Source organism: Bidens hawaiensis, unplaced genomic scaffold (assembly GCF_021521415.1).
Source record: "Bidens hawaiensis isolate Kalapana, Puna unplaced genomic scaffold, B.hawaiensis_p1.1 tig00028880_1, whole genome shotgun sequence".
Taxonomy (NCBI): Eukaryota; Viridiplantae; Streptophyta; class Magnoliopsida; order Asterales; family Asteraceae; genus Bidens; species Bidens hawaiensis.
In genome coordinates, this window is record NW_027494748.1 from 1,348 (window position 1) to 73,436 (window position 72,089).

The 72,089-nt window shown below is 36.6% G+C and overlaps 1 pseudogene; it reads right to left on the minus strand.

Annotated features, from left to right (window-relative positions):
* Window positions 1–12,555: 12,555 nt before the first annotated feature.
* On the minus strand, window positions 12,556–50,260 carry LOC143577890 (chitin elicitor receptor kinase 1-like; annotated as a pseudogene).
* Window positions 50,261–72,089: the final 21,829 nt, after the last annotated feature.

The window sequence follows — 72,089 nt, forward strand, 5'->3', positions numbered from 1 at the left end:
TCTTCAGTGTTGTGGCCCTTTGTCTTGTGAAAGTCACAGTATTTGCTCCGATCAGCATCGTGCGATGTCGGATTATCGGAGGTTTTGGCCACGGGAGCTCTTCAGTGGCGAATATCTCAGTGACGCTTTTGGTGAGTGGCGTCCATCTGGAGTTTCGGTGCGGGCTGTACATTATCCCTTCCGCCCAACCGATGTTGCAAGCCGGATGAGGTGTCAAAGTTTACCCTTGACTGCCAAATGCCTAGCTTTCGTTTTTTATTTAGTCGGGCTGTGAGGACGTTGTCCTCTCTCGTCCTCTGGGTGTAGAGGTTTGTGCTCTGTGGGAGATCTTTACCCAGCCTGCTTCTCCGTTTCCGCATAGCGTTTTGCTGCTGTCATGATGCCATCCCATGTGGATGGCATGCCATCTTTACCCGTTAGGGTGCGGATGAGCTCTGGGTCATGTGCGCCCTTGATGAAGGCAGCGCGAACAAGATCTTCGCTGATATTGCCCAAACTTAGCTTCTTTGAGTTGAAGCGAGTGATGAAGTTTGGCAGAGATTCATCTTCCTCTCGTACGCATTTGAGGATTGTCCATTGCTCCTCGGTATACTTCCGTGCTCTGGCTGAAGTGTTGGCTAAACTTCTGTTGGAAGTCTGCCCAGTCGTAGATGTGGTTGACCGGTAGACGATCAAACCAAGCTCTAGCAGCCCCCACCAGAGTCATTTGGAACAAGTAACACCACGTGGGCTCCGTCCAATTGCTGACGGTTGCCCCCGCTATGAACCTGTTCAAATGATCGTCTGGATCAGATATACCGTCATATGTGCCTATGTTGGGCATTTGTTTGGCACTCTTTGGGGCGATTGCTTCAGCAATGTCCCTTGCAAATTTGGACGTTCCTGCATATGCAACGTTGGTCTGAACGTTTTAGAGAAGTCTCGTGGACTTCCACCTGTGCTTTTTGGTTTGAAGGCTTGTCCAAATGCCTTTTCGGTTGGGATTCCGTTTCCTTACGCTTCCCTTTTGCCCTATGGCGAGGGTTCGCGTCGGAGTCGGATTCCTCCGAGTCATCCTCCCAGTACTCGAATTCGTCGGCCTGTTGCACGGAACGCAAGCGTTCGTCCAACTCAGCCTGGAATTCCTTTTGTCGTGCCTCCGCCCATGCCTTAACTTCATCGAGAGTCTGGCGGGGGAGTCTTCGTTTCTCAAACTGGGTATCGGTGGATCCCAGTAGGCGGTCATTTACTGCACTTGCCCCAGCTTTGGTAAGTGGGGTAGTGTTCGTAAAATTTACTTCACTTGCCCCGGCTTCGGTAGCCGGGGTAGTGTTCGTAAAAACTGTGTTGCCGGTATTCCCCCTAGTAGCTGGGGTTGTGGTTACCGGAATTTCTCTAACCATCTTTGCAGAAGTTTGAAAAAACTGGAGAAAATTGTAGTTCTAGCTTTATGCACGGATGGCGCCAATGAAGAAACACTAACCGGACCCCGGACAGGTTACTGGTAACCTGGGGGTTGGAGAGATGTTTCCCACGAGGGGTTAGACCCTTGGAAGATGGTTCTTCTGATAACCTGCAAAACAGACACCCGTGAGCTCGTCACTAGAGAAGGGGGGGTTCCTCCTTGTGACCACCCTCCCGGCGTGAGAATCAGACTAGATTGCTCTTTAAATATAAAAGTATATTAAGAGATTGCTAGAGCAGATATCAGGTATATTATGATGATAATGTAGTAAGGTATGATAAGATGAGATGGTCATACCATTTGTGGTATTTATAGCCGAAGGTAGGTTTCCAAGGAGGTATGGCCGGCTGCTACAGTGTTTCCTGTTCAATCCAACAGTTAGCCTACACACGTGCCCTGCTGGTAGTTGGTGGGTAGGTAGCGGCTGATAGTGACCAGGCCTGCTGTATACTATTCCTGTTCCACCAACTGACGGCTACGCACGTGGTATGGCAGTAGTTGGTGAGTAGGCAGCGGCTAATAGTGATACAGTACAGGAGCATGCTGCTCGCCATACTGTATCAGTGAGCTGTCGTATCTCTGATCAGATCTTTCGCCCATACCTCGTCAGGTACAGTTAAAAGATCCTTCAGTATACGGACTGGCTTATTTGGGCGGGAGTATTCCCCCTCCCGCCTCTGTGCGGGATTGCTCCCGGCTTGGCTCATTCCTTCAGGTGACACTGAATGATCGAGAGCTAAGTGCCTTGTGCGTGTAGCCATGCTGCGCGGGTGGCCTTCCCTAATGGCTTGTATCCGAGGCTGCGGGGACAGGCGGAGTCCTTCACCATTGGGAGGCATTTCCTGCGGGACCAGCTTGCGTACTGCGCGTAAGGACGTCACGTCTCTGAGCATGGTTGGTCCTGCGGATCCAGTTGGTCTCTGCGCAGACGTCCCTGTTTAAGGTGAGTCTTGCGGGTCCAACTGGGCTCTGCTGGGACCTACCCCCTTCAATAACAAAAGAAGATAGCCAAAGAGTATTATAATAACATAATCATAACTAAATTATTACGTACCAACTTTGACAAAGTATTAAAAAGTTAGGAAATTAATAATTTGTGTCTTTAGTGAAATTGAATTGTATTAATTGAAGAATGCATTTCTCTTGCAGAGTGGGCGGGTGTTTGTTGGTTTGGCTTTATGACTATGCTTGTCCTTTTATGCACACCACAATTCCTTACCCTTCTCACCTCTTTATTTATCATCTCTTTCCCATCTCCATTTTTCTCTCCCAAAAGATTAACAACAACAAAGAATTATTCAAAGGGGAAGCTTTTCTTTCTTTTGAGGGGAATGTTGTCTGGCTCGAGGCCACTAGAAAGCCTAGATCTTTCTACACATATATCTATCTATATATGTATATCATATCATGATAGTCAACTCAATCATTTTTCATCTTCGTTGACCAGGAGAGATTCTTGATCTGGTGTCGTCGGACCAGGCTTCATTCCCCCCAACTGTGGCTTCTTTGTGATCTAAAATATTCAATCTTTCTTGCATCTACATGTTCCCATCTTCAACATGTTCAATTTCTGAGGTGGGTTTGTGTTCTTTTTATTAAATAAACATTTTCTAGATTGTTTTTATGATTTTCTTGATGTGTGTTTTGTTTAGTGATGACAGAGATGAAGATGAGAGAAGGTGGGTGTAATGATGATGGATCTTGTTTACTCTAGTTTAACTCTGTCAAATACCCAAAACCCAAAAAAGGTTTTGTAATCATTGCTACTCTATGAAATCTAAAACTAATTAGAAAAGGATTTGTGGGTTTGGACTGTCTATAAGTTCTGATTTTGTAATCATGATAATGGCCTTCAAGAATCTAAGATATGTCTTTAGCTAGTTCTACTCTTTATTTCATCATTACCTTATGATTGACATGGATCTAGGGTTTTCATCCTGCATGCATATATCATCAAGAAAATCTTTAAAGTTTTAAGTGAATACCATTATACCAAATGAGAGGATTTGATCTGTTTCACAAACTAAAAACATTAACTTGAGATGTACTTAGGCTGAGGGGTGTGGGGGGCGCGAGAGGGGGCGCGAGTGGGGGCTCCAGCCAATAATATTGTGACGTGTGGCAGAGAGAGAAACTTGATAAGATGGGTGTTGGAGCCCCCGCTCGCGCCTCTGGCCCTGGTGTGGAGGGGCGCGAGCAGGAGAAGAAAAGAAGAACAATTATGAGCCCAACGGCTATATTTAACATTCCCAAGCTCTCTTCACGCTATTCCCAGCCGCGAGGCCTCTTGCGCCTGCCTTGAAAGCCGTGCTCGCGCCCCTCTCGCGCCCCTCTCGCGCCTCGGTGGTGTGGTGCTCGCGCCCCGGGGCGCGAGCGGATGGGCTCACGCGCCCCCTCTCGCGCTCCACACCCCTCAGCCTTAGAAGTTAGAACTATGAATGTGTGTGAAGTGATGAACAGCTTGTGTCTTGGGGAGAGGGTAAAAGATGTCACAGTCTTTCTGAATTTTGATAGATGTAGTAGACATTTTAACTCAATATCTGAATTCTTGCACTAATCACTGTTAAAAACCCTAGAATTTGCCATTGAATTGTACTGGTTTGATTGATTTGATTTGATTGCATTGGATGCTGCATGATTTTGTCTTCATCAACAACAGTTGGCTCATAATTCATTTAAATTACACACCCAAAACTTAAGGTCACTCATGGATTTGTTGGATAAAAGGGTAAGCTCATTTTGTTCAAGTTTCAATGAAGGTAGAGAGTAATGGTGATTTACAGCAATCTTGTGCTTGATTTCTGGTCATGAACCACTGTTGGACATTGAAGTGAGTGTAGGAGAAGATACGGGCAAAGCATATGCATACAATCTTTTGAGGTTTTCATGAAAGAAGCAAAAAAGGAATGAAATTATAATATAGAAAAGGTTTACAAGTACAAGATTAGTGTCCTTTATTGTTTGTGTTGATATATATTTCTTCATGTGGGCATCATTAGCACATATAAATTTGTATAGTCCATAATCCAAAGCTATGACACAAATATTAATATTACTAGTTTGTTCATTCCGTGTTACGAGAGTTTATTTAAGTTTTTATTTTTAATCGTTTTGCTATTTTATAATGATTTATTTTATTTTAACGTAGTTTGTTTTAATTTAAAACATATATATTAATTTGTTATTATATTGTTTGCGTTTGGGTATTTTCAATTGAGATGTGTAGGTTTTTTAAATTTTTAATGAACAAAAATACACGAACACGAACATGTTGATTTTTTTAAATGAACAAACATGAACACAAATATTTGTCTAATGAAAAATGGAACGTTGATGTAGTTGACAATGACGGGTAGTATCCGAAGTTAACCGACGATGGAGATGATAGACCAACAATGAAGAACATGTAAAGAAGATAAATTAAATTAGGGTTTGAGGATGAAAGTATTTACCAATAAATAAGATTTTATAACCCATTTGAGAGCTGTTAGAGTTTGGTAAGACTCATAACCCGTGGAAATCATTTTTTGATGATTAAGGGGTTATTCACAAATAAATGAGATTTTATAACCCGTTTAAGGGTTATCCAGGTTTGGTGAGACTCATGACCCGCAAAGATTATTGTTTCATTATGAAAGAGTTTTACAAATAAATGAGATGTTATAACCCATTTAAAAACTATATGAGTTTGGTAAGACTCATACCCGCGATTTCGGGTCAAATGCATGAAAAGCCTCCATTTAGAAATCAAGCAATATGATGGCTCTAGAAAATAAGGGGGGGACAACCTGAGAGCGACACGTAGGATTTCATGATAGACAATTATATAGATAGAAATATTTTATTATTAATAATGTGTTTCTTTTTCAAAATTTTCTCATGTCATTATTGAATTAATGTTGCAAATCTTGCGATATTTTTCGCGTGATTTATTTCGACTTTTATTGTTATAGCATTATAATATATTGATTCATAATAATTATCATGAAATCATGAATATGAAAACTAATCCATGTTAATCATTGGGGTTAACTAAAAGATCTTGAGAAAGATTCATGATGATGTTTCTGGATTACTAACACTTTTTACAAATAAAATAGTCAAAATACTTGTCGATTCAAAATGTGAATTCAATACATAAATAAGCCACCAAATTTGTTTAGAAAACCTATCTATATCTAGGGTAGGCACTTTCATGCTAGTGAGTGCAAACCTACTAGACATTGGCTGTCATTTTGACTAGTAAATGATCTTTTAGTACAAATCAAACACTTTAATACGCTACAACTCAAAAGCTTCATTATATCTTGTAACTTTTAACATATGACAAATTGATTTATAGTAATTCAATAATGATATGTTAACAAAAAAATAAATTATACCGACAATTTAATCAGTGCCACATTTGATCTTCAGTCCTAATGAGAAAATAACTTAAAATTTGAATATATACATGTTATACGTCGGTCATTGCGTCTACGTACATTAAACTTATTTTTTACATTAAGAAAAAAATGTTTTCAGAACGAAATGAAAGTTAGAAGTAACATCAATGTGAGTATTTTAATATTTTAATAAATATCTGCATTAACGATTATTATATATATTTGAGATTTTTTGTATGTAACACAAGACTTTATTGAATTTGCTAAGAAAAATGTAGATATCCAAGAGAGAAAAGAGGAGTATATGAGAGAGAAAAAAGGTGGAGGTTTTTCTTCTAAATGCAATGGTCCCCCACTGAACTGTTAACAAATGGTTTTTCCAAAAATTTTATAAAGTTATTTGATTAATATTATTATGGTCCATTTTTCGGTAATATAAATAAGATAATTATTTAGGCTATGTGTAGTGGATGAGCTATAAAATGGGGCGTTTTGCGTCATGTGGTGCCCAGTCAGCAAAGGGTATGTTTCTGTTTTTGGGGTGTAATGGTGTAGAGGCTACAAATAGTAATATATATATATATAAATATATATATATATATATATATGGGATAGTGAATATAGGGCTGTTACACATCTAACTTAGATGTGAAACCCCCAAAACTACGTAGTTTTGATCCAAATCAATTAAAATTTAATTTAGTTTTTTATAATTATGTTCTCTCCAATGGTTTCTCATCCCCAATTTGTCACTAAACGCCATTATAGATCGATACCACCTTCCACTGTTAATCAAAAATCCCAACCTATCCCAACCTGTGATTTTTTTCTGTTTTCTTTCTTATTTTATTTTATGTAAAGTAAAATGAAAACTGAATCATCTTTTCATATAATCCCATAAGCCGTAAGTATTTTATTTTAGGTTTAAACACCTCATATTAAATCCTATTGAAGAAACGCATTTTGAGTGGTTTAATCATGACGTTCATTGGATGCATCAATTTAGAGAAATTGCAACACATATGGATGACCAGTACGTGTTCAATTTGAGGAGGCAAAAGAGTTTTTATTTTTTTAATCTTTTTATCAATTGTGATGTATAATTGAGGAAGACCGAGGAATATTGCTTCGAAGTCACGATGGGTGAACAGCTTGAAATTTTAATCTCTAAATTAGCCTTTGCATATATATATATGAATCTTGTGAAAGACAATGAGGATGAGAAACTGACGGAGAGAAAACATAATTATAAAAAACTGAATTAAATTTTAATTGATTTGAATCAAAATTACGTAGTTTTGGGGGTTTCACATCTAAGTTAGATGTGTAACAGCCTCATTCACTTTCCCCATATATATATCACACACACACAACATATTAAATTAATAATATTCTTTACACAATTCGCGAGACAAGAATATGTCCCCCCCCCACATTTCGTCCCACAATTCGCCTAGGGGGGCGGTGTTCGCGCCCGCAAATCCCTCACTTTTCGCCCCTTTGTTTTTTTTAACAACGTACCGACGCTTTTAATCTCGTAAACTGTATCGGTAAAATATCCTTTTTCAAAACTCACTTCTAACATCCCTATGAAAGAAACCTCTAGAAAAATTCTTCATGGCTACCTCATCAAAGTGGCGATGACAAAGTGCATACCTTTGTTGGAGTCAAGATTTAGCCTAAATTAATTTATAATTTTAACTTTCAGAATAAGTTATTTTTATGTGATTAAAAAAAATATTAACATATTTTTAAAACAAGATGGAATGAAAATATTTATAGATTTAATCATCACAATAATAATGGTTATAAGAACGTGTGTAGTCATAACTCTCTACCTCTGTGCATTACGCATCATGTGACGCCCAGTCAGAGTTATGGTTTTTTTGTAAAAAGAGGGTGTAGTCATAACTTTTCACTCATGGGCGTTATGCGCCACGTGGCGCCCAGTCACTTTTACATTTTTTTGTATTTTTTTTAATTTTTATTAAGAATAATCAATAACAATAATATTTTATTAAATAAATATTACATTAAAATAAAACAAAACTACTCGTCTCCATCGTCTTCACCTTCGTCGTCTTCACCCTCGTCGTCGTCTACATCATCGTCTTCATTGTTACCCTCGTTTTGATTATCATTTTCACTTTGCAAAAACCCATTCATCCAAAGATATTGGACCAAATCCCCATTTAGTGCGTTATGTATCTCTCTTGACCGCACGAAATACGAGTTTTAGAGTCTTTGCTCCATAGCTGCTGGAGTTCGTGGTGGATCCGAGTTCGGTATGAAAGTTGGACATATTGCTCTTCCTTCGTCTTCGATGAACATGTTATGCATTCTGATACACGCATACACATTTCATTCTTTCTAAAGACCAAAGACGACAAGGATTTTTAACAAAATGTCAGCGTTGTTGAAGAACCCCAAAACACCTCTCGATATCCTTTCTCGCAGACTCTTGTACTTTCTTAAAATATAGTCTTTCTTCATCCAATGGGTCTCTGAATGTTTTCACAATAGTCGCATACTCTGAATATATCACATCACTCAGATAGTACCCATGATGGTAAAAGTTATTGTTAACCCAAAACGAAGCGATGGGAACGGTCCCAGATATGTAACTCTCCATCACAGGCGACTTTTCTAATATGGTTATATCATTGTTGGAACCGGGAACATCAAAGAATGCCGACCAAATCCAAAGGTCGTATGAAGCAATCGCTTGAAGGTTGATCGTTGGTCCTTTTTGGTCACCTCCTGTGTATTGACCTCGCTATACAGTTGGACAGTTAGTCCATTCCCAATGCATGCAATCTACACTCTCTATCATATCGGGGTAAACCATGCACACTTGCATGGGCCTTGTAAAGACGTTGTAGATCGTTCTAGTTTTGCTCTCTCAGATAATGTGGTCCATATAGTTTCAATATTCCTATATTTTACACAACTTTTATAAAATAATTGATTAAAGTAAACAAGTAGTATAATTATTTAACAAAAATGAAACGTACCGTAACAAAAGTACTCCAAGGTGTCCCGAGTTATTTTATCGGCCATCTTTAAATACTTGTCGTTGATGCCGGTCGTGTTTCCGTAGGCGAGCACGCGTACGGCTGACATAACCTTCTGAATAGCCGTGAATCCTAGTGTCCCTCGACCGTCTGTCTTTTACTTAAAGTAATTAAGCTCACGCTCCAAATCATTGGTGATGCGCATAAATAAATTTTTAGACATCCGAAAGCGACGCCTAAAGGTCTTCGGGTTCTTGTATCTCGGCGAGTCGCCGAAGTAATCCGCCATCTACCGGTTGTTGGCTTAGATATGATCTCGTTCGATATATGCTCTTTTTGAAACGGGGGGTGGAGGAGAGCTAACAGAATTCATATAAGTTGTTGCAAGCACAATCGCACTCGTAACCGCCTCTTTCTTCACGTCGTCTTCGACTTGTCGGCCAGACCCGAAAAACTGATTATATATAGAAGTAGGAGAATCCATTTACAGGGAAGTTGGTGTGAAAAATATAGAGTAGTAATAAAGATTTATAAATTTTGTGAGTTTAGATTTGGGATGAAGTTGGTTAATATATATAAAATAATATTTTTTTAAGAGGGTTGAATTTGTTTTTTATTTTTTAATTTTCGTGCCAAACCCGCGTTATGTATAAAATGCCCGGCAAAAATAACCCCAAAACGCCGGGTTGGGAGGGGGGGGGGGTGCCCGTGGCATTATCCTCCAAAACGCACACAATAACATGCGACTACGCATGGTCCAATATTTGTACTATATTTATGTAATTATGGTTAGAAAAATATTTTACCTTTTGTGGTTATGACTTGTCGATATATTGAACCAATTTTGCATACCCAATATTGAAATATGTTTGAATATATTTAGAAAACTAACATTAAGTTTAAAAAAAGAGATGCACGAAAAAGCAGATAGAAAAGAGATATTCGATACAAAGCTTTGAGCCTTTGAGTATATAAAATAAAAAGTGGGCAAAGTTGCAGTGGCGGATCTAGACTCGAAACCGAGCCGTAGCGCTCAATTTTTTTTCTCTCCATATTTAATACAATTCTAACGAAACAAGTATAAAGAACGCAACAACAAATAAATTTAAATTAACCGGGTTAACGAACCAATAGTAGCGGATCTAGGTTGGGCTGTAAATATCTCCTCTTCGGTTTTTGATAGCTTGAAACCGAGCCATTACATCTTCTTCATTTACTTTATCAAACATTTCTCTTTCGACCACACAAACTAAAGCATTGTTCAAATACTCATTACACATTCGATTGCGCAACTCCGTCTTGATAAAGAGAAACATCTTTCAACGGTTGCAGTTGCAACCGGTAAAACCAATGCTAGCTTCAATATTCGATAAACCAAAGAAGAAATTGTGTGTTTTCCGGTTTCCACCATTACACGAGCAAGATCACCCATTCCACCCAGTTTTGCAAATTTAGCATCTTCCTTTAAAGTGTAATAAAAGGTCGTAAGATCACCCGGAATACATCCTCTTTCTTCGTTAGTAAAATCATTCGGATACATCTCTGAAAAAGCCACTATCTTAGATATGTCAAACTTGGAAAACGAATCACAATGATTTAAACCCGACATATTTTCTAACAAAGTAGTTGAGACCTCACTAAATCTATTTCTAAGTTCTTGAATTTGCATATCCAAGACTGTGTTAAAAACTTCAACCTCAAAATGATGTCGATTAGTAATGACATACTTCCGGTTTCTTTGATTACCATAACTTTCCTCCATATCTAACATCTTAATCTTGTTTTTCACAAAAAGATGTAACTTTTGCCAACATCTTGTCAAATCAGGTTTATCTTAGATTATTCAATGCTCGATTTGTCCCGCTTATCAACTTAGACGCTTCCAACAAATCTTGACTCTTTTTTTGAATATGTTTTGATAAAGCATTTGTGAGGCCTAAAATTTCGTCCAACAAGTGTATATAAAACACAAATTCAAGAGTCTTAAAATATGATGGAATACCTTTCACATTAGATTTTTGTTGCACACTATCTCCGTCTAATCTAATAAATTAAAGCACCTCAACAACTTCCGGGAATAATTTAACAAACTTGTGATTGGTTAATGGCTTTTTTTGTTTGCGCTTTGGTTTTTTATTGGGTTTAAAACATATATTGTTTCGGCTTAAAATCTTAGCGGTAACGTTATTTTTTTCCAGCCGTAACAAAGCACGAAAATCAGCCAAATTTTCTTTTTTTTACACCACCCGTAAGAATTTGAGTCGTAGCGGAGGCTACGGCTGGTCTTGTGGTATGTCCGCCCCTGCAAAGTTGTAAAATTTGCATAAAAAGGTTGAAGGAAAAATACTCGAGACAGTTTCGATAATCCGAGTCTATGCAAACATAAACAGATATATGGATTACGTACGTAATATTAATCCGTGTGTAGTAGTGTAGATTGCCTCCCAATAAAATTACTATGTTATAGAAAATACTGATTGATGTTTGAAGTGGAACATTGTTGTGTGGCAAAAATGTATAGGACGATGTGTATTAGATTTACATATGAAAAATGTCACGCATCAGCAAATTATTGATCCGTATGTTGGTTTGGCTATTAGAGGAAGACTTTTTTCATATTTATTTAGACTTTTCCCACTTAGTTAATTGTTATTTCGGTGCCTTATCCCTTTAAATTAACATTCAAAAGGATTGAGCTGTACTCACCCACCTAGAAGTACAGATACCAACTGAGAGTTTTGATTCAACTTGTACTAGTGATTGTTCCAATTAAGTGGTGTTTTATAAAACTTTTATAAATATTAGACAAGGAGGAGACTGGAGAGTGGAGAGGCCAGAGGTGAGTTTTTATAAAGATTGGGGCCTTTGGCCCAGTGAGAAGAAAAGTAATTAATGAGGCCTTAGCTTGTCAGATCCATTTAGGCCTCTCCAAACGGAGCCAACCCAACCAATTTCTCTCATTAAAGGCTTAAATTCGGTTCTGCACCAGCGGACCAGCGCTACGACTTGAATTTCGTTTTGATAAAACATGAGAATTTGGCTTGCTCATGTACATGTTTTATATATAGGTTGTAGTCCATAGGTCCTATCAAACCGAAGGGTTGTAATATAAGTTCCAACACCGATCATGACTCTTGTTAGAGCATTCAATTTCATACCATATATCTATATATATCATATAATTCTACTAAAATCATTATTATTTTTCTCTTATTCACTCACAACCGTTTTCAAAAAATTTTAAAATATTATACGATGTGAACAGTGAAACCCTAAATTTAATTTTCCTGTATAACAGCTTCTCTCCTTTACTCACCACCACTTATAACCATACCATATAATTTATAAATTCCCCTCACATATACTTAAGGAATAAGTTGAGAATGCTCTTACTGATTAAAACTTCCATATAAAAAGCTAATAACCCAAACATCTTGCAAAATAAAAAAACATATTCTAGAAAACTAAATAACATTTACCTTGTGTTCCCGAGTTTATTTAACGAGAGAAAGGAAAGAAAAAGAAAGTTTTCATTTCCTTTATTTTCCCTTTCATCTCCTTTCTTTTCAGTTCTTTTCATTTTAGAAAGAAAGTTTTCCACCTACTTTTCTTCTTTATTTCACTTTTTTTTCTTACCTTTCTTTCCATTAATGAAACTTGAAAATACATCATTTTAATCTTTCTTTTCCTTCCTCTTTAATATTGAGACGCAGTTAATATTTTCATCATACTAAAGAAACATACCAAAATTAAATTGAAGAAACTTAGTAAACAATTCTTAATCGTTTTACTAAAACGCCCCTTTAACTTTTATTTTCTTTCATAACGACCCGCTTAACTTTCTTGATAACTCATTTCAGGATTAACTTCCAATACCGACTCCAGATCTAATATGAATGATGAAAGATTCATCAACGCAATCACAACATGTCTCATGCTTGGCCTTAGTTTGGGATCCTCTAGTGTGCAAGCTTTTGCGAGTTGAGCCATCTATAACAAAGTTCACAAATATTATATTTTGGGTCATCTGGAAGTAAGATCATTTTATTTATTTTTATTCACAAAATATTAACCTCAAGCACTGAATTCAAAGGGTAGTTATCCCCCAGCCTAGGATCAATCATTTTGACCACTCCATCTTTTGCATTTGCCTGACTATGAACTTCATCAAACTGTAAATAATCACATATTGAACTCATTAGTCGTTATATGGTTGACTAATCATCAGCTTAAAAAAAAGAACACAATCAGCTAAAATGGTGTGAAAACATTTAAAACGCACCAATGCCACAAGTCCTTTTGGTTAAGCATCAAGGCCATTTGCCCTGATTATGGCTGTTTTACCTGAAATAAGTTCATAAAGTACAACCCCAAATACATATACATCTATCTTTGGAGAAACATCCCCATACTGTACATACCTGCATGCAATAATTACCAAACTTGATGAACAACTATATTATCTTAATTGTGAGGCCCAAAGGATTATACTCAAGTACCGGATCAATAATCAACACACGAACTAAAACGAATAATTCTCGTTTATATTAATCAGAAAATATAACTCTAAAAACTGAATACAAACTCTCAAACCCTAACTCGGTTTGACTCTTGATGAACCCTAACTCGGTTACACCAAACTCACCTTAGATGAGCCCAAACTCGGTTACATCTCATGTGTGTCTCCAGATGAACCCTAACTCGGTTGCACCTCACACCACACCTAATGTCTAACCATGCATTGGTTTATATAGACTAACCTAACTTGTTATCCAAGACATTACCTATTCTAATTACAATACAATTAAGAAACATAACGTAATTTGGAAACATAACCAACTATGACACACTTGTCACTATTGGTCCCTCAAGTTCACCGACTTGTTACTTGGAGTCCGAAATTACGTCCAACAATCACCCCCTAATTTCTTACTCAAAATAAGTTTGCTCTTCAACTTTGAGCATGTCTCTTTCACCCTGTTTGATTTGATCATAATCTTGACCTCGGTTTTCACAACCATCTTGGTCTTGATCTCTCCCTGGAACTTTTCTTGTTCCATAAATGGGTTCTTCTGCTCCCCCGAACTCGACTACCTCTGTGACCCTGTCCCCGACCACTCACTCGGCCGTATGAAAACGCATAACCACTCCTTTGGCTGCAATCCCGGTCATCTAATCGAGCGAACAACAATCTTCCTTGATCTTCTTTTGTTCCCGAATCAAAAAACAATGACATCATTCGAATCAAAATCCTTGGTAAAAACGTAACTCGTTCAACTCGTATAAACCAAAATCTGAATTGAACCGCCTTGTTCAACCCAAATAAATTAGCTAACAAGGGTGGCTAAACCAACTTGTTTAACCAAAGAAAAGAATTAAAGATAACCACCTTGTGACCTTTTATCCTTTTTCTTCGAATTCCTTAGGAACAATATAATTAATCTTGAAGGGCTGGTAGAATTCTGTTGTAGCCGCCACCAACTTTTGCAAAGTTACTTCTTATTTGTGATTATTATTTTGTTGATCTCAAAAGTCAACAGCAACAATTAAACCTTGGCGGTGACGATACTAAATTAGTAATTAATTCAACAGCAACAAGATCCAAATGCAAAAACGTAATCCCGTTGGTCAATCACGACTTTGAAGTTCTGTTTGATCGTTAAACTCCAAGAGCGGTTACGTAACCGCTCTGATACCAATTCAAGTCCCGGATCGATAATCAACACACGAACTAAAATGAATAACTCTCGTTTATATTAATCAGAAAATATAACTCTAAAAACCGAATACAAACTCTCAAACCCTAACTCGGTTTGACTCTTGATGAACCCTAACTCGGTTACAACAAACTCATCTTAGATGAACCCAAACTTGGTTACATCTCATGTGTGTCTCCAGATGAACCCTAACTCGGTTGCACCTCACACCACACCTAATGTCTAACCATGCATTGGTTTATATAGACTAACCTAACTTGTTATCCAAGACATTACCTATTCTAATTACAATACAATTAGGAAACATAACGTAATTTGGAAACATAACCAACTATGACACACTTATCACTATTGGTCCCTCAAGTTCACCGACTTGTTACTTGGAGTCCGAAATTACGTCCAACATATACTGACCTCAAAAATGATTTAGAAACTGGTAACAGATAAGGAACGAGTAGACTTTAGTGTGGGTCAAACTCGGGCCAACTTGAAGTTTCACACATTCTCTATGGAGTAAATTACACTTTTCGTCCTTTAGACTTATAGCAAATTTCATATTTCGTCCTTAAACTTATGAAACAACAAGAAACGTCCTTTATGACTTAACGGACATAATCTATGCACAAAGGACAAAATCTATTACAAAAATGTGAACATAAAGAATGTTTCTTGTTATTTCCTTAGTTTAAGGACGAAGATTGTAGTTTACTCTTCTTTATTCACTTAAATGTTTTAATCTGGCTGGTTTGAGATAGAAGTCATAGAACACTACCCAAATTCAATCATTTGTATGCAAATATCAATATTGGTAACCAACCGCCACTATGATGCAGGATTTTGTATGCCCACAAACAAGTATCAACATCTAGGCCATTTTGGTGAAAATACACGCAGCTGACTAAATTTACTAAAAGAAGAAGATTTACTCTGGTGGCATATATCCAAATGTACCCAGAAGACGTGATCTACTTCCAACTATAGTCAGCCTTGTTAAACCAAAGTCTGCAACCTAATAATAAAACACATGGCACGAATAACCATAAGCATACAAACAAAAATAAGTAATTATGATGACATAATTGTATGCAATTACAAACCTTCCCATGAAAGTTCTTGTCAATCAGTATATTCGCTGATTTAATGTCACAATGTACATATACGAAGACAGTATGCTCATGGATATACTCAATACCCCTTGCTGTATCAAGGGCAATTTGGACTCGAGTAGACCATGGTAGTGGGTCCCTTACTGGGTATTGAAAATAATAAATGTATATATAAATTGTGTTTGTTTGAACTCATTCGATCAGTAACATAATTGCGTTTTAGGTTTAATTGACCTGACTTGATCCATGCAAATGTTGACTTAAGTTTCCATTTTCAATGTATTCATAAATCAAGAAAAGCGAACCCTTGACACAATATCCTATTAAGCGAACCTACGTCACATATGCTCAATATATAAGGCTCCGTATACCATTTTCAAGACAATTTAGAGGTGGCAATGATCAACACTGTAAACCATAAACGAATCATTATGGATATACTATATCTTAGCTAACGGGTTAAAGGAATAACCCGTTCAGAGCTCAAACCCGATTTGAATTGTTTCTCAATCTCTAGATACCGTATTGTTGGGTTTCAACGGTGGTTCGGAACGAAAACGGTCAAATATATAAAACCCGTTCTAGTTAATAATTATTTCGTTTGGATAGATATTAATCAACATTAATATATATGTACATAAACGAACTAGAAACGCAGCGGATAAATAAACGATTAACACGAACCATAACCGAAACCCAAAACCCGGATCCTATTACAACGTTAAACGAGTACGATTAAACATAAATAATAAACAACCATAGATTAGTTTGTCGATATACCTCGGTTATCGAAACCGGGACGACACCGAGGGCTAACGATATGAGCTAGATGACACAATCAAAGAACCAAGAAATCCGGTGGGTGCAATTATAGGCGGCTAGTGGCGGCGCTCCGGTGAACGGCGGCGACGCGACAACAGTCGGCAAACGCAGCAGCTGTTTATGGCAGCAACGGAGCAGCAACAGTAACTGTTGAAGTCTGCAATGGTGGTCCGGTGGTGGTATAAATGCAGCAGCAGTTCAGCTCAGGTGGAGGTGGTCCGGCGAAGTGGTGGCTGGCAGATCTGAGCTGCGGTGGAGGTCCAAACAGGACAACAACAGTGGCAGCCGAAGAATAGCGCAGCTTAGGCTGCCGGAAAATAGCGACGGCCGGAATTCCGGCTCACCGGAAAAACGACATGCCGGAAAACGGCGGTGGTGTTATGGGTGTGGCTAGGGTTTTTCAAAATGGAAAGCTTAGTTATTTAATACAAAGTAATTATACTATATATAGAATAATAACTAGGGTTTAAACCAATTTGAACCCATTGGGCTTAAGCCCAAACACCAAAATAAAGCCTAATCCATCTTTGATTGTGTCGGGCCTAGTCAACATGTAAGTGGGTTAATATATCGTTACCCCCGGTGTAACTCATACCGGGTCACATTCGGGTCGGTTGCGTTGACTTGACCCGGACCAACCATTAAATCCAACAGTCTCCCACTTGGACGGATTTGGGTCAAGTATCACAACGCTAATAGCTAGAGGCGTTCTAGCTACTCATAGCTGTCCCCAACCAAATATGACATTTTTTAAATCCATAACCAAAGTATCTTGGAATACCTTATTGCAAGATAATGAATTTATAGTAATCGTTGTCATCTATCATTTCTGTATAAGACATTAATTGAACAATGAGATTTGGGTCAAGTATCACAACGCTAATAGCTAGAGGCGTTCTAGCTACACATAGCTGTCCCCAACCAAATATGACATTTTTTAAATCCATAACCAAAGTATCTTGGAATACCTTATTGCAAGATAATGAATTTATAGTAATCGTTGTCATCTATCCTTTCTGTATAAGACATTAATTGAACAATGAGACATGGATCAAATCAATCTCGTATAGTGTTCAATTATTGTAGTTCTTGATATAGAGTCAAAGTGGTCCATTCAAACACACAGTAAGTTTGGGTGAGGCCTCACACTTTACCAGTTTGAATCAACGAGGGCGTCAATATGTCTAACTGTTACATTTTAATGTAAGAGTACAGAATCCCATCTCGACTATATACAACTCTCACTGAACTCCAGAACATTCCCAATCAATGCCTTTATGGCTGGCAGTTACGCAACAACGGTTGACATGATCAAAGAGTATTCCTCAGTAAACGAAAGTTCTAATATGTATCTCAGGTCTTAGGATACTAAATGAGCATACTATTATCAAAACATCTTATGATCAAGATCCACGAAGATGATTTGATGCGAGTTACATCCAACGTCATTCACAATGAGGTATGTGAGTTTGGAAGTCAACTGCTTGAGTCCAAAGTCAAAATAGTCTTAATTCAAAATCGTTCCCACGAGTCTGACCGACTACGGACAATTTAGAATACAATATTCACGGATTAAACGTATTAAAATGAACATAGTTGTATTATTCAACGTTTGCATTTAACCATTAAATCAAAAGTGAACAGAGAAGTACAACTGATTAAACGTTCATACATCCAAATACTAAATCAAAATAAATCACTAGCAAGTCTAAGCCCGATAGCATCTCTATGCTGATCATGCTTGTCTTGAGTCATCGGCTTAGTGAACGGGGTCAGCTAGATTTTGATATGTGTCTACTTTGCTTATCATGATGTTACCTTGTTCCAGTATTACTCGTACATAGTGGAACTAAAACTGTGCTTGGCCATGTGATGATAATTGGGCTCTTTGGCTTGAGCAATAGCACCTGTGTTATCACATATCACGTCGATCATTTTCCTAAACTTGGAATTAGATCGAGGTTGGCTATGAATTTCTTCATCCAAGCAGATTATGAGCGAGAAACATCTCGGTCATTTTGGAAGTTAGCGTCAGTGTAACATCTTACAATGAGCTCCTCTTCCACTCCTCCAAACACGCTTACGAGACGTCAAGTCTAGTGCATAATATAGCATACATGACAGAGCCAATCGCTGAAGCATATGGAATTGCTTGCATGTGCTTTGTCTTAATGTCCGTTGCCGGAGATTGCGATTTGCTAAAACGGTTCCTTTAGCAATGGAACAGCTCCTATCTTGGAGTTGTCCATTGAGAAGTGTGTCATGACCTTGCTTATGTATGTACTTTGACTTAGCCCTAGAAGCCGCTTAGATCTATCTCGGTAGATCTCGATTCCCAGAATATAAGCAGCTTCTCCAAGATCTTTCATTGTAAAACAAGATTCCAACCAGTGCTTAACTCCCTTAAGCATAGGAATGTTGTTTCCAATTATCAGTATATCATACACATACAAGATGAGGAATGATATAGTGCTCCCACTAGCCTTTCTATAAACGCAAAGATCATCTTCATTGTTGATAAAACCAAACTCTTTGATTTTCTCATCAAGTGAAGATTCCAGCTTCGATATGCTTGCTTAAAATTCACTTTCTCCCTAATGCCCGACCTTCGGGGAGTAGCTCAATCAAGTTCTAGACTAGATTGTCATGAATAGATTGCATCTCGGCGTTCATGGCATCTCGCCGTTTCTCAGATTCCGGATCCAAGATTGCAGATATGTAGTTAGTAGCTTCGTCGCCAGACTCGGCTACTAATAAGACTTCCGGACCATCCAAATGCCATAGGTATCTAGGATTGGGTGCGAGAGTCCTAGTACTTCTGCGAACGCTCGTGTTCATGTCTGATGTATCAACAACAACAACTTGTTGATCAGACACTCTAGCTTCTCAGCGGTTGTTTGTGGTTCTTGAATTTCTTTAAGATCGACAAAATAATCTCCAGTTCCACGATCGAGAAATTCTTTCTCGAGGAAGTGGTCTTTCCTCTTGATAGAAATCATATTTGTATCAGGATGAAAGAAGTAATAACCGCTTTGGTAGTAGTATTTGACGAATGCGGGAAACGGTCATAAGGGCGAAACTCCAAAAGGGAGTGAGGCAAGTTGGTTCTACACATCATCGATCAAACCATGTTTAGCAAAGTTCGATTCCTCCTCTCGCTCACGCCATTATGTTGGGGTGTGCCAGGTGGAGTGAACTGTGAAACAATTCCACGCTCTTTTAGATGAATGATGAACTCTGAGCTGAGATACTCTCCACCTCGATCTGATTGAAGTATCTTAATGGTTTTACCAAGTTGGTTTTCCACTTCGTTTTGAAACTCTTTGAACCTTTCAAAAGTTTCATGCTTGTATTTCATAAGATACACATAAGCGTATCGACTATAATCGTCGATAAAGGAAACGAAGTATCTTTCATGGTTTCTAGTCATGGTTCTGAAAGGTCCACATACATCAGTATGTATGAGTCCTAACAGATCTCTTGTTCGTTCACTTTTATAAGTGAAGAAGTCTTTGACGAGTTTGCCAGCTAAGCAAGACTTGCAATTGTCAAAAGAGTCCGGTCCATTTGATTCAAGAATCCCTTCGGATTGGTGTCTTTTAACTCTTGTCTTGCTTGTGTGGCCAAGTCGGCAATGCCATAGAAATGTATCATTGATGCCAGATCTGATACGTTTCGAAAGATTATATATGTTATTATTAGTTTGAACATCAATCTCTTATATATCATTTCGAGGTTTAGCCTCAAAATAAAAGATATCATTTAAGTAAGCAGAAATAGTCATGCCATTAAAACACGTACTTAAAACCTTGTTCAAACAGTAAAGAAACTGAAACGATGTTGCTGGTCCAACCAGGAGCATACAAATAATTATTCAAAAGAAAAACTAGGTCAGATGGACAAGTAAAAATGAAAATTTCCAGTTGCCAGAACTGGTACTCTCTTCTCATCTCCAACGATGAGTTCCATGTTGCCTTTATTCAGTTTCCTCCACTTCTCAGGCTTCTGCAAGACATTAACGATGTGGAAACCACATCCGGTATCAAATACCCATGTGTTGCTAGAGACAGTGAAAAGTTCAATAACGTATATGGAAATACCTCGAGAAGAGCCTTCACCATTGGCTCTCTTCATTTTGATATCAGCAAGGTACTCGGGACAGTTTCACATCCAGTGTCCCATTTGGTTGCATCGGTGGCACTGGCGCTCCTCAGGGGGCGGCGGTGGTATCTTTGGAACCCCTTTGTTAGCATTGGTGGCACGAGGGGCAGCAATGGTAACATTCTTCTTGCCTTTACCCTTATAACCCGGGTTCTTGGGATTAGGCTTCTTGATACCAGCAGATCGAATCATCATAAATTGATTGGTCCTAAAAGGAATGTTCATCTCAGCCGTCTTGAGCATGTTATGAAGCTCCGGCACTGTCTTCACCCAGCCATTCATGTTGAAATTCATTACGAACTGGTCGTATGAGCTGGGGAGAGAGTTGAGGATGAAATCAGCTGCCATCTCATCAGGCAGGGGATAATCAAGTTTCTTGAGCTGATCGATGTGCCCCTTCATCTTAAGAACATGCGCACTAACGGGAGACCCTTCTGCCATCTTGCAACTAATGAGCTGTTTCATGGTGTCGAAACGTTCTTGACGGGCTTGTTTCTGGAACATGCCCTTGAGTTGCTCAAGCATCTCATAGGCACCAAAGTCTTCTAAGCCTTTAGCAAGCTCAGAAGTCATGGTGGCTAGCATAATACAGGAGACCTTGGCAGAGTCATCCTTATGCTTGTCAAAAACTTTTCGTGCAGCGGCTGTGTTGTTTTCAGGCTCGGCTGGAACATGTCCATCGAGAACATACAGGCGCTTTGCCATGGTGAGAACAAGTCTCAAGTTGCGGTGCCATTCGATGAAGTTGGTACCGTTCAGTTTATCCTTCTCAAGGATAGTCTTAAGGGCGTAGGGTGAGATTTCGTTTGACGACATCTGATTAATTAAGCAAAAGTAAATTTAATTAGTATTTTCGACGTTGTAGTCCTATTATTAATGACCCAATAACATTAATTAATTAGGAGTATGAGAATCCGGCTTCCAGTTATTAAAGGCAGCTGTAGCACACAACATTAATAAGTGGTAAGGCAGACTGACAACGATTGTCAATTGTGAATAGAGCACAACTCTCGGTTATGAGGCCTATAGAGACAACGATTGTCTGTGTAGATACGTTTAGCCTTATCTTTACCCACTTTAAGTCTCCAGACAGCTTTAGCACGTAATAGGAGAGTAAAGTAATAGTTGTCCTAGTATAGTGACGTGTGAAAGGGCCGGATCTGTCAACGAAACGCTTTCACCTTGATGGGATAGGCTAGAAAACGAGTGCGGTGCTGTAGCTCCAAACACTCGAAATTTCGCAGTATGCCTCAAGTGTGACTTGTAGTAGGATTGACATAAACTATTGGTTTTAAATTGGGATTAATTTTAAAATTACCAAATAGAGTAAAAATCAAATTTTACTGTATTTATTATCGGAACGAATTGATGAACCCTTTCATCTCTCAGGACACTTAGTTTTAAATAACCTATTTAAAAACTAAGTTTGTCGCGATATGACTAACCAATTTTAAGTTAATAGAAATCTATTAAGTTATTAGTTTTGGAAATCAAAACGCTTTTAATTTGCAAAACATAATCGGTTAATAAAATGTTTATTTTCAAATTTATTTGGTATTAGGTCGGTGATATTATAATCCTATTATAAACAATCCAAGAAACCACAATAGCAAATAATATGTAAATCCTTATGGCCAAAAGGTGATCGGTCTCGCTAGAGCTAATTAATGAGACCGATCGGGTCAAGGGGTTCACAACACAAAGTAACCACAAGGGTGGACTTCTTCGTGCATCCCGTCATCTTGCCCGAACTCCCACTAACTCCAAGAAATCCTTGAGCTCGTCCTCGGTTATCTTCGCGTCTTCTTAATTACAAATTTATAATACTAAAAATAATATCCTATTACAAATTTGAACCATCCAAATGGCCAAAAGAAAACCGAAAAATAAAATATAACCGTTTACAACTTTTGAACCATCCATATAGCCAAAAACAAGCTCAACAACCAAACACAACCAAACAAACATAGGTCGGGGCGGATTTACATATTCAAAATAAATAAATTTCGGGTCGTTTTGACTTGGTCAAATAAAATAAACAAAACTTTGACCAAATCAAAAATTACCCGAAAACAAATCTAGATCTACAAACTTTAATCGATTTAAAGTTTGAGATGTAGATCCAGTTTAAACAAACCGGTATCGACTCGTACGTTGTAACCGTGGCTCTGATACCACTGTTGGGTTTCAACGGTGGTTCGGAATGAAAACGGTCAAATATATAAAACCCGTTTTAGTTAATAATTATTTCGTTTCGATAGATATTAATCAACATTAATATATATGTACATAAACGAACTAGAAACGCAGTGGATAAATAAACGATTAACACGAACCATAACCGAAACCCAAAACCCGGATCCGATTACAATGTTAAACGAGTACGATTAAACATAAATAATAAACAACCATAGATTAGTTTGTCGATATACCTCGGTTATCGAAACCGGGACGACACCGAGGGCTAACGATATGAGCTAGATGACACAATCAAAGAACCAAGAAATCCGGTGGGTGCAATTATAGGCGGCTAGTGGTGGCGCTCCGGTGAACGGCGGCGGAACGACAACAGTCGACAAACGCAGCAGCTGTTTATGGCAGCAACGGAGCAGCAACAACAGCTGTTGAAGGCTGCAATGGTGGTCCGGTGGTGGTATAAACGCAGCAGCAGTTCAGCTCAGGTGGAGGTGGTCCGGCGGAGTGGTGGCTGGCAGATCTGAGCTGCGGTGGAGGTCCAAATAGGACAACAATAGTGGCAGCCGAAGAATAGCGCAGCTTAGGCTGCCGGAAAATAGCGACGGCCGGAATTCCGGCTCACCGGAAAAAACGACATGCCGGAAAACGGCGGTGGTGTTATGGGTGTGGCTAGGGTTTTTCAAAATGGAAAGCTTAATTATTTAATACAAAGTAATTATACTATATATAGAATAATAACTAGGGTTTAAACCAATTTGAACCCATTGGGCTTAAGCCCAAACACCAAAATAAAGCCTAATCCATCTTTGATTGTGTCGGGCCCAGTCAACATGTAAGTGGGTTAATATATCGTTACCCTCGGTGTAACTCATACCAGGTCACATTCGGGTCGGTCGCGTTGACTTGACCCGAACCGACCATTAAATCCAACACGTGTTACATCGAAGAAGTTCAAATTAAACACCTCTTACCAGGCTTAGGTGATTAACATGAGTTAAAACCTTTAGCTCAGCTAGAAATTCTCGTGATGCTTGCATATCCATCTGCTTGATAGCAACTTTCTGCAAGACTTTGACGTATTAGAAAGACAAGAAAAAATAAAATTATAATACACACTTATCATTTATCATGGGTGTAGTATGTCTTTGAGTTCAAAGAATATACAATATAACAAAGATGAAAGGTGGAAGCATATATATAGGTTCGGATTTGGCTAAAAAGTATTTTTTTTCCTTAAAAATGCAAAACGGATTTTCAATTCTAAATTTTTTAGTCATGGCCTTTTACAACTTTTTGGTCCTAACTTTACAGCTTTTTATAAATATTAAGCATGTCCATTACAGTTACAAAAACAAATATGTGTAGCATATAATTAAATTTTCACCTCTAGTTTATAGTGAGCCAAGTAAACTGAATACAAATTGAACTATATCATATAATTCTAGCATTAGAAAAAAAATATATACATAAAACCCTAATTTCAAACCTTGCCTCTAAGCTCTGCATAGTAAACAACACCAAATCCTCCTTGACCAATCTTATTAGCAACATTGAAGTCATATGTAGCTGCTGAAAGCTCTTCATATGAAAACTCCACTGTTTTGTCAACAATTATTCCCTAACAACATGAACGCCATTCAACTTTGTACCTCTAATTAAAGATCCGATGGGGGCTAAGTTTGAAAGAGAAGACACATCAATACACGAAAACTGTTAAAGATGCACATGTGTGAAATGTCAAATGTCAAGATGAAAATAACCTTACCAAACAATACTTTGAGCATACTGTTACTAAAAAGCGAATGAATAATGAGAAATACCTTGAGCAATCATAAGCTGAGCATGTGCATTTCGTATCAATACTGAACTTGTTTCGGCCTTTTTCTTTCTATAAACTAAGCATCCTGCAAGGAACAACATCACAGCTACTACTGCTACAGTTATTGAACCTAATGCCCCACCTGATAATCCTGGTTATGCAAAAGCAGATGCTAACCTATTAACTCATATTTTTATCCAAGAAAATATCATGGAGTAAAGCCGTTGTATAATGTGTAGGAAGCTCAACTCACCTGAGCTGCAAAGATTACATGAATTGAAAAATGACTAGTTAAAATGATAATAATGGTTAATCAGTTTTCAATTACAACAAATAAAATGTGGTTCAAGTGAAAGAATATACCTGGTTTTTAAGGGTGGATAATTCTCATTTTCATCTGCCAAGAACATCTACTTTCATGAGAATGCTAACAAATAAAGGGAAAACAAACCACAACTGAACAATGTTTTAAAAAATTTTATTTCTTTTATTTCCAACAAAAGAAGGAATTCTATCACTCTTCTTCTAGGTATCTCTTTTTTTTTTTTTTTTTAAGATGAAAAATTAGTGATAACAAGACTAAAAGCCTCATTTATTAACACTTGCAATTTTAGTTTTGAAACTTTAAAATTTCTTAGTCTAAATACGCACTTCTTTTCTTATTATTAACCAATTGTGTAACTATTATTTAATCAAAATCAAGTTTATGATATATAACTAAATCTTACAAATTTTTAAGACAAGTTTATTTTCTGGAAACACAAACGTTTGTCAATCAATGATTTTTCTAATCTTAACACCTTTTTTACGTCACCACAAAAATGAAAAGCAAAAGATTGTCAAATAAGAACCAAAAAAACATTCCATTTTGATAGATGCTAACCAGCTCTGTGAAATAAATCAATGGATTCCAAAAAAAAGAAAGACAAAAAAAGGAAAGAAAGAAAAGCAAAGAACACTTCCTGCTTAGTGCAGGAAACAATATTTTGGAGCTTGTAAAAGCATATTACAGTAGACTGTAAGCTCATATAGCAGAAAAGATCGCATAAAACAAACGAAAATATAGTAACGGGAGATGGAAAGAATCAGATTTGGATGAGGAATGTGTCTTAGACGATTATCTTAAAACAGTAGGTTTTACTATTTGAACTCCCATGTGTAAATTATGCTCCTAGTTGTCTAGTTGTTCATAGACATAATGTCCTTTGAACTGGATGATTGTTTTTGTAAACAACTATTCACTACGCACAAGATTGTTTCTGGCTAGATCGACAACTCATAAGACCGTGTGTTGTGGAGTTGGGTTTGGCCCCTCACCCTTCACCCTGGATCCATTTGATAGGGTGTTGCAGTAGGTTGCAGGGAAGATGGAGATTGGCACCGTTACTTAAGTAGCACTCAAAGGGGCAATTGCCCTTGGCGCAGATGATCAACGCTGAGCTGATAGTGGGTGATACTCCATTTGTAACCACAATACTTAGTCTCATCGTGTATGTCATTGTCATAAGTACTCACCTTATTATTTGGGACCCTCTCTACCATTCTCGTTTCGGTTACCGCTTCTTATTCACTAATTAAATAGTTTTACTTAGTTTACCTTGAGGATAGGAATTCTTAGAGAAGTAGAATTAAAGTTAAGGGTTTTTAGGGAGAAATGAATACCTTAGGGCATATACTTAACTTATTTAGGTCACATAAGATAATGGTATCCTCCTTACATATATTATTATTATTATTATTATTATTATTATTATTATTATTATTATTATTATTATTATTATTAGTTTTTTATATAACTGTTGAACTTTAATTTCCTTTGTTTTGCTTCATACATATGTACTTAGAGCCGAAGGTCTCTCTGGAATCCACCTCTTTATTCCTTTGCTTAGAGGTACGGTGTGCCTACATCCCACCCTTCCCAGACCCTACTTATAGCTTTGCTGTCGGCGGGGCTTCGCTGGGTATGATTGATTGATTAGTTTACCTTGATGCGTCATTTGCCCCATAGTTCCCAAAGCCCTTGACAACTCATTTGTAATTTTTAACCTTTAGTTGAAAACTTAACTTCTTCCATCATTAAACACTTTTGGTGTAACTGTGCTCCCGATCTCACCCTAGGTCCAATGGGCCAATTTGATTCTAATTCCTATATGGTAATATCATAGATCTTGTTGATGTATGACTCAACAAATTGGTATGATTGAGTGAAAAATCCGCCATGTGTTGGAGATTGTTCAAGCCTTACTTCTCCATGCACGTCTGCCTCATAAATTCTAGTATGCTAGTATGATGCTTATGTCGCATCTGATTTTATCATAAATTGTTTACCTTCTCCGACTCTTGATCATTCTTCTTTGTATGAGCTATTTTAACGATCTAGATCTGACTCTACACTCTTATGAACTTTTAGGTGCCTTTTTTATCCACTCCTTGGGAATATGTAAACCGATAAACTCTCACCCAAATATGTTCCTTGTATTATCTTTGGATATTCCACTAGCCACCGAGGGTATTTATGTTACGATCCTCACTTTTTGTACACATATGTCATTTACCATAAGACAATTTTATTTATTCCCTCATCGGCTGTGTCTCTGAGCCTGCCAACTGTATGTTACTGCTAATGCTGCTGCTGCTGCTCCATCTCCTACTTGCTGTTGCTACTCCTACTTTTACTACTCTTACTACTGCTTCTCCTACTCCTAATACTCATGCGGCTCCTGCTCCAACCGTTTCCGCCTCTGCTATTATTGCTCCTACTGCTGCTACAATTGTAGTTGTTGCATTTTAACAGGAAGTCATGTTTCACTAAAATAAGCAATCCCAAACACACAAATTTCACAAAATTTTCCAAACGTTACAAATCACACAAACTATTGTAATATAAAAACTTCAAGAAACTCCAAGAGAGATTCGATATTTACCCAAGCACCATTTGAAAACATATCGGCTTCACATTTCTCCACAAGAACTTTATGAAATGTTTTTAATGTTTTTTGTTGGGCAAAAGCACATGAGAACATATGACAAGTTAAATTCCAACATATTGGAACATCTCAATTAGCCCCAAAATATTTTCTTTCCATCGACTTATAATATTTTTTATAATCTTAGAAGTCTTTTTTCTATAAAAATATCTTGTGAAACCTCCCTCAATGGTTTCATGCTCGAGGCCATGTTGAACAACCAATTAATAATAGGAAAATTGGTTTTAAATAATCCAAACTATACCCTATTGGTAAATATCAGTCCTAACTTTACACTTGTCTGCTGGCAGGACCAACTATTTGTGTATTTGTTTTTAACGGGCCGCGACTAACGGATGTTAACTCCGTTAGTCTTTGTCTGACGTGGCCATCCCAGTTGGCAAAAACTTGATTACGTGGAACGTTACGTGGCGGATGACTGTGTCCATCTTACCACTACACCCATCATCTTCAACCTAATACTCTTTACAACCCACAACCACCACAACACCACCAGTCCACCACCCCTGCAACCATCGCCGGAAACCCGACCACCACCATGCCCATCCACAGAAACCACCACATGAACCCACCACCTACAACTGGCCATCTTCCGGCCATCTTCTCCAACCCCCAACTTGCCGGAGTTCCGCCCTAATCTTGCTGGAGTTCACAAAACCCAGATCCGACTACCGCCGCCATTCTACTCACGCGGGCCACCACCGCCGCTACGAGTTCCAAATTCCAAGATCCGTTTGCGAGTTCCAATTTCCACTACCCAGATCCGTTTACGAGTTCCAAATTCCAAGAAATATGTAAGGTGCAAGAAACACCATCACAACATCTTATTTGCTACGACTTGAATATTGTAAAAATGGCAAGCAATATAATAGCTCACAAGTGTGTAAGAAGTTAACAATAATAAAGAAACCTAACTGGTCAGCATAATATAAGAAAAACTGAAAACAGATGTTTAAATTGCAGAATGTATTCATATTTCATAAAACGAGTAGGGTTGGGATTTCTATTGATGAAAACATAATTTAATTCACGCATCGATTGATTCTAACTATTCGTCAATAATGGATTAAAATTAGAGGCTCTTAAGAATTTAGAAATTAGTAGCAATGAAATCGTAAGGCGAACGCATACCTACAAGTAGATACGATCACTTGTTGCTTGATCTGAACAAAGTGAAGGCTTCGAGTGAGTTCGAATGGCTGCCAACGTGGTAGCGGCGGTGGTGGCCCGCGTGAGTAGCGTGGCGGCGGTAGTCGAATCTGGGTTTTGTGAACTCCGGCAAGATTAGGGAAGAACTCCGGCAAGTTGGGGGTCAGAGAAGATGGCCGGAAGATGGCCAGTTGCAGGTGGTGGGTTCGGTGGTGGTTGCTGTGGATGGGCATGGTGGTGGTCGGGTTTCCGGCGATAGTTGCAGGGGTGGTGGATTGGTGGTGTTGTGGTGGTTGTGGGTTTTAAAGAGTATTAGGTTGAAGATGATGGGTGTAGTGGTGGGATGGATACAGTAAGCCGCCACGTAACGTTCCACGTAATCAAGTTTTTTCCAACTGGGATGGCCACGTCAGACAAAGACTAACGGAGTTAACATCCGTTAGTCGCGGCTCGTTAAAAACAAATACACAAATAGTTGGTATTGCCAGCAGACAAGTGCAAAGTTGGGACTGATATTTACCAATAGGACATAGTTTGGATTATTTAAAACCAATTTTCCTTAATAATATAGGCAACACATCGAGTAAGAAAAAAACTTTTGGTAGCAAGCGATAAATATTTTAAGTATAACTTATCAACTGACGCGTTATTGTTTGTTGTGTTATCAAACGACATTAAAAATATTTTTTTTCTTTAAATTAAAAGTCGTTATGATCTCATTTAGAATTTTAAACAATTTAACGGTGGTATGTGGATACGGAAAGTTTTCAAATGCGATGGTGCGTTTCATTATTTGCCAAGATACATGATCGACCCAATGAGCATCGACACAAAGGTAGGATTCCGGTAAACCATAGTGCGACCAAACATCACTAGTTAAGTTGACACCCGTTTATAAGGTTCGAAAAAACTCAATTAAATCTTTTTTGCACATTCTCACAATTTTAAACAATGACGTCTAAGGGTGGTGCGCCTTACATGAGTGTAGCGAGGTTGGAGCGTCTCTCAAATCATGGCCGTTAAACAAGGTTTGTCAAAGTGGTTGAACGACAAACCTTCTTGAATCACAAACTTCACCATTTTATCATGAACCGATTTCATGTTATAACGAAATATTGTATATGGGTGGCAATCTTGACCCAAACTCTTTCAAATGAGTCAATTTGAGTTGTTTTAAAAATTAAATAAGTTGATTTGGGTAAAAAGTTTTAACTAAATGGGTCAAAATGAGTCTTTTGAAATTCTATCCTTTTTATTTTCAGGTCAAAATGGGTCGACAAGTTCCAAAAAATGGGTCAATGTGGGTTATTGTCATAAGGAAATGTGGAAGGTTTCGGATCGGAATGGGTTTTCGTACAACACAGGTTTCGACACGAAACGAGTTTCAAATTAGAACGGGTTCAGTTTAGGTTTCAAGCAACACGAGTTCTCACACGGGACGAGTTGGGTTTTGGTTTCTTTTCGGTCGATTCCGGACTCGCTTTTGAACATTTTTTCAGCTTTGTTTTTGTTCGGTTTGAATTCTTTTAGTTTCGTTTTAATTGATTTTTTCGATTTTGATTGATGTGGTTCGGTGTTGGCCTTTTTGTTTCATTTCCGTTGATCTTTTCGGTTTCGGTTCGATTCTCTGTGAGGTTTTTTTAACGAGGACAACGTAGGAAACATTTTGTGTTTTTACTTTTTTTGTTTATGATTTATATTTTGAGTTATAATTTTTTTTTATTATCTATGAATATTTTTTGAGGGTTTTTTATCTTAATAGAAAACTCCTTAAAGAAAAATTCAAAAAAAATAATAAAATAATCATAACTTAAAATATAAATAGGAAACAAAAAATCTAAAAAAAAAACTAAAATGTTTCCGCCATTATTCTCGTTTGAGAAAAATATTGTTTTAGTCCCCGTGGTTTCTAGGCGAAGTCACTTTTAATCCCTAAACAAAAAATGAACTGTTTAAATCCCTGTTGTTTAAAACTTGAACCGTTTACGTCCCTCCGATAATTTCATGTTAATTTTTCCATTCAAAAAGGTCTGCATTTACAGTTTTACCCCTGATTGATTATAATAGGTGAAAGACACAGTAACCATCATCGATCATCATTTGAACCCTACCTGACAGCCCATTCTTCACTAGATTACAGCCCATGATAATATGGAGCCCTAATTGATTGATTCTTCTACTTCGTCTTCGATTCAATTGGAGCCCTATGTAACTATCATCTTCGATTGGAGCCAAAATGTCTCAATTCTGCTCTTCTTCGTCGGTGAAATTGAGGTCACAAGGTGTCTTTGCATCAGATTTGTTTTGCTGATGTGGTGCAGGTACGTGTTATCGTATATCCCGGACGGATGCTAAACCCGGCCGACGATTCCGTCAATCTGGCTTAAATTCCGTCACACCTAAAACATTCCGTCAATCCGGCTTAAATTTCGCCAATCGAGGTCACAAACTATTTCCGTCACACCTAAATTCGGCTTAAATTCCGTCAATTCGGCTTAAAATCCGGCGAGTTGGAGTAATATATTGATTGTTGTTGCTGCTGTAAAGATGATTGAACGGCCAGAAAAACCTACGAGCGTCTTGAAGGCCAGAAAGACGTAGCGAGTAGCCGGATTTTATAAAAGCCGGTTGAAAATTTTTTGTTGCTGTAAATTGATAGAACAGCTTGTAAAATATATTAGGGTAATTGTGTATTAGGTCCAAGATTAGATATATACCCTTGATTTTAAACTTCAGGTTAACGGCTGTTTAACTGAGGGACAAATTCGGTTCAATTTTTAAACCACGAGGATTTAAACGGTTCTTTTTTAAGGACTAAAAGTGACTCCGTCAAAATACCACAGGGACTAAAACAGTAATTTTCTCTTCTCGTTTACAAAAAAAAGAAAAAAAACTCAAAACTTGGTCCGACTCTAACCTATTCCGACCCAAACCAAAGCAACCATTTTTTTAATTGACCCGTTCTGACCCAAACTCATTCTGACCCAAACTCGTTTTGACCCGTGACTCGTTTCAACCCATGACTCGTTCGACCCAAACCAACCCATTTGCCACCTCTAAATTATTGTACCAACTCCACCCAATTCGGCTTGGTCCAATGGGAATTTCTTTAAATGATTTGTAAAATTTTTTATCAATATGCTTTTTTAAAGTTGAGTTTGAATCTTGCTTTAAGAAAGTGACACAATATTTGCAACGAGCCTCAATATCCCCGCAACGAAATCCTAGTTTCACCATACATCTTCGTGAGGAAAAACCCGTGCAACCTCTGGGTCTTTATGTACGCCGACAGGGTCTATAAAAACGGATGAATAAGACGGCTTCTTTTTGCCTTTGCTTTTGGTTTCACTTGCCATAACTAGTGGTGGTGGGGGTGAAAAAAAAAGAGGTAGGTGAGTGTAAAACGAGTTTATTAATGTGTTTTTTTTTTTGGCATTTGTAAGTGTGTTTATGACTTGGGTACTCAACCAATTGGTCCAACATCTATTTAAACACTTGGAGGAGGTCAAAAATCGGTTCCAATGGTTCTTTTTGAGCTAGGTAACGTTAATACTCGGTTCCACCGGGTATTTCGGGTATGAACCGGAACGGGTTGGAACCGGAATCAGGTAGAAACCGAGTTTATGAATAAAGGGTGGAACCGGGTAGGAACTTCTGGGTAGGATCAGGTCCTAACCGGGTTTTGGTCATATCGGGCATGACCCGGAACCAGTACCGGGTCAGTTCACGTGGTAATGTACAGAACCGGTTGCGTACGGAGTACCCGGCGTTACTTGGTCGTTAAAAAAAAACATATTTAAAGTCACCCAAACTCCTAAACGTTCTATTAAACACATCAAGTTGAAGGTCGTTGAATAAGTCATGGGTGATGATAAGGGATGAATGACGAGGGGTGATGTAACATGATGGTACGAGAAACGAAGGATGCTGGTTAATGGAGGAGTTAACTAGGTTTTAGGCTAGCTGTACATGATGAGTCGGATTGGCCCCATTAGCCGACACCGTTGGACCTGGTAAAAACTCCACCGACACTCATCACGTACGTACTCAAGAAAATTACTTCCATTAACTACCCCTTTCGTCCTTTCTTTCCATCACTATTTTTATCATTATTATGAATGCATGCATGCGTAATGTTATTTATATACATTAATTAGTGACTTGACGGATTCGATCATCTGCATCTATATTGATAATGAGGGAAATGCCCCATTCACGGTTAGTTTAAACTAAGGGGATTCCGGGATATTTGGTCGGTATGGTTCGGTTCGTTACAATATAGTATAACACTGACACTCGGTACAACAACCAAAATTAATAGATACATCGATCAACAACGAAAACTTGGATATGGGTACCAGTTCAGATAAGATGATACAGATGTTGGTATTGATGTTATTTGGTCGGAATTGATTATGTTCTTCATGACACTGTATGAATATCAAGAGAGAAAAATGAGTACAAGTACCGATATTGTTCGGACATTATCGGCTCAGTGTGTCAAGAAAAATACAGTAACAAAAAAATGATTAATTATATTTGGTCGACCCATTCGCATTCGAATTAAACTTTTATTGAAACATAGTAAAAGTAAGCACTTTGTGTTATATTATCTAAATAATGAAAATGGTAAACGACATCACTTTATATACAAATAAAAAAAGCCTAACCATGAGAATTACACACAATAAACACACCACAACAATAAATTTGAATTTTAATCGAAGATTGCATTTTAAAAATAGAGAGAGAAAAATGATAAAAAAAATATTTAAATAAAAATATAGCAAATGTAAAGGAAAATAAGTGAGCAGAAAAATCACTATTAAAAAATTTATTTCATTTGATATATTTTAGTTTTTTTTTTCTTAAACTATTAGTAAAAGTATAAAATAAGCACCTATCCTCTTAACTATTTTTTTTATTTCATAAGTTTCGACTTAGTTATTCTTTATATTATATGTTTTACGTTTTGGTCTATTTTGTGTGAGTTTATACACCACAATGTGCATATGGGATTCAACGTTTTTACGTCTATTTTTTGTTTGGTTTAATAGTCCCGTCATAAAACGCGCATCTTAAATGCTAGTTCATATATACTTACCATAAACCAAATGGATAGAATAGTGTTTTTTCTGCTCACTTGTGAGTATATATCTAAAAAATAGAAGAAAAAAAATTGACAGGAGGTCAACCATCATTAAAGCAAAAGTGTACAATCTAAATAAGCACAAATTATGTGACATATAGTAAAACTCATAAATGATATACATACATACATAAAAAAATATAAACATATCATACACATCCGCAAAATTAAAAGATTAGGGTTTTAAATATACCTTTAATGGCGGTGTGATGGCATTCATGATGTGACGGCAACAAGCGCATGATGGTAGCGGCGGCGACATCGTTGATGTGACAAAAGCGATGTGATGTTGTAGCAATGGTGGTGACATTAGTGGTGATGGTGTGGTAGCGAGTTGGCATAGCGGGGTGGTGGTATGGCAGCGGGCTGGAAGAGAAGTGGGGGTCTAGTGATTCTAAGAGTGGTGGCGGAGAAGTGTTAAATGTGGGAAACGAATGTGGGAGAGTGTAGGGTGGAGAGCTCTAACCATTGTACTTATTTTAACCTTATCATTTCAATGGATTACTGTGACATCTGCCCCGATCCGACCCGACCCAGGTACCCGTTTCTCTGACCCGATCTCTTTCTTTTATTATTTAATATATATTTATACTTATATTTTACTTTTAATAATAATATATAATTTCCTTCCCGTCCCTCTCCTTCTCTCTTTCCGCCTTCTTTTCCCTCTTGTCGCCGTCCCGCCCTTACGCCTTGTTTTCCTCTTTTTCTTCTAACTCGTTGCTTGTCCTTTGTTCCTTTCCGCCTAAGGTTGTCTGCGCAGCTCCACGCGCCAGACTCCCTTACAAGGAATCCTGCGTGAAGACCACCTGTTTCAGCGATACGCGAGATGAACTCTTCTCGCAGCGCGCTAAGAATTGTAATTCTTCTCGCAGCGCGCGAAGGACGGTAGTTCTTCCCGCGACGCGCTAAGGATTTGTAGTTCTTCTCGCGGCACGCTAAGAATCGTAGTTCATCCCTCGACGCGCGAAGAATTATAGTTCTTCCCGCGGCGCGCTAGGAATTTTAGTTCCTCCCGCGGCGCGCTAAGAAATGTGATTCTTCCCGCGGCGCGCTTAGAAATATAGTTCTTTCCGCGACGCGTTAAGGTTAGTTCTGTCTGCCTTCGCGCTCGCGCTCTCTTGACCTTCTGTGTCTGCCTTAGCGCCTTAGCCTTCTCGCGCTAACCCTTTGAGTTTTCTTCTGTTTAATCTAGCCGTTTGCTTTTGTGTTGTCTTATCTTTTGAGCTGTTGACCTAATCTGCTTTATGTCTGAAAAGTTACTTTCGGCGCAGCATGCGCACCAACCCCATTGGTTGACAGAAAAAGTGACTGACATAATCTTTTGAGAATCTGCTTTTGCCATGCTTGACCAGTACTTTTTCTGTCCTCTCCCATGCCTTTTCTCTTTTTCCCTGCTACCATATCTTTTGATATCTTTACTTTTCAGAACTTTTTACTGTTGATATCTTTTCTTTTACTTTTGGAGATCTTTTCTAGGGTTTGTGTCCCCTAGGGTTTGCCTATATATAGTACTATTTTCTTAACACTTCACACACTACACTTATTCTCTTCCTCCCTTTTTGCTCTCTGCCGTTGTTCTTCAGCCACCTCCCTCCTCTCTTGCCTCCGTCTTCCTCCCTGTTCTGCCCTGTTTTCCGGTAATATATTATATAACTTACTTGTTAATTATGCTAACTTATAATCAAGACTTAAAACCAATCATTAAAACAATAATCTTATTTATAGGTTAACTTGTGCTTGTTTAAAGTTGATTCTTGCTTTATCTTACACCGCACCGATTATCAAGTGAGTAATCTCGTACCTAATCCCTTTTTGCTTTTAATGTTTTGGGATGTTCATGTGTTCATACAAACTTAGAGTCTTAAACTTGTTTATGAACTTTAGTCGCGCAGTATCCCATGTGTTGAGGACGTAGACTTGGCTGTTTATTTGTATGTGTGGATCATTAACCGTCTTGTCGGTCTATTCCGCAGTTTTCATGGTACCATTAGATGAACACGGGAGAACTATCGTTTATGATTTTCTCTTTTGTTACACTTGCACAGTTAGTCTTGTTTGTGAGCTCAATTGTGAGCACTGGCAGTCTTGTCTCTTAGAGTTGGTCCCGATCTGATTACACCCTTGTTGAAGCCCAGACATACACATGTTGCGCGCAGATTTATTGTTATCTATGTATTGTATTAAACTTGATTTCTCACCAACACGCAAGTGTTTGACGTTTATTTTAACACATGTTCAGGTTTGCAGTAGCTGTTTTGGAGCTTGTGGACACGTAGGAAGTTTTCTTTATTTTTGACCTAGATTAAAATGTATCAAGACAAGTTATTGCTGTTCGAATATTATGATTTATAATATATTGATTTATGATGATTTATGTTATCTTATTTTTGCTTTGCGCGTGCGCGAATGAATGTATTTATTAAATATTGACACCCAATAGTGTCACGAGTAATGAAACAATATGTGGCGCCCCGATGTATAATCCGCCTTTGGTCGGGGTGTTACAGATTGGTATCAGAGCCAGGTTGACTTTAGGATAGGTGGTTAGACGTAACGGCCTAGAATACCTAAGAGTCCCTTCTCGCGCATGAGAGAAATCTCATGTTTGCGCGCTTATTGTTAATTACTCGTTATTTATGAATATGCTCGCGCTTGCGCAGTATATGATTTTATGTTTTATTTCGCGATATTTCGATTTTTGCTAAATTTCGATTTTTACTGATTTTACCTACATATTCGTTTGTTGGATTTGAAAATCCGAAAAGTCATGGTGATACATGAATAGTTGATTTTCAATTTTCATTTACGATTATGTTCTGAGGTTGGAGACTTGAAAAGTCATGGTGATACATGAATTGTCAACCTCCAATACTCATTTTCTTGTATATTTTATATTGAAGATTGAAAAGTCATGGTGATACATGAATCGTCAATCTCCAATACTCGTTTACTAGTTATTTTAAATTGGGAATTCGGAAAGTCATGGTGATACATGAATTGTCGATTTCTGATTCGAATTTGTTACCTTTATTAAGTCTGCATTTAAAGTCATTTATTTTACTTTAACTTTTGACAGTAACTGACTCCGTGAAACCAAGCTTTATAAGATTAAAACCTTGCGCTAAAACCAAGATATTAACTAAAATTAAAATTTTTATAGAATGCCTCCGCTATCTCGCCGATTTCAGAGAAGAGAAGCCTCGCGCATGCGTAGACAGCAACGTTCCCAGGAAATGGCCGCCGCGATAGCCCAAGCCTTGAGCCAAAACAATACCTCCAGTTATAACATTAAGTCCTTTAACGCGGGTAACCCTCCAAAGTTCACAGGTCTTGAAGGAGCCACCGTGATGCTCCAGTGGCTTGAGAAAATAGAAAACACTTTCCTCCACACCCAATGCCCCTCAGACAGACGAACCCTGTATGCTTCCAGTGTCCTGGAATCTAGAGCGCTTACATGGTGGAATGGAGTAGCTCATGCGCGTGGCGCAGAGGCTGCTTCTAGCATGACATGGGAGGAATTCAAGGAAATTCTGACGCGAGAATTCTGCCCTCCCAACGAAGTTAAGCGCCTGGAGGAGGAATTTTGGAATCTTAAGCAGTACAGTGGTGAAGCGCGCGAGTACGCGACGCGCTTCCATGAACTAAGTTTGCTTGTCCCTCACCTTGTTACCCCTTCCCGCCGAGCAATCGAGAAATTCCTTGGGGGTCTCCCCATGGAAATTCAAGATTCTGTATGGGCCAGAAACCCAGTAACCCTCTCTGACGCCATCGAGTTGGCCGCTGTGCTCAGCGACAACCATGTCAGAGCAGGAACCCTGTTCCTGCGGGGAACAGAAAAGACCAAACTCACCAAAACTGTCCCTGAACCAACAGAAACCAAACCAGAACCCTCAAACCATAACCAGAAACGTAGGCGCAGACAAGCTTACGCGCTTACCAACCCGCCCATTGTCCAGCAACCCATTTATCAACCTCCAGTTTACGCGCCTAACCCACTGTCAACCTACCCAACACCTCCTGTAGTCCACAACTATGCCTTAACCAATCCAGCACTCCCTGCCCCGCCAACTAAGAAACCTTACACAGGAAACCATCCCTTTTGCCCAACCTGTAGATTTCACCACCCAACTCAAACCCCGTGTCGACTTTGTACCCGATGTGGCCGTACTGGTCACCTTGCAGAAAACTGTAGAGTCCTTCTCGCCAACCCAATTGCGCCAACACCACCAGTCTACCCGCAGAACCCACAACCAACCTACCAAAACCCACGACCCAGGTCGTGCTATAACTGCGGTGATCCCAGTCATTTCCGGAACGCGTGCCCGAGACTACAAGTGCAAATCACACAAGCGAATCCGGTGAACCAGATTTCGAACCATGTGACGCGTGGACGAGCTTTTAACATAACCGCGCACCAAGCGCAAGCGAATAATGACGTAGTTAATGGTACATTTTTACTTAACGGATTTTATGCCTCTGTACTTTTTGATACTGGCGCCGATCGAAGTTTTATCTCTCGCGCCTTCGAGCAGAAGCTTGCACGACCGCGCAGCGATTTAAAAGAAAATTTTTCAGTTGAATTGGCTAATGGTGAAACTGTTTTAATTAACTCGGTGATTAAAGATTGTACGCTTAACCTTAACGAAAACGATTTTCTGATCGACCTCATCCCCATGCCTCTTGGGAGCTTTGATGTTATAATTGGTATGGACTGGCTCTCGAAGAATCGCGCCGAAGTTATTTGCGCCAAGAAGTTGATTCGCATACCTCGAGAAAATGGTGATCTTCGCATCTACGGCGAAAAACCCTCCCGCGGTCTTAAGCTTATGTCTTGCGCCGAAGCCCGAAGGCTCATGCGGAAGAAGTGTATTGCATTCCTAGCCCATGTGGTTAAACCTGCTGAAGAGAAGAAGCTTCGCGATATCCCTGTTGTGCGTGATTTCCCTGAAGTTTTTCCTGATGATCTTCCTGGTATCCCTCCCGCTCGTGAAGTCGAGTTTCGTATTGATCTTGTCCCTGGTGCTTCCCCCGTGGCTAAATCTCCTTACCGTCTTGCACCCGCTGAGATGCAAGAATTGGCCAGCCAACTTCAAGAGTTGACTGCTAAAGGATTCATTCGCCCTAGCTCTTCGCCCTGGGGTGCTCCGGTGTTGTTCGTTAAAAAGAAAGATGGATCGTTTCGCATGTGTATTGATTACCGCGAGTTGAACAAACTCACCATTAAAAACCGGTATCCTTTACCGCGTATTGACGACCTCTTTGATCAACTCCAAGGTGCCTCTTGTTTCTCGAAGATCGATCTCCGCTCTGGCTATCACCAGTTGCGCATCCGCGGTGAAGATGTTCCGAAGACTGCCTTTCGAACTCGTTATGGCCATTTTGAATTCTTGGTCATGTCCTTTGGTCTAACCAACGCACCCGCCGTTTTCATGGATCTAATGAATCGGGTGTGTAGGCCTTTCTTGGATAAATTCGTGATTGTGTTTATCGATGATGTTCTGGTGTATTCTAAGACCAAGGCCGAGCACGAGCAACATCTTCGGTTGGTGTTGCAAAAGCTTAGAGCTGAGCAACTCTATGCTAAGCTTTCCAAGTGTGAATTCTGGTCTGATGAAGTACAGTTTCTTGGTCATGTTGTAAACAAGATGGGTATTCATGTCGACCCATCCAAAATTGAAGCAATCAAGAACTGGATTACGCCATCCTCTCCTTCTGAGATCCGTTCCTTTCTGGGCTTAGCTGGTTACTACCGGCGATTTATTTCGAACTTCTCAAAGATCGCTTTGCCTTTAACAGCTCTAACGCACAAAGGTAAACCGTATATTTGGGGCTTGAAGCAAGAAGAAGCCTTTCTAACGCTCAAGCGTTTGTTGTGTGAAGCTCCTGTTCTTGCGCTACCTGAGGGTAATGATGATTTTGTCGTGTATTGCGATGCATCCAACCAAGGTCTCGGTTGTGTTCTTATGCAACGAGGCAAGGTTATCGCTTACGCATCAAGGCAACTTAAGGTTCACGAAAAGAATTATACAACTCACGACCTCGAACTTGGTGCAGTTGTTTTTGCCTTGAAGATCTGGAGACACTACCTTTATGGTACTAAGTGTATCCTTTACACTGACCATAAAAGCCTTCAGCATATCTTTGATCAGAAGGAACTTAACATGAGGCAACGCCGATGGAACGAACTCATCAGCGATTACGATTGTGAGATCCGGTATCATCCTGGTAAGGCTAATGTGGTAGCCGACGCGCTCAGCCGAAAACCCTGCCAGCTTAACTGTATTTTGCCGCGCACCCAGCTTCACTTCGCGCCGATTCAAAGCAACCTTGAATCGCGTATTCGTGACGCGCAGCGCGCATCCATCAGTAATGGTAACCTTCGCGCCGAGTTAGCGTGTGGCGCGGAAGCACTCTTTGTCCCTAATATGAGTGGAATTCTCTGCTATCTCAATCGCATCTGGATTCCCTTTGATGAGAATCTTCGTGCTGATATCCTGAGTGAAGCGCATAAATCTCGGTATTCTATTCATCCTGGCGCTGATAAGATGTACAAGGATTTGCGCATTACTTATTGGTGGCCCGGTATGAAGAAGGATATTGCTGTGTTCGTAGCTAGATGCCTGACTTGTTCTAAAGTAAAAGCTGAACACCAACGCCCATCTGGTTTGCTCGAACAACCAGAAATTCCTACGTGGAAATGGGAAGGTATAGCGATGGACTTTATTACCAAGTTACCTTTGACAGCAAGCAAACATGATAGCATTTGGGTAATAGTGGATCGTTTGACTAAGTCTGCTCACTTTCTGCCCATTCGTGAAAACTACCGTGTTGAGCAACTCGCGCAGCTTTATGTCAAGGAAATTGTCTGCCGCCATGGTACTCCTTTGAGCATCATATCCGATCGCGATGGCCGTTTTATATCTCGCTTTTGGAAATCTCTCCAATCTGCGCTAGGAACTCGCTTGGACATGAGTACGGCATATCATCCTCAGACTGACGGTCAGTCTGAGCGAACTATTCAAACTCTTGAGGATATGCTCCGATCTTGTGTTCTTGATTTTGGAGGTAATTGGGATTCACACCTGCCTTTGATTGAGTTCTCTTATAATAACAGCTATCATTCCAGTATCGGTATGGCCCCATTTGAAGCACTTTACGGTCGTAAGTGCCGCTCCCCGATCTGCTGGAGCGAAGTGGGTGAAACTCAAATCACAGGACCCGAACTTGTTCAAGAGACAACCGATAAAATCGCCAAGATCCGTGATCATCTGCTGACTGCCAGAAGCCGACAGAAGAGTTACGCAGATCGTAGACGGAAGCCTCTCGAATTTCAAGTTGGTGATCTTGTTCTCCTCAAAGTGTCGCCCTGGAAGGGTGTTGTCCGCTTTGGGAAGAAAGGTAAGCTTGCTCCTCGTTATGTTGGACCATTCAAGATTCTCGCGCGTGTGGGAAAAGTTGCCTACAGACTTGACCTGCCGCCCGCGCTCAGTAATGTGCATCCAACGTTCCATGTATCCAATCTCAAGAAGTGTTTAGCTGACGAGAACCTTCACATTCCACTTGATGAAGTTCAAGTTGATGAATCTATGCATTTCGTTGAGAAGCCTGTTGAGATTATGGATCGCGAGGTAAAGCAAACCAAGCGCAGTCGTATCCCTATCGTGAAAGTTCGCTGAGAGTCCAAGCGCGGAGCCGAGTTTACATGGGAAAGGGAAGATCAAATGAAGATCAAGTACCCGCACCTGTTCTCTGCGCAACCTACTTCGAGATAAATTTCGGGACGAAATTTCTTAAAGTATGGGAGACTGTGACATCTGCCCCGATCCGACCCGACCCAGGTACCCGTTTCTCTGACCCGATCTCTTTCTTTTATTATTTAATATATATTTATACTTATATTTTACTTTTAATAATAATATATAATTTCCTTCCCGTCCCTCTCCTTCTCTCTTTCCGCCTTCTTTTCCCTCTTGTCGCCGTCCCGCCCTTACGCCTTGTTTCCCTCTTTTTCTTCTAACTCGTTGCTTGTCCTTTGTTCCTTTCCGCCTAAGGTTGTCTGCGCAGCTCCACGCGCCAGACTCCCTTACAAGGAATCCTGCGTGAAGACCACCTGTTTCAGCGATACGCGAGATGAACTCTTCTCGCAGCGCGCTAAGAATTGTAATTCTTCTCGCAGCGCGCGAAGGACGGTAGTTCTTCCCGCGACGCGCTAAGGATTTGTAGTTCTTCTCGCGGCACGCTAAGAATCGTAGTTCATCCCTCGACGCGCGAAGAATTATAGTTCTTCCCGCGGCGCGCTAGGAATTTTAGTTCCTCCCGCGGCGCGCTAAGAAATATGATTCTTCCCGCGGCGCGCTTAGAAATATAGTTCTTTCCGCGACGCGTTAAGGTTAGTTCTGTCTGCCTTCGCGCTCGCGCTCTCTTGACCTTCTGTGTCTGCCTTAGCGCCTTAGCCTTCTCGCGCTAACCCTTTGAGTTTTCTTCTATTTAATCTAGCCGTTTGCTTTTGTGTTGTCTTATCTTTTGAGCTGTTGACCTAATCTGCTTTATGTCTGAAAAGTTACTTTCGGCGCAGCATGCGCACCAACCCCATTGGTTGACAGAAAAAGTGACTGACATAATCTTTTGAGAATCTGCTTTTGCCATGCTTGACCAGTACTTTTTCTGTCCTCTCCCATGCCTTTTCTCTTTTTCCCTGCTACCATATCTTTTGATATCTTTACTTTTCAGAACTTTTTACTGTTGATATCTTTTCTTTTACTTTTGGAGATCTTTTCTAGGGTTTGTGTCCCCTAGGGTTTGCCTATATATAGTACTATTTTCTTAACACTTCACACACTACACTTATTCTCTTCCTCCCTTTTTGCTCTCTGCCGTTGTTCTTCAGCCACCTCCCTCCTCTCTTGCCTCCGTCTTCCTCCCTGTTCTGCCCTGTTTTCCGGTAATATATTATATAACTTACTTGTTAATTATGCTAACTTATAATCAAGACTTAAAACCAATCATTAAAACAATAATCTTATTTATAGGTTAACTTGTGCTTGTTTAAAGTTGATTCTTGCTTTATCTTACACCGCACCGATTATCAAGTGAGTAATCTCGTACCTAATCCCTTTTTGCTTTTAATGTTTTGGGATGTTCATGTGTTCATACAAACTTAGAGTCTTAAACTTGTTTATGAACTTTAGTCGCGCAGTATCCCATGTGTTGAGGACGTAGACTTGGCTGTTTATTTGTATGTGTGGATCATTAACCGTCTTGTCGGTCTATTCCGCAGTTTTCATGGTACCATTAGATGAACACGGGAGAACTATCGTTTATGATTTTCTCTTTTGTTACACTTGCACAGTTAGTCTTGTTTGTGAGCTCAATTGTGAGCACTGGCAGTCTTGTCTCTTAGAGTTGGTCCCGATCTGATTACACCCTTGTTGAAGCCCAGACATACACATGTTGCGCGCAGATTTATTGTTATCTATGTATTGTATTAAACTTGATTTCTCACCAACACGCAAGTGTTTGACGTTTATTTTAACACATGTTCAGGTTTGCAGTAGCTGTTTTGGAGCTTGTGGACACGTAGGAAGTTTTCTTTATTTTTGACCTAGATTAAAATGTATCAAGACAAGTTATTGCTGTTCGAATATTATGATTTATAATATATTGATTTATGATGATTTATGTTATCTTATTTTTGCTTTGCGCGTGCGCGAATGAATGTATTTATTAAATATTGACACCCAATAGTGTCACGAGTAATGAAACAATATGTGGCGCCCCGATGTATAATCCGCCTTTGGTCGGGGTGTTACAATTACCAACGGAATTCCAACGGTAAATGCAATTAAAGATTAACAAGGGATTATACCAATGAACTTCCGAAGGTAAATGTATACATATGCGTAAGTGATATGTACTTAGAAACATGTGATGCATGTGTATGCGATATCTATATTTATATCTATGTGATACGTATACGATATGTATGTGCATGTATGTGTGTGTACATAATATGTATTTGTATGTGTATGTGACATGTATTTGATTTGTATATTTATGTGATATATATGTGTATGTGATATGTGTATGCTTATGCATATTGTAATATATATGTGATACATATGTGTATGTGATATATGATATGTTTATTATATGTATGTGTATATGTAAGTGTATCTGATACATATGTGTGCGCGCTATGTATATGTATTGTATGTATATATGTATGCATATATGTGATATGTATATGTACATGTATATGTATGCATAGGTATATGTTATATGTATATGTATATTGTAGAAAACTAGAGGGGGTGAATAGTTAGTATTGTTTTTTAATCCGGTTTTAACAAGCTAATGACTTTAGTAAACTCTTTTCACAACTTGTAATCATAAACACGAATAAGTAAAAAGTTACGGGTTAGAGATGACACAACCAGATTTATAAAGGTTCAATGAATGCTTACTAATTCATTCTACGTACACTCCCTGATCTTTGATTGAGGTTTTCATCACTAATCATCTCCCTAAAATGGTAGGGATCACCAATACAAAAGTCTCACTCTTAAAAGGAAGTGGTCAAATTCTTCACCAAGCACACCAAGTACTTATTCTTACAAATTCTTCTAATATCACTTTGTCAAGATAGTGAGTTTTCAGCTAACAACTAATTAACTCTATATCAAGATACAGTTCCCAGTCAAGATAGTGAGTTTTCAACTAACAACTAATTCACTCTATATCAAGATAAAGTTCCCAATCCAATCCAAAACAACACTATGTCAAGATAAAGTTCCCCTCTCAACTCACCAACCAATGATGATTCCTCACTTGTCAAAACACTAGAACAACCTCTAATGTTGACCCCTCAGATTACAAGTAAGATGGTTGGATGAGCTTAAAAAACCTCTTCTTTTCGCTCTACACTTTTAATATCCTCTCTATATAAATGAAGCTTGATTAGACTTGATATTATATGAGATTAACCTTGAAGTTTGTGTGTAATTATTATACAACAAAGGGATAAAGACTTAGTTTGAATAAGTCTTCTATTTATAGCCAAGTATGTAAGAGATAAGGCTAAGGGACTTATGGCTCATCGGTCACTTCAAGCGATCGTGGACGCCAAACCTACTTCATCTTGGTTTTACCAATATGAACGTTATGTGTGGTCATTGTCTTGATATCTTGGCATCTAATGTTGACCAACACATGTGAGAACTTGTGTAAATCTCTTCTCACTTCTCCAAACAATACAACCCAAATATTTCACCTATTTGGTTAAACATACTTTATAAACTTCAACCAAAGACTTAACCCATTGAACATTTGAGTTTGACTTGGTCTTTTGGTAGATTTGATTGTGCAATACATGAAGGAGATAGAAGACTTACCAAGAGTGGAATAAGTCTTTTAAATAATTGAAATTCAAATATTCTTTATATTTAAACAATTGTGTTTAAATATATAGTTTTATAAGCTTTTCTAAGTTTATAAAACAAACAACATATCTTAACAGTTGTTAATTAGTTTTAATTGATTATGTCACACCTTCACGTAGGGCCTAGGCGTGTGACCAATAGTTGGTACCTGTTTTGAAAATATATCAGAGTTTTAGCGTAAGTCTTTAGTTTATAATAAAATATTAATTTATGTTTTGAAACATTAGTTTATTTGTAAAATATAACAAAATATTTGATTTAATATAAAGCTTCTCGAATAATAAATATTCAAGAGTTTGATTTTCAAACCTTTGTTTTATTTATAAAACTTTGTTTAAATATTGTTTGCAATATTTTAATAATTTAAAATATTGAGCCATCTCTACCTTGCGAGCATCTATCTCCATGAGTTGGCTATAATTTCATGCTATCTGTGCTAACTTTATTTCCTGTAATATTTTTGGGGGAAAATACGTCAGCGATATGCTGGTGAATCATTGACTCTAAAAACATTTTATAAATCTTTATTTGACTGACAAGATAGTTTTCATGAAACACCCTCAGCAGAAACGTCTCTTATTTATGGGATTTGTACCACTTGCCATACACACACAATTACAGTTCTCCGGGAACTGACGCCCATTGGGAACTGACGCCCATTGGAGAACTTTTATTATGATCTCTAGTCTGCGGCCACGTAGCCTTGACTGATAGACTAGATTGATTATGTTTGGATCCAGACACATGTGTACTCGGTCTGAGTTGTTTTTATTTTCTATCTTGTATAAAACAGGGATCACGTAATCCCATAAATCTTTATTTGACTGTCTTTATTTAAGATAAACAACCCGTTTATCTTGACTGAAAAAGGTTTAACGTATTCACCTGTGACTGTCTGTTCTGAATGATGTGGTGATCTCGTTTGAAAACCTTTTGTGAATGAATGACTGATTGAATGATTGACCTATAATAAAATAGGTTTATATAAATACCCAGATCGTCTCTTAATCCGGCTATAGACCTTTAGTCTAGTTTTGATAGCTTAAAGCTTGATTGATCATTTGTTTGTATAAAATACTTTGGACATGAATCCTTTATCTTTATTGGCTAATCATGTGCCATGTTTCTTCTTCAAGAAGAAATGTCTATGATATGTTTCTTCTTCAAGAAGAAACGTCATTTTTCCATAACCTTTTGTAAAATCTCATGTTTCTAAATCATAAAGAAACACTAGTTTTTTACTATACTTCTTGTGGGTAAAGCTTATCTTTCTCATTATATTCTCATGTATGCGAATACTTGCATTTCTTATCCATAGAAGAAATTATATTTAGTTGTAGCCTTTGTTTTTGTATTTCTTAGTTATAAAGAAATTTTATTTATTTATTATAATTTGATCAAGGTCTAGGCTATAACCCTGGCTAAGGTCTAAGCCTTTGAAATAATAATATTTTATTTGGGCATAACCCTTACCTTGTTCGGCTTATTATTTTCTAGATTCTCGAGCAGCACTTCGACGCTTGCACGTATAATGAGAATCTTGATCAACAACTCCTCGACATGCAAATCGAGGCAACGTTTGGGGGTCGCGGGGTCGTGCACGTACTTCGAGGCAAAATGCCGGGTCGGCACGATTTACAAGGTCGTCACACGTTACGAGGTCGGCACGCAAAAAGAGGTCGCCGATCGTCGGGATTGTCGGTACGAACTTCGAGGTGTTGTCGGTATATGGTGCGGATTACGAAGTTATAATTTTTCGGGTTGGTGGCACGGAAATCGAGGTAGAGAGAGAAAGTATTTCTAGAGAGAGTGTGGGTTTTTGTTGTGCAAATGAAGGTGCCAAGCACCCCTATTTATAAGCTGAAAAACGAACCCATCGCGGTACGCGATGGTTGCTGAAAACCCTGTCGCGTATCGCGACGTAGGTTTGATGACTCACCGGTAGCGTCGCCACGTGGCGGACGCGGTGCCACGTGGCAAGACATGGTGCCACCATGTGACACGTGGTGGGACACGTGTCACCTCGACATGCCTTTATGCCACGTGGTGACACGTGTCCTGACTAGGGGTGTTAAAAACTATCCGAATCCGAATCCGTATCCGAATTATCCGACTATCCGTATCTGAACTATCCGAATTTTCGGATATCCGAATCCCGGATATCTGAAAATTCGGATTCGGATAGCAGTTTTCAGATTTTTCGTATATCCGAATTATCCGGTATTTTAATTTTAATTTTCTTTTAATTTTATTGTATATTATATATAATATAAACCTTATCTCTTAAAACACACACAACAAAAACACATAACACAGCAGCAGCCAAGCGCCTTTCTTCTCTTCATGTTTACACATTACCCCCCATTCCCTTCGTCCTTACTCCTCATGGCAGCCGCAGCAGCTGCACCACCGTTGCAGCAGCGCCACCATCCATCCCACCATCACGACAGCACCACCGGCGCCCGTCTCCGTCAGTCCCACCCTCACAATTTTTTTTTATTTCTTTTTCGGATATTCTGATATCCGAGATTCGGATATCCGAAGTTTCGGATTCGGATTCGGATAGTGATTTTCATTATCTGAAAGGTTCGGATATCCGGTTTTGGATATCCGAAAGTTCGGATATCTAGTTTTGAACAGCCCTAGTCCTGACACGTGTCAGCCTGTCAAACCTCGTCATCGCGATACGCGATGACGTTGGGTTTTGGTTCGTCGCGTATCGCCGACAGCCTGTTCTTGGGTTTTGAAACATACCCATCGCGATACGCGATGGGTTTCCTTCTGATCCGTCGCGTATCGCGATCGGACCGGAAAACAGAATTTTCTCTTTTAGTCCTTGGATTTTGAAATTTGGTATTTTTGGGTCCGAAATTTTCGTGATGTTACATCCTCCCCACCTTGGAATGAATCTCGTCCTCGAGATTCGTGGTGAGTGATTTCTTGCTTATTGATTTACAATCAGACTCTTTCTAATCTGATGCTTGAGCTTAACTTTAATCGTTTGCATGGTTTGCAATTTATAATTTGTTGTTAACTTATATCTTTGGGTGACATATTCAGTCAATAGTTGAGAATATCATAAGTAATTGTAAATTGCTAAGAACAGTGGCCAGTTGTGTTTAACTATTTACCTTATCTTTTGTATTCTAAACATTTACTGATGTTAACAAGATTGCTTCTTGGATTCAGTCTATCGAATCCTTTTAACTTACTCATCTTGATACCTTTCAAGATATTCATACTTGAGTAATAATATTCCTTTACTTTTTGATCTTGACAGATTCCTTCTGTTTATTTCTATCAATTATACTCTTGAACTTTAAATGTTCGGATAACTGATTTTCCTTGAGTAGACATGTTCTTATGTCTTAGTTCAATTTATTCCTTTCATCTTTCTTTAGATGATAGTTTCTTGTATTTAAAAAATTTTATTATCTCTTTTCCTTTGCGTGTAAGCATTCTTGTGTAAGACACTATCTATATGCTAATATCTTTCTTTATATACATTAGGAATTTAAATACCCTTATACGATTACAAAATTTCTCATTTTATAATGAGATTACAATCAGTTTACAAGAGTTAACTAAACTATTAGTTATTTCTAATGCCTTTGGATCTTGAACATTCAGTTGGCATACTCTTGTCTACTTCTATTCTTGGTTGGATGCATCTTGTATGTTTAACATATTAGCTTTTCCTTTCTTAGCACCACTTCCATTAGCGTTGTTTGTCTTATTCGGACATTCTGAGCTGAAGTGTCCGTTTTCTCCACAGCTAAAACATAAAACTGTTTTCCTTTCGCAATCGTCTTCCGAATGACCGAGTTTCTTGCAAAAGTTGCATGTGATCAATGGAGTATTTTTGGGAAAATTGGTTGGTCTTAAACATTTCCCGTGATGTCTCTTGCCACAGTTTTGGCAGATTGGTCTTGTATATTTAAAAGACCCTTCCTCCTTTTCTTTGCCTTTCTTTGATTTCTTTTCCTCAATTTCTTCTTTTTTTTTCTTTGTTATTCTTATCCTCTTCTTGATTTCTGATAAAACCATTCATAAGATAACTGGCTAATTCCATGGCTGAGTCAGCGGTTTGAGGCAAATGAGATCTTACCATATCTCTAATTTCCCGAGGTAAACCCCAAATGTAGCGGGTTACTTTGTTGGATTCGAGTATTACCAAGTGTGGTACCAATCTACAATACTCATGGAATTTAGTATTGTATTCCTTGAGATTAGTGCCTTCCACATTGAGGTTAAAAAACTTAGTTTGAATAAGATCAAATTCATGCATGGGAGAGAACTTTCGTAACACCAGTTCTTTGAATTCTTCCCACTATAATTGGTACATAGTTTCTCTACCCTTTGACATGATCAGGGTATTCCACCATTCCAAAGCTTCACCTCTAAAGTAGTGAGAGGAGTATTGAATCTTTTCGATCTCGGTACATTTGCTGATGATAACAATGGACTCGATTTCTTCAAGCCATCGTACAGCTGATATGGCACCTTTATCGCCATAGAATTCCTTTGGTCCAAATTCCTTGAAGTTCTTGAAACTACTGACTTGAATTACTAATTGTTTCTTGAATTTATGATTGAATTTGCTCTCAGAGTTGGAGCTATAAACACTTTCTTCATGATGAGAAGGTTTCTTATACGGATGAGTTCTCGATGATTTATTTGAATGTTTTATTTTATTTTTGTGTGACCCTTCTTTCATTGCATCGACGAAAGGAGTCATTGCGTTATGAATCATTTCTTGAATTTGAACAAGATACTGTGCAGGAATCTCTTGTTCAGGTTTTTCCATGTCCTTGTTGCTTCTATGAGTTGAAGCTTCATCATTATTCTCTTGATTGTTTGGGTTCGACATTCTGTGAACAGAATAGATTTTAGTATGAATGAAATTCTTACTTATATGTTAACGATAAAATCTTTGTTACAAGAGTGTCAATTCTAATTGATTTGTTTATAGAATGTTTAATTAAGTCTGTCGCTTTTCGAGTATATTTCTTTCTAATCTTTCTTGAGATTGTTCATCTCGTAATGACACAATCTAATTAATTATTCTTTGCTTTGAAATAATCGTTTGAAACGATAATTATATTATTTCCAAGTATTTTAATGACAAAAGTCGCTGGGGTTCTTGAGAGGCATCGATATTTTCTCGTTGCATATTCTTGAAATAGTTAGTACATACCTTGTGTACAAATAGACCCCAAGAATTTCTACAATTCTTATTTCTAGGTCATGTTTCATTTAATTCTTGCTAGTTATTTCAAGTAGCGTCGACTTGAATTTAGTCATCTTTTAGACTTTGTCCACCTGGACCTTTCCTTTATTTTCTAGCTATTACTCTCTTACTTCCAAATGTACTTGGAAGAATTATCTTGAGAGTTTGTGTAATCTTTCTTGACATAATTCTTTTAAAGATACATTACTACTTTCGAGGAAATTTAAATATATCTTTTATTTATGTTATTACAAGATTACATGTTATTTATTATACTTGCATGTGTTCACAGCTCTTAAAATTCTTATTTCTTTCATCGAATAATTAGCCTCTTGATCTTGCCGTCCTTCTTAGCGTTTTCTCCTTTCTCATTTTCTTTTCACACTTCCTTAGTATCCATTTCTTCATTGAACACTTCTTCTGGATAAGTCATTGCTTTCTTTCCTTTTGACACCATTGGTTTCTTGGATCTACTTGATACGTCTTCATACGTACTCTGATTTGGAATAATCCGAGCTAGTGGGATGTTAGAATCAAACGAATTTGAATCTTCCTCCATTGCTGTTTGGTATGAACTTTCATCGCTTGATATGGGAAATGGGAGGAAAGACGTCCCGATGTAGCCTTTCCCTTTACCGGATCGAAGCTTAACGGATTCTTCGCTAGATTGACGATCGCACATCTGTACGAGGTTATGTTAGGGATATGAGCGTGTTTCCTACCTTATCCGTCCTTGTTATATTTTATTCGCATTTAATTTTTATCATTCAATGGTTATTTTAATATCCTTAATTGAATACTAATGATTATCATTAAACTTATTTCTGATCGAAGCCTAGGTATGATTAAATACCTAATTCGCTAAGATTGATGGCTCTGATACCAACCTGTCACACCCTCACTTAGGGCCTAGGTGTGTGACCAATAGTTGGTACCTGTTTTGAAATATATCAGTGTTTTAGCGGAAGTCTTTAGTTTATAATAAAATATTAATTTATGTTTTGAAACATTAGTTTATTTGTAAAATATAACAAAATATTTGATTTAATATAAAGCTTCTCGAATAATAAATATTCAAGAGCTTGATTTTCAAACCTTTGTTTTATTTATAAAATTTTGTTTAAATATTGTTTGCAATATTTTAATAATTTAAAATATTGAGCCATATCTACCTTACGAGCATCTATCTCCATGAGTTGGCTATAATTCCATGCTATATGTTCTAACTTTATTTCCTGTAATATTTTTTTTTTTTTGGGGGGGGGGAATACGTCAGCGATATGCTGGTGAATCGTTAACTCTAAAAACATTTTATAAATCTTTCTTTGACTGACAAGATAGTTTTCATGAAACACCCTCAGCAGAAACGTCTCTTATTTATGGGATTTGTACCACTTGCCATACACACACAATTACGGTTCTCCGGGAACTAACGCCCATTGGGAACTGACGCCCATTGGGAACTGACACGTGGTGGGACACGTGTCACCTCGTCATGCCTTTATGCCACGTGGTGACACGTGTCAGCCTGTCAGACATCTTCATCGCGATACGCTATGACGTTGGGTTTTGGTTCGTCGCGTATCGCCGACAGCCCGTTTCTTGGGTTTTGAAACATACCCATCGCGATACGCGATGGGTTTCCTTCTGATCCATCGCGTATCGCGATCGGACCGGAAAACATAATTTTCTCTTTTAGTCATTGTATTTTTAAATTTGATATTTTTGGGTCCGAAATTTTCGTGATGTTACAGATTAGTCTTGTGATTTCTTCATCTTTATGTTGGTGTAGAAATCTTGATTTAACCCTTGGTAGCCATGAACATGATAATCTTGATCTTGAGCATGTAATATTTATTAAGTATAGGTTTGCTTAATTGTGACTAATGTGTAACTATTCGGGTTTTTCATTTATTATATCAATATCTAATACCCGACCCGTTTTTCATTTTTAGTAAATTAATCAAGAAGATATTATATTATTTAAATATATATATATATATTATATTCTTTTAACTTTGATGTATATACATTTTTTCACCTAAAACGATAATTTAAACTCTTTGTGTATCCACACATAAACATGAGGGGCTATTTTGCAAATCTGTCCAAACATTTTATAATATTATAATCCTAAAATCGAAACCCATATCTGTGAACCCGTATCCATACACCCGTAGACCCGTTTTAATTTTGTGCCCCTTAATCCTCATTATAACTTTAGAATTTATCTTCTCAGATCGTTTATACATGTATTACGTACCTTACCGTCAGAACGAATATGGAAAACGGAACTAATTGATATGATCTAACATATTAAAAAACCATCTATAGCACTTTGGGTATATACCACTTAGATATGATAAAAATTCAGTTAAACATGTCTACATCTTCTATACACCTCAACGACCCTTAACCCTAAAACAATTACACCATACGTGATGCCGTTGACCTGTTTTTGGATGCGTGTTCTCGCCGTCGTTCCTCTTGGGGCGTTCACCATCAATTTATTGTTGTTACTGGTAATTGATTTATGTTTCAAGTTTGTTTCAGTCTCTAATTCATTAACCCTAACGTTAATAAAATCAATCTTTAACCGATTAACGAATTTGTAAAATTAGGGTTCATAATCAATTTTGGGTTAAAATTAGTTATGGTATTTAAAATTCTATTTCCAATTTATAATCATATTGTCACTTGACTCAGCTGGTTGCTTGTTGCGTGTGTTCACCAGTGAGCCGGCCAGGGGCGCGGGTTCAACCTTGGCCAACCCACTTTTTGTATTTTATTTTTGTGAATTGTTCTTAAAGGTTTAAATGACTAATAAACTATTTTATTAATTAATATTAAATATAAAACAAACATTCTTTTATTAAACTGACATTTTTGAGTTACGTTTCTTGTCAAATAAATTTCGTTACAAGTTTTTGTATGTATATATATATATATATGTATGTATGTATACATTGTAAGTATATATTAATAATAAACTTTAACTTACTAAAACCCGACACTTTAAATTCACGTTTTCTCATCGTCGAGCGTTTTTACAAATTATCTTTAATATATATATGTGTGTGTGTGTGTGTGTTTCATTTTTAAACAAAAACATAATAAACGTGTTAATTATACATTTACCAATAAATTTCGTTAAAGATTCAAGATAAATATTTATTGAATACTATTATGTGTATTACTACATATTATAATTATTTATTTAAATACTTATATATTTGTATTTTATTTATTCGAATAATTATAAGTATATTTTATATTAAAATTAGTTATTTAAATTATTAATTTATAAATTTGATTATATATCTATCATATCAAGTAAACAAAGGTAATTTTATAAATATTAAAAATAATAATTTTAATAGATAAATGTTAAACGATAGTATTGATTTTGCAATAATAATAACAATAGAAATCCGTCGATCAGTCAATAACCATTCTAATCACAAAACATAATTCAATTCACATAGAAATCTTAAATCCAGTACTCATGTTATATCTTTTATAATTAATCTATATTATTATATTTAACTAGCTAGGAATCCTTGTCGGTATATCCCGAAGGGTTTAACCGTTTAATGTTTCACATCATCAATTGATCTTTTGTTCATCCGTTAAGGTAAGTATTTCACTCCCCTTCTTTTACTTGTATTCAATGTTTTGGGAACATATGCGTATCTACGGTACTTTATTATTATTATTATTCACATTAGCAACTGTTATCCTTTTGAGTATATTAGTTTATGCCTAATGTGCTATTTGCTTACTTGCTTTATTTTTAATGTATTCAGAGAGGTCCATCATAATAGTATGATCATACGACTGTCGTAGTGGCCGGCATCCAATCGCATGACAATGGTTTCACCGACAACTCATTTTTGGTAACCAATGCCCGATTCGCATGACAATGATTTAGCCCTCTCTTTATTATCTGTTTGAATTGTGTACATGCTATGACTTAATTGTTATCTCACGGGAACAGTTTGCGTTTTCTTTTATATATATTATATTGTATCTCACTGAACTAGTGTTTTACTCACTCAACCTCGTGTTGACAAAATTATTTTTTATCTTATACGCATATGCAGGTTACCGTTTGAATTGATTATCAAGAATTATTGCAGGATTTTGGATTTGCTATGTTAGAGAAGAGATTATAAAGAATAAATCGAGACTTAAATTAAATTTGAACTATTTATTACTTTGTTGCTTATTTCTGAATCATGTATTTGTATTATTTGAATTTGTTTAATATTTAATGTAAATAAATAGATATCTTCACCTTTTAATTATTGCATGATAGTACCTTGAGAGCTGTGAGCAATCAGCTCACGCCCGACATTTCCGCCTTAGGTTGGGGTGTGACATAATGATGATCAATCAAGTGTTTATGGACATGTGTGTGACATATAGTTATTAATGATGAACTAGAACTATTTTATGTCACATTATCTTAATTAAGTCATTATAAAAAGTTAAAGTTAATTAAAGTTTAAACTAATGCTTTAATTATAAGTGACATGTATGTGATATGTGTTTTGTGTATACATATGTATATGTGATATATATATGTATATGTACGAGTGCGTGAGATATGCATATGTATATGATACGCATGTCTATGTGATATGTAAGTGATATATAAGTGACATGTATGTGATATGTGTTTTGTGTATACATATGTATATGTGATATGTATGTAACTTGTATACATAACAACTTTATATGTCAATTTACATTCTCTTTCAAAATGTGAGAAATGATCAAATAAGAAGTTTGGTTTTCCTAAGAAGGCTAGGAAGGATAGTATTTTAGTCTACTACCTTAATATTGAAACCCACTTAATTTAATTTCAAAAACTCACTTAATTAAAACTCACTTAATTAAAACCCACTTAAATTTTCACTCATCTCCTACAACCACCACCGCCCACTGCCACCCACCGCCACCACCTTGCCGGAAAAGTCTTTGGAAATTTCGTCGGAAAATAAAACACTATGAAAAACACAATGAAAAAGTGTAACATCCCCAAAATTTCGCTCCAAATTTGACAACTTAGGAAAGTTGAGGGATAAAAAATAATATCAAGATAAGTCATGAGAAAATATTAAATAAGGACATATAAGAAAAATAAGAAAATAAAAATATTTCTTAAGTTAAGTATTTCCATAAGAAAAAAATAAGAAAACTCCATCCCACATGGAAAGTGGAAGCACTTTACTTAGGTATAAATAATGAATATGGAATCTCATCCCACATGGAAAGTAGTAAAGAAATGGAAGCTCTATATAATGAAGAGATTTTCCATAGTAATATTATTTTATGAATATAATGCACCAAGTGGTCCTAGCGGAGGATGCCTAGCACCCGACGCGCACGGGCTCGGGCGAGGACGAGGACCATGGCGAAGGCGACGGCGAAGAGCGTTGGGCGCAATATGGCGCTTTGATGGCGCACCTTGCACTTCGAACGCTCGAATCGCCGCGAGCCGCTTTAAAAGCCTCCTTAGTATTTTTGGACAACGTGAGTTAGACCCAGATATGACAAGCTACTAAAGACAAAGGACTAAAAGTGAAAAATAATATCCAGGGACCCATCGCGATACGCGACGAGTCCAAGGACACGGCCATCGCGTACCGCGATGGGCCGTAATGAGTTAGCAACACGTGTTGCACTCAGGCGACACGTGGCAACGCACCAGGACACGTCGCATACGTGTCAGACCACGTGGCGACACGTGGCGTGACCCCAGAAAAGGTGGCATCGCGGTACGCGACGCCATTGAAAAAGGAGTCCCATCGCGTACCGCGATAGGATCCAAAATCAGCTATAAATAGGGAAGGCTATGGCTCATTCCCTAACACCCACATCCACTCTCTCTCTAGAATTACACTCTCTCTACCTCGGTTTGTGTGCCGAACATCGTTTTGCGTGCCGCCGACCCGACAAATCAGTATCTCGTAATCCGTGCCAAATACCCGGTGTTTTCCTCGAAGTACGTGCCACCCAAAAATAACCCGACATTCCGTCTCGTAGTACGTGCACGACCCGGCGACCGAACATTGCCTCGAATTGCGTGCCAAGAAGAGTTGATCAAGAATGCCTCGATAAACGTGCAAATAGAGTAGAAGTGTTGCTCGTATAAACTTAGAAATATCTAACTCCGAATACCCGTGCGAGGTAGGGGTTCTGCCTAAGTTATTATTTTATTATTATTATAAATAGCTTAGACCATAGTTGGAGGTATAGCCAAACCTTGATTACAATTAAGTATTATATAATTTTTCTTAAGTAAAGGTTATAGTCATAATATTGTTTCTTCTTGATTAAGAAACGTAAGCAATCGCATACGAAGGGTATAGTCAACAATAGTATTTCTTTATTATTAAGAAATATAATATTCAAATAATATAGTTTGATTAATGTTTCTTCTTGAAGAAAAAACTCAGTATAGACGTTTCTTCTTGAAGAAGAAACGTAGTATATAATCGGTAAATAAACAAAGGGGCTAAAGGTCCAAATGTTTTATATAAACAAATGCTTTTATCAAGGTTAAAACTATACAAAACAGACTAAAGGCCTGAAGCTAGATCGTTGATCTAGTTATTTATACAAAGGTTATTCTCGTATTATAGGTCCGAGGTAACAAAACAAGAAGAAGAAATCAGAAAAACAGGAATCAGTATCAGAAACTGATTATAAACAAAAAAGGTGAATACGCCCCAAACCTTTTATACTGAGTCTGAATGTTTGCATAGGATTTACGAATCCTTAAAAATTTGTGTTACAATATACGGACACTCTGATTAAGAGTATACATGTGTCTGGATCCAAACATACATGGTGACTCGGCATTTCCCCGAGGCCATGCATATCATTAACATGCCTCTGAAGGTCTACGGGACTGTTCAGAGAAATGATATTGTGTATATAATTAATTGTACATGGTACTTAGGGTAATTTGATCCCAATTTAGTTGGGTGCCTAATGAGTAGTCACAAATGTATTATTGTTGGTTTCACAAAGGTATTGAAAAAGATATTTTTAGAGTCAGCGTTATTCACCAGCTTTGTGCTGACGTATTTTCCCACCCATATTACAGGGGAACAAGAAAAGTTAGAACAGACAAGCAAGAAGGAATAGAAGATTGGAGTTATAGTCATTAGATTTATCTGATGGCTCAGATATTTTATTTCAAAATATTATAAAGAGTTATGTTTTATAAATAAATGTATTTGAAATATCAAACAGGTATCTTAACCCGAGAGTTTAATAAGTTCTCAATATAATAATATTTTTAAAAAACCTTCCGCTAAAATGAAACCCGCAACTCTGATTTATTTACAAAACATGTACCAACTATTGGTCACACGCCTAGGCCCTAAGTCGGGGTGTGACAAAAAGACACAATGTAAAAAACACAATGGAAAAAATACTATGAAAATAAAAACACAATGACAAAAACACAATTAAATAACACAATGTAAAAAACACAATGCAAAAAACACTATGAAAAAATAAAACACAATTGTATAACAAAATTTTGTAAAACACACTTTGTAAAACCCACGAATTTTTTTTATAAAGCAATATGGTACTCATATAAAAGATAAAAAAAACACTCGTTTTTATGGTGAAATTGTTTTAAAAAAAAATTGTCGTATAAAAAAGTTATGGACGTTTTAAAATGATGGGGGAATTTGACACGTGTCTTGCATGTAGAGAGAGAAAGTCAACAAATGTGTTATCCCTATTATGCTCGTACCCTTGTTTTACATTTGATGATCTCTCTAATTTAATCTCAACCATTCAATTCTCAAATAAATAGACAAGATTATTTCATATTCTTCTTAGGAAAACTAATCTTCTTATTATAACTCAACCCTCAATATGTTACACATAAATTCCCTAACATTTGCATGTGTTATATTCGGAATTTTATACATTACAAATCTTATACAAAAATTACATCAATTTCCAAGAGCACCATTAATATAAGGTTTTATGTAAGAAGCCGAGATTCCAAACAAACAATATTTTAATTAAGCCCAACAATTATAACGTTTTAATCAGCACCAAATCAACAATAACTAAATAATTTTTTACTGGAGTTGAAAAGGGCATTCTATCTTTTTCAATTCGCTTATATGTATATGCCAATTTAATGATTTATTGTACCAATAGGCAAGTTGTGTCATTACAACTTGTCAAAGATAAAGGAATATGAACAAACATTTTGTTCGGGCGGGGACGCAAACAAGACGAAAAGGAACCCATATTTTTGTGTAGAACGAACTTTTAGGTGGTGGATACAAATACATTTAGCAATGGAATTACTATCAAAAGTCCATTGAAAATATGACGAGACAAACTCCGACCCAACTATAAAGTTGACTAGTTATGAGTAGACCATGATATCTGGAAACACAAATTTACCATGGATAACTTGTCGGTAAACATTATCAAACAAATGATCAAGGATCAAACCTGAAAAAGCATTGCCTGAGACAATAGTTGGACTCTTATCACCGATTGTTATTAGGCCGTCGTAGATACCCAACCACTGTTGAAACCGTAATGGTTTTTTGTTGGATCCGTAAGCAATTAATCGATATATTTCCGGCAATTTAAATACGCCCGTGAAAATCCAATTTTCTTGTAGTGTAATTAACTATACAAGTGTTAATATATACATTTGTTGTGTAACTATTTGTATGTATTGCGTAATATTGTGCATAATTGTTTATACACGTTGTGTCATACTGTGCATAATTATTTACATGTGTTGTGTAATAACATTGTACACAATTATTAATACATTTTGTGTAATGTCATGCATAATTATTTGTATATGTTGTGCAATACTATGTGTAAATTTTTAGATATTGTGCATAATACTGTGTATTTTTATTTCCATCATTGCATAATTATTTATATATGTTCTGTATTTTATGTGTAATCATGGTAAAAATTTATATTACCGGGTAATGGTAAAATCATCTTTTTTTCGAAAAAGTAAGTAGTGATGATCAGTGTAAAGTACCTAATATGTTACAAAACAATAGACGCAAAGGATATTAAGCGTGATTTTTAAAATAAAGGATGTGACATGCAATTTTTTATAAACTTGGAAGTTTTATGTAATTTTGTCTTTGTACGATAACTCTCATATGTATTCTTCTTCACATATTTTAATCAAATTTGATGTAGGTGAATAAGATTATAGGATTTTGGAATTCTTTCTAATTTTGCATTCATAAATTAATGTGCAGATAAATTTTTTTCATTACTTCAATAATTTTCACAGCCGATCATGATACTGAAAGTTGTATTATCGCTTTTAAGTTACTTTTGTTTATAAATTGCTTATGAGCATCATCTCCGTCACTTCCACTTTACCTCGGTCCGTATAAGGCATGGTTTTCGGTTGGTAACCTTCCTTCAATCATCGAGAAGTGCTAATATGTGTGTGCATTAATGTCGTATTGTAAATGTTTGACGAATGAAAATCGACTAGTGAAGCGTCCTTTTCTAACGAATGGGTAATTCATGTGGTGTCGAATCTTTAAAATGAATCATAGAGTTGCTAGACGACATTTTTGTCCTTCCTTAAATAACCATGAGAAATCTTTCTATGAAAACGTTTTAGGTATGCAAAAAACTTGAGAGAGTGGGCAAACATATAAAAGTGAGAATGATTTGTAAGCAATAATGCTTTCACCAAAACAATATAACAAGTTTAGGAGCCAAAGCCATACCCTAGTCCCTATATGTAATTTTACCAATCTCGATGTCATGAAACCCTATCACAGTAATAAGTTAATATGTTTTATTTTATGTAACCATTTTCATCCTCTTAAAAAATGTAGGAGGGCAAGTGTTTTTTATGCTTCTCTCAAAAGATTCAAAGAAACCCTCAACTACACAAGTAATTAGTTTAATGGAAAAGAACGATGTCATGTGCAATGGAAGTACGAAACATGCTGTAACTATAACCTAAAACAGAGAGGAAAGAATTATATGATCGTATTTGTGGCGAGAACTAGAAGAAAGAGAGTTGTGTATTCTTAAAACAAATATAACACTGATTGATGCAAAGGGAAGAAATTGAACGTAGTAGCTATTGTATCGTTACTAGAAATTCTGGTTCGTCCTCATAAAATAAAATATTGACATCAAACGCTCAAGAAAAAAAATTAAAATTATGCAAACATAAACATATTATATACTAACTAATATATATATATAAATTAGTTAATGTGGATAATTCAAACTCATTTTAAACAAGTAAACAATTAACCAGTCAACGGTCAATGCAAGAGTAATGCGAGACTATTTTGCTATCTATTTTGTTTTTTTTATTTATCATTGTGTTTTATGTTTATTTTTGTCATTGCGTTTTTTTTCTCGTCATTATGTTTTTTTCCATTTTTAGCGAGAATGACGTGAGAAACAATTTAGTTTTTTTTGTATTTATATTTTGAGTTATGATTTTTTTATTATTTTTTTAGGTTACAAATTATTCTCATACTTCTCACTTTTCTCCCTTTATAGTTTAAATTTTTTTCCTTCATAGGTATCGATAAATTTTGTTAATTGACTTTTTCTATAAAAAATTATAGTTATCAGTGAGCGAACCCTTAAAGATCTGTCATGAAACGTTTCTTTGTTTATCAATATAGCATGAGCAAGCGTTTCTCCATAACACGTTTGTGTTGTTGTTAATATGATAGTCTGCCTTCTTTTGCCTAATCTCCGAGATTCCAACCACCACTACGTTGCCGTGCATATTCCACTCCTTCAGTCACCCAAAATTGGATTACAAAAAGAAAACAATCAGACACATTTTTTTATTTTTTTAAAACGCTACCTTATTAGTTGATATTGATTATACTGTTTGATTTATTAGTTTACTAGCTTTTGAATCCATGTCTTACACGGACGTCAAATAAAAAAATTAATAAAATCTATTATTTGAAATAAAGACACGAAATTAATGGTAAAAAGAATGAAATATATAGTACAAATAATAAGAATGCTAGAATTTAAATTTACATGTAGGGACGAAGCTTCCTTAGGGCGGGTGTGACATTCGTCAAATTCGGGCCTCGAATTTGTTTTCGTGTTGTAAACTTTTATTTTGTAAAACCGACACAACATTTTTTTTAGAACTTTACTTAAATTATTAAATGATAATACTTTAGACCTCAATCTTAAATAAACTGATGATTGTCATTATATAGTGTTGTTAAAAAAAACATAAAGGGTTCAAACTGAGTTTTGGCAAAGTTATTATAAGTTTTGGAAACTTTTAAACTCACATTAAACATTGACTAGAACTTGAGGGGCCAGAAATGTAACCTATATACACCACATATATATACATAATACCCTAACCCTATCTCATTCTAACATCCAGCCGCCTCCCTCCATACTTGCCGTTTTCCGGCGACCTCGGACCTCCGGCAAGCACCAACATCACCTCCGGCCAACCACCACCCACCTCAGCCATCCAAAACACCACCACCGAGCTCCGGCCACTTCCCCTTCCCCTTCTCGGCAGTCCGGCGACCCCACGGCCACCGACCTCTCTCTATCTCTCCGGCGCTCTCCCTCTCCGGCGCTCTCTCTCTCTCTGCCTCGCTCTCTCTCCTTCTGGTCCGAAACCCCAGCCGCCGGCTACCCTCCTCACACTCCACTCGTTTTTCCGGCGACCGGAAGTCCGGCCGCCATGCCACACCGCAGCTCTCGTTATCTCCCTCTATCTCTCTGTCTCTCACTTTCTCGTATTTCTCTCTCTCTCGGCCTCGGGGACAGTTATTTTCTTCGTGTCAAACGGGTTCGGCTTGGTCCTATCCGATATAGAGCCACGACTCGTGAATCTCTAAAAGGTATATAATTTGGGGTTTTGTTATTATGAGTTTTTCATAAATTGATCTCCAGATTTAAATGGTTAATAGTGGGTTGTGTATCGGTTATAGTTCTTGCTTCGGGTTGGATGGATATGGAGTTATATATTTTATTTGGGGAAATGGATATTGTATTTTTATTATGAGTTTAAATTAACGATTACTATTTTGGTTCGGTCGGTTTGTACGTTAGTTAATAAACTAGAGGTCTCGGGTTCGAAACTCATCCTAGACCGGTTTTGATATAATTTTTATACTTAACAAATTTATTGTTAATAATAGTATTAATATCAATATATAAGGGTTGTTAATAGTATTATTACATATAACTTACTATTATATTTATTAATTGATAATATTATTATTATTATCGTTATTATAAATATATAAGTTGTTATTAATATTATTAAAAATCATATTATCATTATCTATTAAAATCATATTATTATCATTAATTATTAGCATAATATTATTATATCTATTTTATGAACTCGTTTAGAAATCGAACCCATTTCGAGTATGATATCATTATTACTAAATATTATTTACTATTATTACCATTTTTTTTATCAACAACATTATATTTAATACCAAGATTTCTATTCTATAACTATTATTATTAGTATTATTAATAATAATTATTGTTATAATTATTATACTATATTAGTATTATTAAAAATAATTATTGTTATTATTATTAACATCTTTATCTTATATATATATATATTATACTATATATATATATATATATATAACATCTTTATTGTTATAATTATTATACTATATATATATATATATATACACATATATATATATATATATCATATCTTTTAAAATTATTATTATCATTAATAATATCATTGTAAACTTTATTATCAATTCATTATTATAAAACCGAACCCTTGATTTAAAACCCGTCTTGTCTCTTTTAATATTGGTTTAGCTATTTAAAAGCCCAATAAAATAATATTATTTTTATTCTAATTATTGATTATTGTACGAGTCCTTAATCATTAACAAACTAACCGGTAACCCGTTTAACAACCGAACCGTCTCGTCCAATGTTTCAAATGTAGTTTCAATTAAAGTTCAAGTTCATTAATATATTTTATTTATTCATTTTCAATTAGCTTTCAAGTCGGATTCGTTCGTTTTGTTTACAAGCTTTCTATTTGTCGATCATTTATTATTTCCCGATTCGTCAATCGAGGTGAGTACTTTCATACCCCTTTTTCCATCTTTCGTTTTGGGGTGACATTTCATACTTATCAAACTAAATGCTTTAATTACTTGCATCTTAAACCCACAAACGTGATTGTATACCTTACTTGAATAATTGCTCGATTTGGTGTTGTATGCTTATTTGACTATGTGTTTACAGCTTTTGGATGATGAAACTATAAATCCTATACCATTTGGCAATGGCAAGGTGTGGTTAACGTATGCTATTAACGATAACTATAAATCCTAGACTACTCGGCATCCCCTTGTAGCTAGGTGGTGCTAATGTAAGCTTATTAGCAACTGTCATAAAATCCTAGACTAATTGCCAATAGCTAGGTGTCGCTAACTTGTTTAGCGATAACTATTTATTCCAGTTTATAGCTCTTATTTATTGTTTTGTATACAAGTTTTGTGGATTTTCATACTATACACTTATATGCTCAAACTTATGAATTGCTCACCAACCTTTGTGTTGACAAACTTTATTTTATGAAATGTTACAGGTTTGACTTTTGTTGACTCGAGTGCTTGACGGAAAACGTTACCAAGATCTTTAGGATATTAGCAAAACTAACAATATAATTATTACTTGTATTCAGTTTGTTTGTGTAGACGAGAAGTGTTGTTTATCGATTTGTTGAAATAAAATGACTTAAATGAATATTGTCACTTTAAATAGTGTCTTGTGTATTTGTTCAATCACGTTGCACCCCGGCATGTTCCGCCTTTGGTCGGGGTGTGACAGATTGGTATCAGAGCTACAAGATTATAAGATAGGTGGTTTGACGTAACGACCTAGCATAGTCTTTACTTTAGGGTCCTTATACGTGTTGCCTATACGTGTTTACCCTACTTGATTGTTCAATACACTTGTCTATTATATACTTATTTATTTTAACAATCATAAATATACACATACACGTACTTTCATAGTACTCCAAGGTATCCTTACCTTAAAACGCAAAAAAAAACATTAGATTTTTATTGTGTTTTATGGATCACGAGCTTAACTTGGATCCCGTTGTTTCAAATCTCCTTAAAGATTGTCTCATATGAGATGACCACTTTAAGTAGTCCAATGCGAGCGTTCCGTTCGCCATCCTAATTTTTGGTGTTAAAACAATAGGACTACGGTGATTTCGTGGACTAGTGTTTTGGCATGACGTTGTATCTCGATTTATTGTGTTATCATTGTTATTTGAGTCTAAAACATGAAAAAGTCGCGGTGATTTCGTGCACATGTTTAGACCCCAACGTGGTAGTTTTGTAAAAAGGTTTTAGTGTCGGAATATCAAGTCATGGTGGTTCATGCGCGATTTTCCACCTTTAAATCTTAAAACATTATTATTACGTTTCAAAATCTAAACCATTTTTCACTTTATATTATTATAAATCCTTATCACAAGTTTTCATTTATAAATGTAATTTTACATTGTTAATAATTCTTTTATATATCGATTTTATACGGTAAAATTTTACACCAATTTTCTCATTTTGATTTCACAAGGATTTTTATTGCAATTTCGTTCATTAAAATCACTTCGTTATAAAAAGGAAAATAAATAAATAAATATATGTATGTATAGAGTTTGATCTATTCATAATAATTTTTAATATGCCATTTATTTTCAATAAGACGATTTACAAACGAAAATCTTATTATATAAATTTCATCATATTAAGAAGGTTTTATGATAAATTCACCTCAACTTTTCAAGTAAATCTTCTATTATATAAACTTTAAATTTCTTTAACAAAAATAAAAATTGTATAAAATTTCATTTTTATAACTATTCCGTTTATTTGGAACGATCCTTTCACAATATTAACTATTTAGACTTTTCATGACGTTTTAGTTATATTACATAATACCCATGGTAGAATTCTCATTACCTAAAATCTATTTTACAACGACTTTCATTATGCATTTTTGCTTCATTATAAATTTTCACCATTAAAACTTGCATCTTATGATACAACTCGTTTTAAATTTCTTATGGTAGTTTCGCTTTGTTTCTTCAAGAAAATTCGCAAACTTATAGTTTGTAACTTTCTTGAAATTCTCACGCAAAACTCATAGAAATTTTATTTTAAAGACAAAAAAAATCGTTTACTTGTGATTTTCTTGATTTACAATGTCGGTCATTTTAACTTACCATGATATTCTTCATATTACACGATATTAAATAACAAACTTGGTAAAAAAAAAAGATTTCATTTCGCAACTTTATATTTCCAAAACGACATTCATCATTTAATATTGAAACCTCATAACAAATTTTAACATTTAATTCACGTATTTTTAAATTTTCTCATAAGAAAAAAAAAAGATATATATATAATAAATAATAAATAAATAAATTTATTTTAATCTTTATAAAAAAAATTGTGTGATTCACACGCTCGAATCTAAAAAAAAAAAATTATTTATATAATATACTGTATATATTTATATATATTAATCAATTTCAATCATCAAAATTTTAATGCACATTTCAAACATTATGTATAAATTATGATATTTTCAATTTAATAGCTACTATTAGTCAAAATCTCCATATAAACAACCACAAGTTCCCAAACACCCGTATCCCATCTCAAACTACCGCCCTAAATCAACCATCCTTCCACTTTAAAAGTTTTTCCCGTACACTCAAATCTTTCCTCAATATGAACGAAACCTAAACATCCAAAAGTATATCCTCACCTACTCAAACCTCATGCAAGTCCAAGATATACAAAAATCAACCCAACAAAAGGCCCTAACTACCGACACTCCTACGCCACGAAAACTTATCAAACTCGCTATCCTAATACTTCCAAGACACCAACAAACACACTCACAAATGCCTTGAACATATACAAACCTAAGCTTACCCAACTATGACTTAAAATCCTTCGACCCATACTATGTCAATTCACCAAACCATATCGCCACATCGTTTTCATCCAACCGTAGAGTTGATATCAAAATAGCAACCCAAACGCTTCTTATAAAAATACATGTATGAACCAAATCTTAACCCAAACTAGTAAAGATCAAAATTATCCAACCCGTCAACTTAACCCGAGCTCAAATAAGCCAAACCCCACCTATTAGCCTAACCACTACTCACACAACTCATGCAAGCCTAACCCACTCAAACGACCAAAACTCAACAAACCCTATCGATTCAACTCAAGAAAACCCAACTACCCAAGCCGACCTAAACGCTCTCACTCACTACTAAATTTCTAACCCATTCACCATACGGAGCCTAAAACCCCTCCCTACACATGCAAGCTTCGTTTTTCCCTGATTTTTTTTTATTTATATATATATACAACTAGTGTACGTATAACAACCTCATGTGTTCAAATAATCACTTATCGATTATAAACTCTTTCAAGATTAACGGTTTACATGTTATGTCCATATCTTATAAATTATCTTTGTAAAATGTAATATTGTCATGACAACAAAAATTTGATTATGAGGAATTGCTTTCAAAGATTCTTAAACGATTATATGTATGATTTCAAGATTTTAAATATTGTCACCTAAAGTGATGAACCTCTTAATAACTTTATAAATACGAGGTTTCATTCTGAATGATGAATGCGGGGTTTATTCAGTAAAAAAAATATTAAAATTTACAACTTTCACCATATTGCATAAACTCAATGATCATGGCTTTGCAAATCTTTTGAGACGCGCCTATGAATACTTTATATTGTAACACAAATTTTTACTCAATAACAACTTACGCGACTATTACCTCATATTATCGCAAGCATCATCACTTTATATATTTTATTTTCATCACAATAACTCTATGTATACAGACTCCTTTAACAAATTGGACTTACAAGATTTACTTTTGATAATGATCAAAACCTTTCTTTAGCCAGCGATACCGCGATATATTGATATTATTATATTCATTTTTCTTGGAAACAATAAAACGACTTTACTTGAGATTTCATTTCGATGTCATTCTTATATTTCCAATGAACATAGAAAACGCGATTTACCTATTTCGTCATTTAATCGAGTCTCACTATTATTGCGATTTTCTTTCCCATTGATGAGATGTTTCAATGGTAACTTTATGCACATGAGATTTCATTTTGGTGTTTGATTTGACCGAATCCAAGCTATTCAATAACAATTTGTGTAATACTTTCAAAACTTTAACTTCGCCAAAAATATCGTTTATCTTTTAAACGATATTTTCATGACTATGTTGTTATATTTGAGCATTTATGTAAACTCGATTTTATACCTTATTCTTTATTATTTCATCTAATCTATTAACGGCTCAGGTGTGGCTGTCTACAAGTTTTGGCGCTATTAGAAACCGTTATTATAATGACGATTATATAAATGGTTTCACAATGGTGGCCATATTCACGTTTTATTACATTTCATCGATGGTTTTTGATTGTTAACTAGATGCTATTTTATTTATATTGATACATGTATGCGTCATCCCAAAGAAACTCACCTCATTCTCGTGATTTCACGCAATCAAATTCTCAATTTCTTTTAACCTCAAGTTTGTTCACGTGTGAAACACAATCGTACGATATTATTAATTGTATCGTCGTTTACCTCAACTTTATGGGTTCATTTATTGAACTTCTCATTCTTCACTTATCGAAATTCATCTATCGGCGTTATTTAGTGCCTCGATACATTTATCTTGATGACTTTTGACTTCAAAAAAAAAAACTCATTTCACATTGTTACCTTTAAATAATTTTTTTTAGTTATTTAATCGATCGTCTTTACTTATTTCAGCCGAATTGTTATTTTCGCATTGGTTTATATTCTAAGACTTTAAACTGTTTCATTTATGTATCCCATTTTCCTACTTGCTAAAAAGTCAATCCCGAAATTTTTCAACCACTAGTACTGTTTTGTCAATATTGGTAAAATTTAACAAATTTATTCACACATTTATTATTTAAATATTTCAAAATAAATATGTCTCTTAAACCACACAATGGACGAACCATGTGGACCATACGACGATCTAAATAATTTTGGGTGCACACTTAATTATCGAAATCCCCGTATGGAAGCCATAGTAAGTACACTTGTGCGATAACTCAGACCGGAGGATGATGGTAGAAAAACGAGAAAGATGCGAAATCATGATAAGGGCACGGTGGATACGCCACTGGTACATCCTATATATAAGTGCCTTTAGTATGTTTATCATTTGTAACGTTTTTCAAATCATGCAAGGATCTGACGTCTTTCGTTTGCTTAAAATTTGTTCATGCAATTATCTTACTAAAGACAACACTCGTTAGTAATTACCTTTTTCTTTAAGTTTATTTTAATTTCGGGACGAAATTTTTAAAAAGTTGTTGATACTGTGACATTCGTCAAATTCGGGCCTCGAATTTGTTTTCGTGTTGTAAACTTTTATTTTGTAAAACCGACACAACATTTTTTTAGAACTTTACTTAAATTATTAAATGATAATACTTTAGACCTCAATCTTAAATAAACTGATGATTGTCATTATATAGTGTTGTTAAAAAAAACATAAAGGGTTCAAACTGAATTTTGGCAAAGTTATTATAAGTTTTGGAAACTATTAAACTCACATTAAACATTGACTAGAACTTGAGGGGCCAGAAATGTAACATATATACACCACATATATATACATAATACCCTAACCCTATCTCATTCTAACATCCAGCCGCCTCCCTCCATACTTGCCGTTTTCCGGCGACCTCGGACCTCCGGCAAGCACCAACATCACCTCCGACCAACCACCACCCACCTCAGCCATCCAAAACACCACCACCGAGCTCCGGCCACTTCCCCTTCCCCTTCTCGGCAGTCCGGCGACCCCACGGCCACCGACCTCTCTCTATCTCTTCGGCGCTCTCTCTCTCTCTCTGCCTCGCTCTCTCTCCCTCTGGTCCGAAACCCCAGCCACCGGCTACCCTCCTCACACTCCACTCGTTTTTCCGGCGACCGGAAGTCCGGCCGCCATGCCACACCGCAGCTCTCGTTATCTCCCTCTATCTCTCTGTCTCTCACTTTCTCGTATTTCTCTCTCTCGGCCTCGGGGACAGTTATTTTCTTCGTGTCAAACGGGTTCGGCTCGGTCTTATCCGATATAGAGCCACGACTCGTGAACCTCTAAAAGGTATATAATTTGGGGTTTTGTTATTATAAGTTTTTCATAAATTGATCTCCAGATTTAAATGGTTAATAGTGGGTTGTGTATCGGTTATAGTTCTTGCTTCGGGTTGGATGGATATGGAGTTATATATTTCATTTGGGGAAATGGATATTGTATTTTTATTATGAGTTTAAATTAACGATTACTATTTTGGTTCGGTCGGTTTGTACGTTAGTTAATAAACTAGAGGTCTCGGGTTCGAAACTCATCCTAGACCGGTTTTGATATAATTTTTATACTTAACAAATTTATTGTTAATAATAGTATTAATATCAATATATAAGGGTTGTTAATAGTATTATTACATGTAACTTACTATTATATTTATTAATTGATAATATTTTTATTATTATCATTATTATAAATATATAAGTTGTTATTAATATTATTAAAAATCATATTATCATTATCTATTAAAATCATATTATTATCATTAATTATTAGCATAATATTATTATATCTATTTTATGAACTCGTTAGAAATCGAACCTATTTCGAGTATGATATCATTATTACTAAATATTATTTGCTATTATTACCATTTTTTTTTATCAACAACATTATATTTAATACAAAGATTTCTATTCTATAACTATTATTATTAGTATTATTAATAATAATTATTGTTATAATTATTATACTATATTAGTATTATTAAAAATAATAATTATTATTATTAACATATTTATCTTATATATATACATATATATATATATATATATCATATCTTTTAAAATTATTATTATCATTAATAATATCATTGTAAACTTTATTATCAATTCATTATTATAAAACCGAACCCTTGATTTAAAACCCGTCTTGTCTCTTTTAATATTGGTTTAGCTATTTAAAAGCCCAATAAAATAATATTATTTTTATTATAATTATTGATTATTGTACGAGTCCTTAATCATTAACAAACTAACCGGTAACCCGTTTAACAACCGAACCGTCTCGTCCAATGTTTCAAATGTAGTTTCAATTAAAGTTCAAGTTCATTAATATATTTTATTTATTCATTTTCAATTAGCTTTCAAGTCGGATTCGTTCGTTTCGTTTACAAGCTTTCTATTTGTCGATCATTTATTATTTCCCGATTCGTCAATCGAGGTGAGTACTTTCATACCCCTTTTTCCATCTTTCGTTTTGGGGTGACATTTCATACTTATCAAACTAAATGCTTTAATTACTTGCATCTTAAATCCACAAACGTGATTGTATACCTTACTTGAATAATTGCTCGATTTGGTGTTGTATGCTTATTTGACTATGTGTTTACAGCTTTTGGATGATGAAACTATAAATCCTATACCATTTGGCAATGGCAAGGTGTGGTTAACGTATGCTATTAACGATAACTATAAATCCTAGACTACTCGGCATCCCCTTGTAGCTAGGTGGTGCTAATGTAAGCTTATTAGCAACTGTCATAAAATCCTAGACTAATTGCCAATAGCTAGGTGTCGCTAACTTGTTTAGCGATAACTATTTATTCCAGTTTATAGCTCTTATTTATTGTTTTGTATACAAGTTTTGTGGATTTTCATACTATACACTTATATGCTCAAACTTATGAATTGCTCACCAACCTTTGTGTTGACAAACTTTATTTTATGAAATGTTACAGGTTTGACTTTTGTTGACTCGAGTGCTTGACGGAAAACGTTACCAAGACCTTTAGGATATTAGCAAAACTAACAATATAATTATTAATTGTATTCAGTTTGTTTGTGTAGACGAGAAGTGTTGTTTATTGATTTGTTGAAATAAAATGACTTAAATGAATATTGTCACTTTAAATAGTGTCTTGTGTATTTGTCCAATCACGTTGCACCCGGCATGTTCCGCCTTTGGTCGGGGTGTGACAGCGGGGTCCCCCCCCCCCCGATTTTTTTTCACGGTAGTGTAATTGATCCTTTTTTCGCCCGAAAATTTGTATGCGTAGTGTAAATTTACCCGTTTTATACCGAAAATTTGAGCCCCCCCCTGCGCCGACGAACTCGCCCAAGCTTCGCCACTGTTTACATGCATATGGAAAACATAAAAACGAATTAAATATTGCTATGAGTTCGAAGAAACGGTAAAAACATATTCAAACGGATTCACAACAATAATAAAACCAAAAATTTA